General features: G+C 47.1%; 3 protein-coding genes across 5 annotated transcripts; all 3 read left to right on the top strand.

The window, feature by feature from the left end:
* The first annotated feature begins 29303 nt into the window (after positions 1-29303).
* On the top strand, positions 29304-36828 carry LOC123122450 (enoyl-CoA hydratase 2, peroxisomal). Of its 3 annotated transcripts, none has more exons than XM_044542651.1 (12): positions 29304-29567; positions 29660-29682; positions 29768-29873; positions 30929-31005; positions 31200-31272; positions 31760-31799; positions 32500-32572; positions 32652-32802; positions 33138-33208; positions 33665-33838; positions 33939-34022; positions 36423-36828. In XM_044542651.1, exons 1-12 carry the CDS (start codon positions 29499-29501, stop codon positions 36457-36459), a joined length of 978 nt encoding a protein of 325 aa, XP_044398586.1. In that variant the 5' UTR covers positions 29304-29498; the 3' UTR covers positions 36460-36828. The 3 variants fall into 3 exon arrangements, with proteins under 3 accessions (XP_044398586.1, XP_044398585.1, XP_044398587.1); XM_044542650.1 differs by having other exon boundaries at positions 36414-36828; XM_044542652.1 differs by lacking the exon at positions 36423-36828 and having other exon boundaries at positions 33939-34172.
* Positions 36829-43095: 6267 nt separating this feature from the next.
* On the top strand, positions 43096-46054 carry LOC123122449 (rop guanine nucleotide exchange factor 1). The gene is made up of 5 exons (XM_044542649.1): positions 43096-43492; positions 43599-43715; positions 43830-44377; positions 44574-44921; positions 45130-46054. Exons 1-5 carry the CDS (start codon positions 43258-43260, stop codon positions 45562-45564), a joined length of 1683 nt encoding a protein of 560 aa, XP_044398584.1. The 5' UTR covers positions 43096-43257; the 3' UTR covers positions 45565-46054.
* Positions 46055-49327: 3273 nt separating this feature from the next.
* LOC123125330 (uncharacterized) lies at positions 49328-50480 on the top strand. The gene has a single exon (XM_044545843.1). The coding sequence runs from the start codon at positions 49409-49411 to the stop codon at positions 50270-50272; it is 864 nt and encodes a 287-aa protein (XP_044401778.1). The 5' UTR covers positions 49328-49408; the 3' UTR covers positions 50273-50480.
* The last annotated feature ends 21238 nt before the right edge of the window (positions 50481-71718 follow it).

Genomic DNA, 71718 nt, shown 5'->3' with positions numbered 1-71718 from the left:
ATTTTTTCTTCTTCTCCTCTATTCCTTTCTTCTTCTCCTCTTTTTTTCTTTTTTTTCTTCGATCTTCTCCTCTATTCCTTTCTTCTTCTCCTCTTTTTTTTCTTCTTCGTCTTCTTATTTTTATCGGGTATGTCGTTGTCGATATACCCCCTCCCCGATAACTTCAACATGAGGGGGGGTCGATATTCCCCCTCCCCGATAAGTTCAACATGAGGGGGGAGGGGGTCAATGAGAGTTCGAGGCGGTGGGGGTCGGGAACTAGCTAGGGTAGAGGGTCGAGGGTCGTCGAGGGTTCGAGGGTCGAGGGTCGAGGGTTCGAGGGTCGTCGAGGGGCCGAGGGGCAGAGGGTCGAGGGGTCGAGGGTTCGAGGGTCGTCGAGGGGTCGAGAGGTTGCCTAGCTAGTGTCAAAGTATTGCAGAAATCCGTGGCTTTTGCATATGAACCCTTGAAGCTCGAGGCCACCCAAATTTACCAAGTTAAAAGAGCATTGTCGTCGAGGCCACCCCGAACCCTTGAAGCGTTGCCGAGGCCACCCCAATGAAGGAAATATGCCCTAGAGGCAATAATAAAGTTATTATTTATTTACTTATTCTCATGATAAATGTTTATTATTCATGCTATAATTGTATTAACCGGAAACATAATACATGTGTGAATACATAGACAAACATAGTGTCACTAGTATGCCTCTACTTGACTAGCTCGTTGAATCAAAGATGGTTAAGTTTCCTAGCCATGGACATGAGTTGTCATTTGATTAACGGGATCACATCATTAGGAGAATGATGTGATTGACTTGACCCATTCCGTTAGCTTAGCACTTGATCGTTTAGTATGTTGCTATTGCTTTCTTCATGACTTATACATGTTCCTATGACTATGAGATTATGCAACTCCCGTTTACCGGAGGAACACTTTGTGTGCTACCAAACGTCACAACATAACTGGGTGATTATAAAGGTGCTCTACAGGTGTCTCCGAAGGTACTTGTTGGGTTGGCGTATTTCGAGATTAGGATTTGCCACTCCGATTGTCAGAGAGGTATCTCTGGGCCCACTCGGTAATGCACATCACTATAAGCCTTGCAAGCAATGTGACTAATGAGTTAGTTGTGAGATGATGCATTACGGAACGAGTAAAGAGACTTGCCGATAACGAGATTGAACTACGTATTGAGATACCGACGATCGAATCTCGGGCAAGTAACATACCGATGACAAAGGGAACAACGTATGTTGTTATGCGGTTTGACCGATAAAGATCTTCGTAGAATATGTAGGAGCCAATATGAGCATCCAGGTTCCGCTATTGGTTATTGACCGGAGACGTGTCTCGATCATGTCTACATAGTTATCGAACCCGTAGGGTCCGCACGCTTAACGTTCGGTGACGATTTATATTATGAGTTTATGTGATTTGATGTACCGAAGGTAGTTCGGAGTCCCAGATGAGACCGGGGACATGACAAGGAGTCTCGAAATGGTCGAGACGTAAAGATCGATATATTGGACGATTATATTCGGACTTCGAAAAGGTTCCGAGTGATTCTGGTATTTTTCGGAGTACCGGAGAGTTACGGGAATTCGCCGGGGTGTATATGGGCCTTATTGGGCTTTAGGGGAAAGAGAGAGGGGAGGCTGCGCCCCCCCTCCCCCCAAGGCTTAGTCCGAATTGGACTAGGGGGAGGGGCGGCGCCCCCTCCTTCTTTCTCTTCTATTTTCCCTTTCCTTCTCTCCTACTCCTACTACTTGGAAGGGCTCCTAGTTCTACTAGGAAAGGGGGAATCCTACTCCCGGTGGGAGTAGGACTCCCCTAGGGCGCGCCATAGAGAGGGCCAGCCCTCCCCCTCCTCCACTCCTTTATATACGGGGAGGGGGGGCACCCCTTGGAGACAGAACAATTGATCATTGATCTTTTAGCCGTGTGCGGTGCCCCCCTCCATCATAGTCCACCTCGATAATACTGTAGCGGTGCTTAGGCGAAGCCCTGCGTCGGTAGAACATCATCATCGTCACCACGCCGTCGTGCTGACGAAACTCTCCCTCAACACTCGGCTGGATCGGAGTTCGAGGGATGTCATCGGGCTGAACGTGTGCTGAACTCGGAGGTGCCGTGCGTTCGGTACTTGATCGGTCGGATCATGAAGACGTACGACTACATCAACCGCGTTGTGCTAACACTTCCGCTTTCGGTCTACGAGGGTACGTGGACAACACTCTCCCCTCTCGTTGCAATGCATCACCAAGATCTTGCGTGTGCGTAGGAAATTTTTTGAAATTACTACGTTCCCCAACAGTGGCATCTGAGCCTGGTTTTATGCGTAGATGTCATATGCACGAGTAGAACACAAGTGAGTTGTGGGCGATATAAGTCATACTGCTTACCAGCATGTCATACTTTGGTTCGGCGGTATTGTTGGATGAAGCGGCCCGGACCGACATTACGCGTACGCTTACGCGAGACTGGTTCTACCGACGTGCTTTGCACATACGTGGCTGGAGGGTGTCAGTTTCTCCAACTTTAGTTGAACCGAGTGTGGCTACGCCCGGTCCTTGAGAAGGTTAAAACAGCACTAACTTGACAAACTATCGTTGTGGTTTTGATGCGTAGGTAAGAATGGTTCTTGCTCAGCCCGTAGCAGCCACGTAAAACTTGCAACAACAAAGTAGAGGACGTCTAACTTGCTTTTGCAGGGCATGTTGTGATGTGATATGGTCAAGGCATGATGCTATATTTTATTGTATGAGATTATCATGTTTTGTAACCGAGTTATCGGCAATTGGCAGGAGCCATATGGTTGTCGCTTTATTGTATGCAATGCAAACACCCTGTAATGCTTTACTTTTTCACTAAGCGGTAGCGATAGTCATAGAAGAATAAGTCGGCGAGACGACAACGATGCTACGATGGAGATCAAGGTGTCGCGCCGGTGACGATGGTAATCATGACGGTGCTTCGAAGATGGAGATCACAAGCACAAGATGATGATGGCCATATCATCTCACTTATATTGATTGCATGTGATGTTTATCTTTTATGCATCTTATTTTGCTTAGATCGATGGTAGCATTATAAGATGATCTCTCACTAAAGTTTCAAGGTATAAGTGTTCTCCCTGAGTATGCACCGTTGCGAAAGTTCTTCGTGCTGAGACACCACGTGATGATCGGGTGTGATAGGCTCTACGTTCAAATACAACGGGTGCAAAACAGTTGCACACGCGGAATACTCAGGTTAAACTTGACGAGCCTAGCATATAACAGATATGGCATCGGAACACGGAGACCGAAAGGTCGAGCGTGAATCATATAGTAGATATGATCAACATAGTGATGTTCACCATTGAAACTACTCCATCTCACGTGATGATCGGACATGGTTTAGTTGATTTGGATCACGTAATCACTTAGAGGATTAGAGGGATGTCTATCTAAGTGGGAGTTATTTAATAATATGAATAATTGAACTTAAATTTATCATGAACTTAGTACCTGATAGTATTTTGCTTGTCTATGTTGATTGTAGATAGATGGCTCGTGTTGTTGTTCCGTTGAATTTTAATGCGTTCCTTGAGAAAGCAAAGTTGAAAGATGATGGTAGCAATTACACGGACTGGGTCCGTAACTTGAGGATTATCCTCATTGCTGCACAGAAGAATTACGTCCTGAAAGCACCGCTAGGTGCCAGACCTGCTGCAGGAGCAACACCAGATGTTATGAACGTCTGGCAGAGCAAAGTTGATGACTACTCGATAGTTCAGTGTGCCATGCTTTATGGCTTAGAACCGGGTCTTCAACGACGTTTCGAACGTCATGGAGCATATGAGATGTTCCAAGAGTTGAAGTTAATATTTCAAGCAAATGCCCGGATTGAGAGATATGAAGTCTCCAATAAGTTCTACAGCTGCAATATGGAGGAGAATAGTTCTGTCAGTGAGCATATACTCAAAATGTCTGGGTATAACAATCACTTGATTCAACTGGGAGTTAATATTCCGGATGATAGCGTCATTGACAGAATTCTTCAATCACTGCCACCAAGCTACAAGAGCTTCGTGATGAACTATAACATGCAAGGGATGGATAAGACAATCCCCGAGCTCTTCGCAATGCTAAAGGCTGCGGAGGTAGAAATCAAGAAGGAGCATCAAGTTTTGATGGTCAATAAGACCACCAGTTTCAAGAAAAAGGGAAAAAGGAAGAAGAAGGGGAACTTCAAGAAGAACAGCAAGCAAGTTGCTGCTCAAGTGAAGAAGCCCAAGTCTGGACCTAAGCCTGAGACTAAGTGCTTCTGCTGCAAAGGAACTGGTCACTGGAAGCGGAACTACCCCAAGTATTTGGCAGATAAGAAGGATGGCAAAGTGAACAAAGGTATATTTGATATACAGATTATTGATGTGTATTTTACTAGTGTTCGTAGCAACCCCTCGGTATTTGATACTGGTTCAGTTGCTAAGAGTAGTAACTCGAACGGGAGTTGCAAAATGAACAGAAACTAGTTAAGGGTGAAGTGATGATGTGTGTTGGAAGTAGTTCCAAGATTGATATGATCATCATCGCACACTCCCTATACTTTCAGGATTAGTGTTGAACCTAAATAAGTGTTATTTGGTGTTTGCGTTGAGCATGAATATGATTTGATCATGTTTATTGCAATACGATTATTCATTTAAGTTAGAATAATTGTTGTTCTTTTTACATGAATAAAACCTTCTATGGGCATACACCCAATGAAAATGGTTTGTTGGACCTCGATCGTAGTGATACACATATTCATAATATTGAAGCCAAAAGATGCAAAGTTATAATGATAGTGCAACTTATTTGTGGCACTGCCGTTTAGGTCATATTGGTGTAAAGCGCATGAAGAAACTCCATGCTGATGGGCTTTTGGAATCACTTGATTATGAATCACTTGATGCTTGCGAACCATGCCTCATGGGCAAGATGACTAAAACGCCGTTCTCTGGAACTATGGAGTGAGCAACAGATTTGTTGGAAATCATACATACAGATGTATGTGGTCCGATGAATATTGAGGCTCGAGGCGGATATCGTTATTTTCTCACCTTCACATATGATTTGAGCAGATATGGGTATATCTACTTAATGAAACATAAGTCTGAAAGATTTGAAAAGTTCAAAGAATTTCAGAGTGAAGTTGAAAATCATCGTAACAAGAAAATAAAGTTTCTACGATCTGATCGTGGAGGAGAATATTTGAGTTACGAGTTTGGTCTTCATTTGAAACAATGCGGAATAGTTTCGCAACTCACGCCACCCACAACACCACAGCGTAATGGTGTGTCCGAACGTCGTAATCGTACTTTACTTGATATGGTGCGATCATTGATGTCTATTACTGATTTACCGCTATCGTTTTGGGGTTATGCTTTAGAGACGGCTGCATTCACGTTAAATAGGACACCATCAAAATCCGTTGATACGATGCCTTATGAACTGTGGTTCGGCAAGAAACCAAAGTTGTCGTTTCTTAAAGTTTGGGGCTGCGATGCTTATGTGAAAAAGCTTCAACCTGATAAGCTCGAACCCAAATCGGAAAAATGTGTCTTCATAGGATACCCAAAAGAGACTGTTGGGTACACCTTCTATCACAGGTCCGAAGGCAAGACTTTTGTTGCTAAATTTGGAATCTTTCTAGAGAAGGAGTTTCTCTCGAAAGAAGTGAGTGGGAGGAAAGTAGAACTTGATGAGTAACTATACCTGCTCCCTTATTGGAAAGTAGTTCATCACAAAAACCGGTTCCTGTGACACCTACACCAATTAGTGAGGAAGTTAATGATGATGATCACGAAACTTCAGAACAAGTTGTTACCGAACCTCGTAGGTCAACCAGAGTGAGATCCGCACTAGAGTGGTACGGTAATCCTGTTCTGGAGGTCATGTTACTTGACCATGACGAACCTACGAACTATGAGGAAGCGATGATGAGCCCAGATTCCGCGAAATGGTTTGAGGCCATGAAATCTGAGATGGGATCCATGTATGAGAACAGAGTATGGACTTTGGTTGACTTGCCCGATGATCGGCAAGCCATAGAAAATAAATGGATCTTCAACAGGAAGACGGACGCTGATAGTAGTGTTACTATCTACAAATCTAGACTTGTCGAAAAAGGTTTTTGACAAAGTTCAAGGTGTTGACTACGATGAGATTTTCTCACTCGTGTCGATGCTTAAAGTATGTCCGAATCATGTTAGCAATTACCGCATTTTATGAAATCTGGCAAATGGATAACAAAACTGCAATCCTTAATGGATTTCTTAAAGAAGAGTTGTATATGATGCAACCAGAAGGTTTTGTCGATCCTAAAGGTGTTAACAAAATGTGCAAGCTCCAGCGATCCATCTATGGACTGGTGCAAGCATCTCGGAGTTGGAATATATGCTTTGATGAGTTGATCAAAGCATATAGTTTTATACAGACTTGCGGTGAAGCCTGTATTTACAAGAAAGTGAGTGGGAGCACTACAGCATTTTTGATAAATATATGTGAATGACATATTGTTGATCGGAAATAATGTAGAATTATTCTACAAAGCATAAAGGAGTGTTTGAAAGGGGTTTTTTCAAAGAAAGACCTCGATGAAGCTGCTTACATATTGAGCATCAAGATCTATAGAGATAGATCAAAATGCTTGATAAGTTTTTTCAATGATTACATACCTTGACAAGATTTTGCAGTAGTTCAAAATGGAACAGTTAAAGAACGAGTTCTTGCCTGTAATACAAGGTGTGAAATTGAGTAAGACTCAAAACCCGACCACGGCAGAAGATAGAAAGAGAATGGAAGTCATTCCCTATGCCTCAGCCATAGGTTCTATAAATTATGCCATGCTGTATACCGGATCTATTGTATACCCTACACTGTTTTTGTAAAGGGAGTACAATAGTGATCTAGGAGTAGATCACTGGACAGCGGTCAAAATTATCATTAGTGGAATAAGGATATGTTTCTCGATTATGGGGGTGACAAAAAGGTTCGTCATAAAGGGTTACATCGATGCAAGTTTTGACACTGATCCAGATGACTCTAAGTCTCAATCTGGATACATATTGAAAGTGGGAGCAATTAGCTAGAGTAGCTTCGTGCAGAGCATTGTTGACATAGAAATTTGCAAAATACATACGGATCTGAATGTGGCAGACCCGTTGACTAAACTTCTCTCACAAGCAAAACATGATCACACCTTAGTACTCTTTGGGTGTTAATCACATAGCAATGTGAACTAGATTATTGACTCTAGTAAACCCTTTGGGTGTTGGTCACATGACGATGTGAACTATGGGTGTTAATCACATGGTGATGTGAACTATTGGTATTAAATCACATGGCGATGTGAACTAGATTATTGACTCTAGTGCAAGTGGGAGACTGAAGGAAATATGCCCTAGAGGCAATAATAAAGTTATTATCTATTTCCTTATTCTCATGATAAATGTTTATTATTCATGCTAGAATTGTATTAACCGGAAACGTAATACATGTGTGAATACATAGACAAACATAGTTTCACTAGTATGCCTCTACTTGACTAGCTCATTGAATCAAAGATGGTTAAGTTTCCTAGCCATGGACATGAGTTGTCATTTGATTAATGGGATCACATCATTAGGAGAATGATGTGATTGACTTGACCCATTCCGTTAGCTTAGCACTTGATCGTTTAGTATGTTGCTATTGCTTTCTTCATGACTTATACATGTTCCTATGACTATATATGAGATTATGCAACTCCCGTTTACCGGAGGAACACTTTGTGTGCTACCAAATGTCACAACGTAACTGGGTGATTATAAAGGTGCTCTACAGGTGTCTCCGAAGGTACTTGTTGGGTTGGCGTATTTCGAGATTAGGATTTGTCACTCTGATTGTTGGAGAGGTATCTCTGGGCTCACTCGGTAATGCACATCACTATAAACCTTGCAAACAATGTGACTAATGAGTTAGTTGCAGGATGATGCATTACGGAACGAGTAAAGAGACTTTCCGATAACGAGATTGAACTAGGTATTGAGATACCGACGATCGAATCTCGGGCAAGTAACATACCGATGACAAAGGGAACAACGTATGTTGTTATGCGGTTTAACCGATAAAGATCTTCATAGAATATGTACGAGCCAATATGAGCATCTAGGTTCCGCTATTGGTTATTGACCGGAGACGTGTCTCGGTCATGTCTACATAGTTCTCGAACCCGTAGGGTCCGCACGCTTAACGTTCGGTGACGATTTATATTATGAGTTTATGTGATTTGATGTACCGAAGGTAGTTCGGAGTCCCAGATGAGACCGGGGACATGACGAGGAGTGTCTAAATGGTCGAGACGTAAAGATCGATATATTGGACAACTATATTCGGACTTCGAAAAGGTTCCGAGTGATTCGGGTATTTTTCGAAGTACCGGAGAGTTACGGGAATTCGCCGGGGAGTATATGGGCCTTATTGGGCTTTAGGGGAAAGAGAGAGGGGAGGCTGCGCGCCCCCCAAGGCTTAGTCCGAATTGGACTAGGCGGAGGGGCGGCACCCCCTCCTTCCTTCTCTTCTCTTTTCCCTTTCCTTCTCTCCTACTCCTACTACTTGGAAGGGCTCCTACACTAGTAGAAAAAGGGCCTATTGTCCCGGTTGGTAAGGGCCTTTTGTCCCGGTTTTTGAACCGGGACTAAAGGGTCATTACTAATGCCCTAACCCTTTAGTCCCGGTTCTTACACGAACCGGGACAGATGGGCCTCCACGTGGCCGCTGCGGCCAGCCCAGGCCGGGGGGCCTTTGGTCCCGGTTGGTGACACCAACCAGGACCAATAGGCATCCACGCATCAGCATCTGGCTGGAGCTGAGGTTTTTGTTTTTTTTAAGGGGCTGATTTAGGGGTTTGGGGGTTAATTTAGGTTGTTATTAGGTAGCTATTAGAGAGAAGTGTCCTCTCTTATATCTCCGTGCTTGGTTTAGCAACGCTACGTACTGCTATGCCTAAACATGGCTTAGATTGAAGTGAAGGCAACATGTGGTGCATGTCGAAAGTAATACTAATCCTAACTTTATCATGTTTGGATTGTACTACTTTCAACGTGCACCACATGCATGTTGCCTTCACTTCAATCCAATCCATGTTCATTTCACCCGCTGATATATAATAACTCTTCATGCGCGCATCATGCATCATCATATATAATAACAAGTCCTACTAATCATCATCATACAACTTCTACTCGTTATTAATAACCAGTCATATGATCATCATCCTCATAGTCATCGAACCAACCCTACTTAATTGTTCTTAGCACATGATCATCAGTATTAGGTAGGACCGAAATACCCTCTTTAAGGTAAAATAGCATAAAACAATATAGACCCTGACTCTCCATTATGGAGAATGGAGATCATCCTGTCTCCAATTCTTGCGCTTCGCTTCCTTTTGCTTCCAAGAACCTCCTTGCGACTGTCCATACATTTTTTCCATTCTTTGATTTGCATGTCTCCACTTCTTTTAGAAATCCGGTATGGACAGTTGAGATTCGTAGGATGACCTGGTTGTATGATCAAAACATCAAGCCTACCATTCTGATACATCAAATGAGGCACACAATCCTCTGGGATTATCTGTTGAAAAACATAGTAATAACTTCATAGTTAGCAATGATGTACTAGTTTTAGAAGTATGCAAAAGATGCACGGATGTCGTAATAGTAAGAAATCTTACCAGGGTATCTCCGTAGTAGTTACCGTAGTTCAACACGTGCACTAGTGGCACGTATTGACCATAATGTGGAGGAGTTTTACAATAGATATTGTAATTCTCAAGATCAGTACAAAATCCGACCAGATGAGTTTTCTCCTTATAAGTTAACTCAGAGCCATCGGTGTAGTAGGTTCTGTCTACCATGTTCCGCACATTGTTTGAACAATCAAAATAAGCTGTCAATGAAAATAAGATGTCAACTATTTTGAAATGAACAATATAAATTAGCTAATAACTATGTTTGAGAAACTCACATAGCGGTAGAATTGGAGGCGTATCAACAAGGACCCAAATGTCCATATTGTCTTGCTCGATGTCAGGATCACCAAGATCCATGGTGACAAGCATACCCTCATCAAAACCATACATCTTGCAAAATGCTTCCCAATTTTTGCAACCAAAATGGGTTACGCTCTCAGAATTATACAGATTTACTTCAAAATCTATATCATGATGGGTCCTTAGGTGAATTTTCTTTGTTTCCATACTTTCATGGTCTTCAAAACCCATCCTCTCCAAGACGTAGCGTCTTGCATGGCATGGGATAAGCTAGCCGAATTGTAAAAGATGAAAAGTACACGTTGAAATAGTTGAAGTCGTGCTTAATTACGAAAAAATAACACTTGTCCTCGTTGCGTACCGTTTCAACATCGAAGGTCTCCTCCAGCTTAATACTGAAGCGCCGATCTTCGTCCAGGTGAGGCCTGTTGCACTGACCTCGGTCGTCGTGGCACCAGTCGCACTCCGGGAGACTTTCGTCGTCCGAGTACGACATTTCCTATGTTCATAATTCAAATATTAAACGTCTACAATTAAATATATGTACTAAAAAACCTAAGTTAGATCATTATTATTCATCACGGATTGACTATCGGTTTGTCGAGTCTTTTCTTGAAAACTCTCAGCTCACGTGGTGTATACATTCGACCGTTGGTGATGGTCGCTCCTCCATTTGTCCCCGAGTGCATTACACCAAAATGTCTAGCACACGGGAACAAAGGAGAAGCGACCCCCACGACAACGGTCGGGATTCTTCGTCCTCTCATATATATATGGTGGAACTCTCCCTCACTGATTCCTCTCTGACATTTGCGACCGTCGGTGATGGTATGGTAGCTCCTCCTTTTGTTCTCGAGTGCATTACACCAAATTGTCTAGCACACGGGAACGAAGGAGAAGCTACCCCCACGACAACAGTCGGGATTCTTCGTCCTCTCATATATGGTGGAGACTCGACAAACTTACAGTCAACCCGAAATATCGTTTAATTATCTTTCTAAAAGAGGATTTGGCTAGTCTCACCTCGATGTCGGAGGGGGCGGTGACGGGGACGACGGCGGGGATGATGGAGGGGCCGGGGGCTCCTAGATTTCTGTGAAAACAAAAACCCTATAAGCTATCAACTAATCATATGCATACGCCTTGCATAGTGCTCTCCAATTTTAGCATTCAAAGTAGGAGTAGTTTTCCACTTTGAGCATTCAATAAGCAAAATCAAATCACAAAATAAAGTAGTATTCAAATTAGGATGCATTCAATTATAAGCAAAACTACATCATCTCCATGCGTCCGTACATCGTCGAATATTATCACTAACACACCTCGAATACTATCATACATATAGCATCGCTAGTACAGCTAGAACAGTAGCGCCCGACGGGTATCGGCGCGGGCGGTGGACACCCAAAGGGACGGAACCATCACAGGATCATAGCTCCAGTGAGGTCCCTGAAGAACCTGCCAGGTATTGTCGAACCTGCCCTCCAACGCAACCATGTAGCGACGGACGCGCTGGTCCTCCTTGCTGACACGGTGACGTACCACCTCCGCGGTGTCCAGAAGCCTCGGCACCGTCACTGGCCCACGCGACCGCCACCAAACAAGGATCGGGTCAACGACGGGCTGGCTCCTCACCAACCTACGCCCACCGGAAGGTAGCACCTCCCAAAACCAGCCTGGCGGAGCCCAGTCCCGGACATGGCCCCTCTGATCAAGCCGGCCTCCTCCGCCGAGTCGACGACGAGGATGCGGGATAGGCATCGTCGACGTCGATGCGGGATTAATTGCTTGAACTAAAAAAATAAACTAGTTCTATTAATTTTCTTGCTAAAATAAAGTAGTTCAACTAGTTCAACTACTAAGCACTTACTATAAATAAATAAAATAAAGTAGTTCTTACTAAAAATAAATTACTTCTATATATAGTAAAATAAAGTAGTTTTATTAAATCAACAGGGACCAAAGGGGGCATTGGTCCCGGTTCGTGGCACCAACCGGGACCAATGTCCTGCGCCTGCCAAAGCCGCAGTGCCGTGGGATGTTTAATCCCACCTCGCTAGCCGAGGAGCGGCGTGACCTGTTTATAAGCCCTGCCCCGCCTGCTCCATTGAACTCCTCTGAACTGCAGGCCTCTGGGCCTAATCTTGCACTGCTATGCCTGTGGGCCTGCTGGGCCTTCTGCGGGCCTGAATCCTGGCCCATGGATGGGTTTCTAGTCGTATTCAGGCCGTGGTGGCCCAGTAGGTGGCATTTTTTTATTTTTTCCCAGTTTTTTTGTTTTCTTTTTTGCTTTATTTATTTTATTTTGTTTCTACTTACAACAAAATACTTATTTATTTTATTTTATTTTGTTTCTAATTACTTATTTATTTTACTTTATGATAATTCTTTTTGCTATTAAAGTTTCTATCAAAAAAAGTTCTTTATGAAAATTCTTTTTGCTTTTAATGATTTTGAACATAAATTACTTCGATAATTTTAGTTGCATCAATTTTATCTGATTTTAGTTTCAATAATACTAGAGGTTTCTTATAATGTTTTGAACAGAAAATACTTTGTTAATTTTACTTTCATAAATTTTATTAAAGTTTATTTTATTTTGTTTCTACTTATATATTTTAATAAAGTTTATATTATTTTGTTTCTAATTACTTATTTATTTTATTTGTTATTTTTCATGCACCATTTTTCATGCATTTACTAATTATTTTGAGCTATAAGACCCTAAAATTGAAAAGCAATTCAAATGAACTCTGAAAAGGTTGAAAGTTGGCATGTTATCATCATTTCATCCACATAGCATGTGCAAGAAAGTTGAGAGGGTCCCGGCAAAAACTGAATGCACTTCGTGTACAAAACGGACAATCTCTTTCAAAGTATCAGGATTTCATACGGAAACTCGTCTGTTACAAAGGGATTTCATTTTTTCAAACTTATTTGAACTCCTGACTTTTTGTGTGTTCAAAATGCACCATTCAAAGCCACATCATCATTTTTCAATCCTTTCTAACTTCATTTGTTATTTTTCATGCATTTACTAATTATTTTGAGCTATAAGACCCTAAAATTGAAAAGCATTTCAAATGAACTCTGAAAAGGTTGAAAGTTGGCATGGTATCATCATTTCATCCACATAGCATGTGCAAGAAAGTTGAGAGGGTCCCGGCAAAAACTGGATGCACTTCGTGTACAAAACGGACAATCTCTTTCAAAGTATCAGGATTTCATACGGAAACTCGTCTGTTACAAAGGGATTTCATTTTTTTAAACTTATTTGAACTCCTGACTTTTTTTGTGTTCAAAATGCACCATGCAAAGCCACATCATCTTTTTTCAATCCTTTCTGACTTCATTTGTTATTTTTCATGCATTTACTAATTATTTTGAGCTATAAGACCCTAAAATTGAAAAGCATTTCAAATGAACTCTGAAAAGGTTTAAAGTTGGCATGGTATCATCATTTCATCCACATAGCATGTGCAAGAAAGTTGAGAGGGTCCCGGCAAAAACTGGATGCACTTCGTGTACAAAACGGACAATCTCTTTCAAAGTATCAGGATTTCATACGGAAACTCGTCTGTTACAAAGGGATTTCATTTTTTAAAACTTATTTGAACTCCTGACTTTTTTTGTATTCAAAATGCACCATGCAAAGCCACATCATCTTTTTTCAATCATTTCTGACTTCATTTGTTATTTTTCATGCATTTACTAATTATTTTGAGCTATAAGACCCTAAAATTGAAAAGCATTTCAAATGAACTCTGAAAAGGTTGAAAGTTGGCATGGTATCATCATTTCATCCACATAGCATGTGCAAGAAAGTTGAGAGGGTCCCGACAAAAACTGGATGCACTTCGTGTACAAAACGGACAATCTCTTTCAAAGTATCAGGATTTCATACGGAAACTCGTCTGTTACAAAGGGATTTCATTTTTTTAAACTTATTTGAACTCCTGACTTTTTGTGTGTTCAAAATGCACCATGCAAAGCCACATCATCTTTTTTCAATCATTTCTGACTTCATTTGTTATTTTTCATGCATTTACTAATTATTTTGAGCTATAAGACCCTAAAATTGAAAAGCATTTCAAATGAACTCTGAAAAGGTTGAAAGTTGGCATGGTATCATCATTTCATCCACATAGCATGTGCAAGAAAGTTGAGAGGGTCCCGACAAAAACTGGATGCACTTCGTGTACAAAACGGACAATCTCTTTCAAAGTATCAGGATTTCATACGGAAACTCGTCTGTTACAAAGGGATTTCATTTTTTAAACTTATTTGAACTCCTAACTTTTTGTGTGTTCAAAATGCACCATTCAAAGCCACATCATCATTTTTCAATCCTTTCTGACTTCATTTGTTATTTTTCATGCATGTACTAATTATTTTGAGCTATAAGACCCTAAAATTGAAAAGCATTTCAAATGAACTCTCAAAAGGTTGAAAGTTGGCATGGTATCATCATTTCATCCACATAGCATGTGCAAGAAAGTTGAGAGGGTCCCAGCAAAAACTGGATGCACTTCGTGTACAAAACGGACAATCTCTTTCAAAGTATCAGGATTTCATACGGAAACTCGTCTGTTACAAAGGGATTTCATTTTTTAAACTTATTTGAACTCCTGACTTTTTGTGTGTTCAAAATGCACCATTCAAAGCCACATCATCATTTTTCAATCCTTTCTGACTTCATTTGTTATTTTTCATGCATGTACTAATTATTTTGAGCTATAAGACCCTAAAATTGAAAAGCATTTCAAATGAACTCTGAAAAGGTTGAAAGTTGGCATGGTATCATCATTTCATCCACATAGCATGTGCAAGAAAGTTGAGAGGGTCCCAGCAAAAACTGGATGCACTTCGTGTACAAAACGGACAATCTCTTTCAAAGTATCAGGATTTCATACGGAAACTCGTCTGTTACAAAGGGATTTCATTTTTTAAACTTATTTGAACTCCTGACTTTTTGTGTGTTCAAAATGCACCATTCAAAGCCACATCATCGTTTTTCAATCCTTTCTGACTTCATTTGTTATTTTTCATGCATTTACTAATTATTTTGAGCTATAAGACCCTAAAATTGAAAAGCATTTCAAATGAACTCTGAAAAGGTTGAAAGTTGGCATGGTATCATCATTTCATCCACATAGCATGTGCAAGAAAGTTGAGAGGGTCCCGGCAAAAACTAGATGCACTTCGTGAACAAAATGGACAGTCTCTTTCGAAGTATCAGGGTTTCGGACGAAAACTCGTCTGTTACAAAGGGATTTCATTCTCTTGAACTTATTTGAACTCCAGACTTTTTGTGTGTTCAAAATGAACCATTCAAAGCAGAGACTGATTTTGAATGGTGCATATTCAACACACAAAAAGTCTGTAAAGATCGCCAACCCCAACATAAAAAAATGAGCATAGATGCGCCTATAGAGAAAATTCAACCTAAATTCATAATAAATTTCTATGAATTTCAGAGAAACTCACTATGAATTTAGGTCAAATTCCCTGTATAAGGGCATCTATTTTCATTTTGAGAGGAGCTCAACAAGGCAGAGAGGGACGGGCTTATAAACCGGTGTGAGCGCCCTTCGGTTGGCGAGGTGGGACTAAACTCTGGCCGCAACAATGACCAACCCTTTAGTCCCGGTTTGTGGCACAAACCGGGACTACTGGTCATGGGCCAGCGGCGAGGCGCATTGGTCCCCGTTCGTGCGTTGAACCGGGACCAAAAGGTCCAGACGAACCGGGACCAGTGGCCCACGTGGCCCGGCCAGCCCCCTGGGCTCACAAACCGGGACTAATGCACCCCATGGGTCCCGGTTCGTGCGGAACCGGGACTAATGGGCTGGCCAGGCCCGAACGAAAGCACTGTTTTCTACTAGTGCTAGTTCTACTAGGAAAGGGGGAATCCTACTCCCGGTGGGAGTAGGACTCCCCTAGGGCGCGCCATAGAGAGGGACAGCCCTCCCCCTCCTCTACTCCTTTATATACGGGGAGGGGGGCACCCCTTGGAGACAGAACAATTGATCATTGATCTTTTAGCCGTGTGCGGTGCCCCCCTCCACCATAGTCCACCTCGATAATTAGCGGTGCTTAGGCGAAGCCCTACATCGGTAGAACATCATCATCATCACCACGCCGTCGTGCTGATGAAACTCTCCCTCAACACTCGGCTGGATCGGAGTTCGAGGGACGACATCGGGCTGAACGTGTGCTGAACTCGGAGGTGCCGTGCGTTCGGTACTTGATCGGTCGGATCGTGAAGACGTACGACTACATCAACCGCGTTGTGCTAACGCTTCCGCTTTCGGTCTACGAGGGTACGTGGACAACACTCTCCCCTCTCGTTGCTATGCATCACCATGATCTTGCGTGTGCGTAGGAAATTTTTTGAAATTACTACGTTCCCCAACACCCAAACCCTAGAGAAACGTCGAGGCCACTAATATGATTCCTTCTTGTGATTAGGTAGCTAGGTCTACGTTTGCCACTAATATATCCACCTGCTGTCATGTTTGTATAATAATAGCCATGTTGTAATATTTGCATAAACAATGGAGCACGGACGAGACGAGGCAGCAGAAGAGGTGTTGGGGACATAATCTTAGCCGGAGCTGATGTCTTGTCGTATCTTAACGACAATGATGGTCTGGAAGGAAAGGGTGAAGAAGCAGGCTACGGTGATCGAATAATGGAGGAGGAAAGACATGATTATGATGGCTCGGTGACCGAATGCCGGTGCAAGAAGGAGACTGTGATGACGGCTCCGGTGACCGAACAGAGTGCGGCCAGGTATATATATTAATTAAGCCTGTGTTGACTAGCTAATTGATGCATTCATTGTTTTGGTATGTACACATATTAATTAACTCTCGTCTTTCTTCTTTTTTCTAGCCCTCCGGATCGAGCACAACTTCGGTAAAGAAACGAGGCCCGAAGAAAAAGCTGCGCTCGGTTGAAAGGTTTGAGATCACAGCAATCGCGCGCGATGGCCAACCGATTGAACCCATCCGGACCAAGGAAGCATTTTCTGCTCAGTGCGGGGTTCTTGTTAGGGACAAGATCCCAATCAGCATCCACCAATGGTTTAAGCCTAAGAAGGAAGACCCTGAGGTGTCTTATGTCAACGATATGCAGAAAGATGATCTTTGGACCGCGCTGAAGGCAAATTTCACCCTACCGCTAGAGGAGGATCCGGAGAAGCCAGTTAAAGAGCAATTGATCAAGTCTCATGCTCTTGAGAAGATGGCAGAACTATTCAGGAGGTGGAAGAATGAGCTGAAAAGATCGTTTGTCGACCAAGCAAAGACACCAGAATTCACCGGCCGGTATGAGAAGATCAGAGATCACTGGCCCGCATTTGTGGCCCACAAGACATCGGACAAGAGTAAGAAGATGTCAGCGACAAACAAGAAAAATGTTGTGAAGAAGCAGCTTCACCATCGCACGGGGTTAGGTGGCTACCTCAAAGCCCGGCCGTTGTGGGCCAAGGCTGAGAATGACCTGCTTCATAAAGGGGTCGAACCAGAGACATTGAACTGGCCAGACCATTGCCGGACTTGGTTCTTCGGGGTTGGCGGAACCTTGGACCCTGTATCAGGGAAGTGCGTTTGGACGAACGACCAACTTAACATACCCGTCAAGAAGCTTCGGCAGTATATCGATGCAGCGCATCAAGGGACGTTCGTTCCAGACAGAGAGAATGACAAGCTCACAATGGCCCTCGGGAATCCTGAGCACCCTGGACGGACACGAGGCACGCCAGGCTCCGTTCCGTGGAAGGCTGGGTTTCCGGACGCACACGGTTACAAATGCCAGAAGAGGAGGAAGAAAGTGGAGCAGACCCAACTGCAGAAGCTGCATGAAAGGGTACAAGCGCTAGAGGAACGAGACACAATTCGCAGCAAGCGACCTGCCGAAGCTACCCCCGAAGCTACCCCGCCATCTCAGCGGAGAAGCAGCGTGGCTTCCACCAAGCTGCTTCAGCTGGAGCATGTCTTGATGGCTCCTGCTAGCTATCCCATGGATGCTATCACGGAGTCTCAACATTGCCACCTTATGACGCAATGGCAGAACTTCAAAGTCAAGGCGGTTGTCGGCTCTGTTCGACCTCCTGAACCCGGCGCAACTTTTCACTGCCTTCCGATTCCAGAAGGATATGCTAGGGTGACGGTGGACGAAATAACGGAGGGATTTGAGGACCTCGAGCTTGACCACCCTACCGGTGAAGGGGAGACTCAGCTGGGTTCTTCTCTGAAGAATCCATGCCTATGGCGGAAGGAGCTCATCAACCTTCCGAACTAGACGCCCCCGCCTCCTCCTCCTCCTCCGGCGAGTGATCAGGGCACTCCGCCTCCTCCTCCGGCGAGTGATCAGGGCACTCGGCCTCCTTCACCGGCGCGTGGCGGCACTCCGCCTCCTCCTCCGCCTGCGCCGGCGCGCCCGAGCAGCTAGCCTTTTCCTTCTCCGCCTCGTCAGCAAGGGCGGAAGAGACCCGCCGCCGCTCCAGCTGCTCCGGCGCGTCGTAGTCCTTCTCCTCCACCTCGTAAGCAAGGAAAGAAGACAATCACAGCTGCTCCGTCTGCTCCCGCGTCTAGCAGTACAGCCAGAGGCGGGAGGCAATACAGATTCGGTCCATCTCTCAAGCCTCTAGAGAAGTTACCATACGAGATGACCGTGTAGGAAAACAAGAAGGTCGTGGAAGCCGAAGTGAGGGACTACTTTCAAGGGGTGAAAGCAAAGAAACATCCACCTCCGGAGGAGAAGATAGATCCGGTGAAAGCAAGGCACACTATCGATGCCCTGAAGCGAGCACCACCTTCTTCGTCGCAATTCAACTATGATCGCATTATTGAAAAGTCATTTATCGAAGCGGAGTGGTCGGGAAGTACTATCAGTGATCAAAGGTTAGCAGAACGACGAGCTGGGAAAAAAATGCCCAGCTCGGCGAACAAGTGAACCAATCGTGCCCCCCGCTCAAGGTGTCTAGCGATATCGTCACTAATCTTTCGGAGATTTTGCCCAATACCAATCTTGGAGATTACCTGCCCGACGATGTACATTATGATTTCTTGGAGGTGGACGAACACAAATACCATTACAGGAAGCCTCTCGTCAAAGATGAAAGATCTCTAACAACGATGATGCGAAGATTCCATGATCGGTACATGAAAACCTGTAGAGAGTCTGGGGGGATGAATACTTTGACGTTGAGAGTTAAAGAGGAGCATGACCTCGTTGGAATTGAACTGTTGTCTGTTCCATTTGAGGAGTTCTTCCAGTTTCTCAATCAAAAGGCCATCGATAAATTAATGGTCACTTGCTACTGTCTGTAAGTACTACTTCTGTCATTAAGTCTTTATATATAGCTCAGCTCTTTCATTGCATGTATATATAATTACCCTCACTATATTATGCAGATTGAAGATCGCCGAATTGAAGAAAAGACAAATCGGTAATATTGGGTTCATTAACACAAATCTCATAGATCAATTTATGGTTCAATTTCAAGCCAAAGATACCGAGGCCAACTTGTTACGATCGTTGGTAATAAATCAAAACAAAGATATAATACTCTTTCCTTACAACTTCAAGTGAGTGTTACTGTCTTGTGCATATTCGGTTTCCCTTATTAGTCGAGGTTATAGTACTGTAATTGATGAGTTATGTATGCGTGCGCAGGTTTCACTATATTCTCCTAGAGATTAAGCTTGAGAAGGGACTAGTAACCGTCTTAGACTCGAGACGAAAAAATCCCCAGGAGTATGCGGACATGACTGAAATGCTCGAGAAGTAAGTTAAATTGATCATTATTGTACCATATCGGCAACTTTGTTCATTTCCTGATATCAAGTAATTGTTTTCTTTGTCTAGCAGGGTTTGGAAAAAATTCATCTCAATAGCTCCGGGACTGCCGAGGAAGCTGCGATTTACACACCCGAAAGTAAGTACTACTAGCTAGTTCCGTGCATCTCCTAGTGATTCAAGCGCTAGTTTCATCAATACCATTTAGCATGCTTGCTTATCAGTTTGATTGACCTCTATTTCTTGTAAAGTGGTTGTGGTAGGAAGCCGGGAATGATTACTATGGATACTACGTTTGCGATCCATCCGCCACACGACCTGTGAGCGGGGCTACTCTAACAAACAATATGAAGTGCGTAAGTAATAATATTCACAATTTTATTTTATTACCATCATTTGTGTTGAGTTTCATTCATTCATATATATGTATTGACCCGCTTCTTCAAATTAGATGTTTCGGATGCGGGATGAACTCCTACATCAGATCGCATGCGTGCAATTCAAGAGGAATTGGCGGCATTCTTTCTTGACCACGTGATCGATAAAGACGGAGAATACCATGTGGACCCTGAGTTCATATATAATTAGGGGATTATATTGTAAGAGATCTTATATTGTATATATGTAGCCAGTAGCGTCGGATAGATATACGAAAACTTGTTGTTCGACCAATCTCTCGGAGAAGGAGAGGTCGATATCACTTCTCTCTGTATGCATATGTTCATGACGATCTTCTGTTTCCTTCATTTGCTTACTAGCTAGCGTGTCGAGTCCTCTCTATACGTATAGTACGTAGCATCGACCAAGCACGGAGATAAGAGAGGACACTTCTCTCTATTAATTAGCTAGCTAACACAATATATGAAACACCTAAATTAACCCCCCAAAACCCCCTAAACCCACCCCCTTTCAAAAAAACAAAAACATCAGCTCCTGCCAGCTGCTGACGCGTTGATGCCTTTTGGTCCCGGTTGGTGCCACCAACCGGGACCAAAGGCCCTCCTGCCTGGGCTCACCGCAGCGGCCACGTGGAGGCCCATCTGTCCCAGTTCGTGTAAGAACCAGGACTAAAGGCCTAGGGCTTTAATGACGACCCTTTAGTCCCGGTTCCTCAACCGGGACAGATGGGCCTTACGAACCGAAACAAATGGCCCTTCTTCTGCTAGTGTAGATTCGGCGATATTTAGGCGTTCCACAGTTTTTTATATATAGAAAACATATAATATACTAAAAAAGGAAAACAAAGGGTTGTTGTCGCGCCTACAGGTCGAAGAACTTGCTGAAGGCGTCGTAGTCGCCGCCGTCGTCGTCCTCCTTCTCCTTCTTCACACACCGCGCCGTCCCTGCTGGACCCCTGCCCAGGGTCGCCCTGGCGGACTGGTTTGGCCGGCGGCGGCCTTGGCATTGATTCCCCGCGGGAAACCGAGGCGATGAGGATGACGAGGCGCGGGGGTCTCTGACTCGGCGGGCCCGCCTTTCTTTCGCGCCAAAAACGATTGCCCCGGCGCCCCGGGTTCGGCCTGGGTCCGCCGGCGCCAGTTTCTGGCCTAACCGGCGAAAATTGGGCTCCTGGGGGCGCGACTGAGCCGTTTTATCAGCGCCGACGTTAAAAATGGCCTTGGGGTGGCCTGTTGGGGGCGCGGCTGGAGATGCTCTAACCAGTGGTGTGCTGCTCTCCTTCGGCCACTACAACCCCGGCGCGAGCGGTATCATGGCTGCAACCCCGGCGTCAACTCCCTAGTCTACCTGCCTCGGGCTCCATCTCCAGTTGAGTTCTCACAATTGGTCTGTTAGTTTTTGTGCCCGGTGAGGTGATCCCAATTGACGTGTGATGGTGCTGGTCATCCTATCCAGGTTCTGCTGGGATGAACTTCCTTCCAAAAATCTACTACTATCAATTGTTTTGATTTTGAGTGGCATCACTTGGTTGAGCGGTGCATTGGACACTTGTGTTTGGTCAATCAGTCCTAGTGTCACTAGTAGAAAAAGGGCCTTTTGTCCCGGTTCTAGAGGGCCTTTAGTCCCGGTTCTGGAACCGGGACTAAAGAGTCGTTACTAAAGGCCCCCCCTTTAGTCCCGGTTCTTAGGCCCTCCACGTGGCTGCTGACTGGAGGTCCACCTTTAGTCCCGGTACTAAAGGATTTTTTAAAAAATTTAATTATTTTTTTTGAAAAAAAAATTGAAATATTTTCCGTATTTTCAAATTTCTGAATTATTTTAACCTCTATCACCCCTCATAATTCCAAATCATCTAACTTCCCGAACGGTCACCCATCCTCCCACTCCCCCAGCCTGAGCACGCTTAACTTTCGGGTTCTATTCTCCCTCGTTTCCAAGTCTGCACTTGTTGTCTTCCTGACAATAGTAAGATGTCAATCCTATTAACCCTCAGGAGTTTAGCTTGAGCATGAAGTCATACGTTTCACTGTTTGAGTTTGAAACTATTGTTCTAAAAAAACAATTATTATTTAGTAACACTAATATTTCTTGAATAAGTAGTTTGACCACAGTTTGACCATAGTTTGACCAGATTTGACCAAAATTCAAAAAAACTGAAATAATTATTTAGTAACACTAATATTCTTGAATAATTATTTAGTAACACTAACACTTCTTGAATAAGTAGTTTGACCAGATTTAACGAAAATTTAAAAAAAACTGAAATTTGAGCATAACTTTTTTTCCTTTTGGAATTTGAGGATTCTAAAAATTTGCAAACAGGCCGTAGGCGGTCAAAATCGGATGCGGATTTTCGTGCTGAACATTTTGATATATTATACTTTTTTTCTGACATCGTATGCAAAAATTATAGCCGTTTTACACCCTACACTTTTTGCAAAACATGTCCAAATTTAAGTTTTTAAATTTTCCTAACTAGTAGATATGGTAACATAACTACATCTCGAAGGATTTTAACTTTTGAAGTTTTTATCATTTTCTTTTGCTTTTTACACAACTGAAAAAGGTGATACACCGGGGGGGGGGGGTAGGATTTGAAAATTGCACCATTAGTACCGGTTCGTGGCACGAACTGGTACTAAAGGTCTCAACCCCATTAGTACCGGTTCGTGCCACGAACCGGTACTAATGGGCATCGCACCCTTTAGTACCGGTTCGTGGCACCAACCGGGACTAAAGGTCCCATTTGAACCGGGAGTAATGCGTGTACGGTGCCCTCGCCGCTCGAACCGGGACTAATGCTCACATTAGTCCCGGTTCGTAATGCAACCGGTATTAATGCTCTTTTCTGGCTGAACTAAAGCCCCTTTTTCTACTAGTGTGTTAGTGGCAAGCTGACTTTCTGGTGCACATCGTATCTTGTGTGGCAGCCATCTATGCAGTTTTGTCATCTAAATGTTTCAGTTTCATTCCCATGCATGTTAGATTGCTAATTCTTCTGGTTTGTGCACCACTATGCTTTACACTTCAATGCTCAACTATATACAGGGCGTAATATTAATAAGTAGTACTAGTATATGATATGACAGAAAAATGAAATTATACCACATATGACAACAAAAAATAGGATATTATTTATCAACATAAATAACAACTATCATTAGCATAAGTTCACCACAAGGTCTACAAGTTCAAAGCACCAATTTAAATATCTCGAATCTCTCGGCCTTGATGTCGAGGTAGCAGCCCCGCCCCTCTGGGTACTAGGCGCACCATCGCTTGTACAGCTTGCGCATCGACTTCTCCAGCGCCAAGTCGTCGGTAGTGTAGTCGATGCCGCCACCGGCGCGAGGGCCAGCAGCAGCAGCATGCTCGTCGCCAAGGCAACATAAATCACCATTATAATTTGTTTCTAGGTATGATGACTAGTTACAGTGTCATGTGCATGTACCTGTTTATATACAACTGCAAAACCAATTTCTAGCTAGCATTTTGGTTTCCTCCAATTTCTCACCACAATGCAGATATACCAATACAACCGAATAATAACATGGAGGGGAATAATAAGGCACAAAGATTGGTCCTACCTAGCTAACTTGACATACAATCAAGTAGCAAACGAAACCAGCCGGGATATTTATATATAGAAGCTTTCGTATATCATAAATAATGAATGGTAATAAACATGCATAACCTCAAGCATGCAGGAACTTGAGGTACATAGAGCATGATAAAGTCTAAATTACATGAGTACATCACAAAATTGTTCTCCACAAAATCCAGCATGATCAGTTCCGATAAATTAGTCATCATGACTTTGTGGTATGCTAACTGCCCTCGCTTCTTTGCTTTCATACCGTTTATGTTTCAAAAGGAAAGGGGAGAACACCATATAAGCATGACCAGATATAGGCAAAATGCATGAGAACACAATACCTGATCTCGTTCTAAATTGGCCTAAGCAAGTGATATATCTGACAGGAATATTGTATGATACTAATTAAGTACTCCCTCCGTCCGCGAATAAGTGTACGTTTGATTTTAAAATTTATCCACAAAAGGGTGTACTTCTATCTTCCCAATATACTTTAAAATAGAAAAAAAAAACTTCTTTATCATCACACGGTAATCAAGACCAATAACATTCAACACACGGTCTTCTCACTTTCTACATACATTTAGCTCGTTGGGGCTTGGATAATTAAAGAGGAGAGAGATGATGACTTGCACCTTCCTAATGCATTTTTTTACTCCACTTCATAAACTGTCTCAAAATTTCTATATATACACTTATTCATGGACAGAGGGAGTACAGCGCAATGGTAATCTTTTTATTGGCCTGCTAGAAGTAATCTTGTCATGTTGTCAGGTTCTAAATGGAATATTGTGCCATACCGAAGTTTTAAGATCAAGGCATCAATTTTGTTCTCCAAACCCGGTCAAAACAAATTGTTCCTGACCCAGCTCTAACAATGACCAAAAACCCCAAAGAAACATTGCTAATGATATGGAGTCGTTGGGGAAGAAAAATTAGCTGACCCGTCATGTTCACCTCTGGTTTTTTTTTCAGTTATCAGCAATCAGAAAACCAAAGGCAATGCCAAGCTGATCTATCTGTGGAAGAAGCAGCCTCTCATGGGCACGCCAAAGATCAAGATCCATTATAGTATCAGTAACAACATGGGGCATCCAATCGATTCACGCAAATGACTGAACAAAGTGGAAATTTAAAGTGCAAAACGATTCAGAATAATCGGAGGCCTGTCCTATGACACCAATGAAATTGCTCTCACTCTAATTCCATCCGGTGGAACAGCATCGCATAGGCAAACACCCAAGATCAAGATGCAGTGACGACATTTGGCATGCAAGCAATCCAGACGAACGGTTGAGCACATTGGAGATTGAAAGGGCAGAACAATTCAGTTACAGAACTAACACGAGCAGGCGTTGTCTTGCGACCCAGCAATACATGCAGGAGATCTTCAGATCTAACCACATGACTTCATCCTAAGAAACTAGCTAGGCAACACGACGCTCCCTATGCGGTGCAGGCAAGGATACTCCTCGGAGACGGCACCCTTCTTGCAGAGCTCCTGGTCGTTGGTGACTTCGTTGTGTGTGTGTGATCGAAGGAAGTGGAGTGGGGAGTGAGGGGGTCTGAGGTGGGGGCGGATTGATCCGACGAGGGCGTTCTCGCGGCGCTCCAGCAACATATCGCCGGCATCGCTGGTGAGGAGAGGGAGTGGATGGGGGAGTGGCGGCGCCGGATGATGCGCAGGGTGCTCCGCGGCGTCATCACCTTCATCTTCGCCATAGGTTCGTGCGGACTCTGCTCTCCCTCCTCTCTGCTGGCTGCTCAAATCTTCTCGATTTCTACGTTAATTTGCTCTTTTGCTGGTTGATCTCGGGCTGTCAGCTGATCCACAGTCTCAATTCCTTCAGATATCTTTCGCCGTGTTTCGTTCGTTCAGTTTGGTTCCTACCCATGGCCTAAGTAGAACACAGAGATATTCCCTACCATCTAAAAGGAACAGAGATATTCTTTTTGCCTCATTTCGCTTTGTCAGTTTCTCCTCCATTCGCCTCTGGTACTCCCGCCGGTCCGGGATCTAGAGCATCCTGTACGTGGTAAGCACCAGCCGATGACATACTTGATCCATCGTTCCATGGTTGTTGGTTGGCAGCAAGTAGCTGGGAGCAGGACAGCTCGTCTGTGCTTCCTTATCTGTGTGCTTTCTTTTTCCAAGTGGTCTCCACAATTCAGTATATCTGAATGAACATACTATCTTCTGATGCTTCACAGCCTGCATTAATTTGGCTGAAATCTTAAGGTCTAATTGAGCATAACACAACCATTTTAATTACTGGCAATGCAGCTTAGCATGATCTACAGCCTCCTCACTGGCAGGCTTGTGTGCGAGAAGGTCGATCCGGCGGTGCAGCGGATCATCGCGCCATACTGTCACTGCATTCTGTCATGTAAATATTCAGAGTTCTTGCACGGTATGTTGTAACTGCACCTCACTGGTTGTTAAGAGTGATGTAAATGTTTTTGTGAAGTCCTTGCATGATGTTTTTTTGTCAACTGTTTGGTGATGCTGTTTCTGGTGGTTTGTAGATTTTCCATATTGGTGAGAAGGTGTGGAGCTTGCCCAATTTCTGGCATGTGTTCCATGCGCCCTGCATCGACGGCTGGCTGATCAAGCATGGATCGTGCCCCCTGTGCAGGAGGAAGCTCTAGATCATCATCATCCAGCGACGAATCGCCGACGATTGATGAAGAACTTCTCTGTTACTAGAAAGGAGGCTATGGTTGCTGCTTTGCATGCTCTGTTGCTGTTGCTAGGAGGCTGACATATCTGTAGAACCCTAAATTTATAGAGCTTTTTATTATTGCCTTTTATTTTTCGATCTCTTTCTCCCGCTCGATGCAATATACTAGTAAGTCCTATTATTGAAAACTGAAAGAAAAAGCACCTGGACCAACTTTGTTCTCCAGAATCATGAAAGAAGCTAATGCGACAACAGTATTCATAGTATACATATTACACCACTATAGTACAATCTTGTGTGCATGGACTTCGAAACATTGTCGACTTACAGGACACTCAGTTAGAATGGTGAAATTCACGATAAAAATCATCGTATCTTGAAAAAATGAAGCCTTACTTCTCTAGGTCGTACATGAATTTGAACTAGTGCTGAAGAGTTCATGTGATACTGAATTTAAGTCGTCCTGAGCTCTGTCAACTCTGCTTAGGAGTCGTCAGAACGCGATAGCGGGTAACCAGACCCAATGAAACGACGGTTAGTACAGAGATTATCAGATGACGCCTAAGAAATCGAGAAGCCTCACATGCCGGTACTCCTAGTGATGAGGGTCAATCAATAACTTCATATGTGATGGTCAATACATAACGGTGCATGTATGTACAAGTTAAATAGGAGTAGACGAGTAGTAGTACTACCCCCGATTTACTTTAATTGTACTAAATCAGTGACAAATATGGAATGGAGGGAGTACGATTATACATGGTAAACAGAACATGGACTGTGAATAATAGTGCTGTCAAGTCCATAAATAAAACAGGGAAACTGCCATAGAATTTCAACAAAAATCGACGGTGCCCAAGGCAGCGTGGAGGTTGCTAATCCTGGATTGGGAAGAGCGATTGCTTGCCTCCTAACGGGGACGACAATCAGAGGCAAAAACAAGAAGGGGGGTGATTGTTTTCGGACCGGCATCCGAAAGGAGAAGTCTCTCAGGTGCAAAGACAAGAAGAGGGGCGCTGTAGGAAACGCGCCCGCAGCAGATTGATGGATGATCTTCGGTTTCTTGGCTCGTCCTCTCAGTTTGGTGTTCTCATCGTCGAGGGTTCATTTGTGTTGTCCAAGTGTTGGGAGAGTTTGTTGATGTGCCTATGTTGGGAGAGTTTGTTTATATTTATGAACGGAGGGAGCAGTACTTTATAGTATCTAAAATTTAAAGTCAACACATGAGGAGCGTCATCGGCCATGTTCAGTCGCGGCGAGTAGGGCACAGGATGGACGGTGAGAGTGGACACTTGGTCTCCTCTCTGAACATGGGGACGCCACTTCGTGAATTTTGATGGATGAATTAAATGCAGTTATCCCTCTTTGTACTTATCATATCGACTTTATTACATGTTTTTATCTCAAGTGTGGCATGTGCGAATTGTACCAGAGCTTGCCAAGTTGAGAGCGGATGAGCCCATGCGCTAACGACAATTAGTGCTAAGCAATTACAGGTTGGAGTTGGGCATTTGAATGAGACAACAAGGGAAACAACAACAAGTCGCCTGTCCATCCTCCAAGAGGACAACACGTATGTGTGTGCTTTCAGGGACGGAGGTGGATATGTAGTAACCATGAGACTGTCTTAAATCAATCGTAATCTATACTAGCTAGTTGACAATGACAAGATTAACACATTAACTTCACATGTTTGAGGAAAGAGACAAGTGCCTTGTCATGGGCAATGGAGACGAAAACATATGGTTCGAGGTTGAGCAAATGAAGAGTAGAGTAATGATGTAACTGTAACCGAGACAAAAATACAGATTGGAGTTCACCAATCACCACAAAACCGTCTATTGTTGGCAATGGAGACAAACACATGGATTGGAGACCCCCCGGCAAGCAAAGCAAGTTGTTTGTTCCTCTATCGTCATCTGTCGATGAGACAAGAAAAATATGATAAATGCATTCCGCTGGAATTTGAGGCATTTTTTTATGTTGCTGTTGTGTTGTACAATTGTGTGTTATTGTTGTGTCCGGTGAAGCGAATCCATTACACATTCATTAAGTTGAGTCTCCATTTTGAAGTGAGATTGAACGCTCTAGTCAAGGTCTCTGGTCTGTACAACTGGATGTTCCATTGGAGATCCCTACAAAATGCCACTGAAGAGCCTAATAAACCATAGAGTGAAATGTGTCATTAGTCCATTAACTCAAATTAAATACACACTTTAGGCCGTTAACTCAAGAAGTGATCAGATCTAGCACATAAACGTTTATGGATTGAATCCGATCACTTCCTGAGTTGTTGGTCTAAAGCATGCATTTATTTTGAGTGGATGGATTAATGAGGCATTTCACTCTAAACCATAGAAGCATGCGAGAGCCCCGGCAAAGCTAAATTACTTGACATATATACCTGCTTTTGCGCCTATTGAACAACTGTTAGAAAATGTCGAAAACTATTTTTCTCTCCGTCAACCACGAGTGCGTCGCACGCCCTTTCTCAGCGTCTGTAAACTTGTAGAGCCCGACGAAGCTCACGGGAAAGTTTATGGTTTGCAAAATCAAATAGATGCAATATAAAAACACATTTCATGGTCTAATGATCTTGATTTGGTTCTGTGGAACGACCATGTCTCTGCCGCAGATTAGGTGGAACACAGAAACATTTGACTCAAGTCAAATTTTGCACTTCTTGTATTTTGAATGGAGAGGGGGTATAGTTTATCTTGTCTATTTGGAAGTCAAGTTTAGACCGGCTGCTGCCTATCCGCCCAGCTAAACCATGTGCTGTGTTGCGCTGTCCCCGCCCACTGTGACACGTATCGGTCGCCGGCGGCTAAGCTGCTCCGTCTTCCTTGACCCCTCTCTCCCCTCTCCTGTCGCTTCATCCTTGACGCCACGCCACCGCTCTCCTCCCACCCCCTTCTATATCAATCGCCGCTCCCCCGGCGGCAGACACAGCGGAGCGCATCTCGACGGCGGCCATGGCGACGAACGGGAGGACCGTCGCGTCCGTCGACCCCGACGTCGCGCTCGCCTACAAGTTCCCCGAGGTAAACTAACTGACTAACCCGCTCGCGCGGCCCCTCTCCCCCTTCCGCCTCCTCCGAGCCCGCGCCTCACTCTTCTCTGCGGATCCGTGCAGGTCTCCTTCGCCTACGACGAGAGGTGCGTGCGGACCTCAGCTCCACGGAACGCCTCCCCCGGTTGGTTGATCCCGTACGTGCTCACGCCGTCTCCGTGCTCCCTGCAGGGACGTGGCGCTCTACGCGCTCGGCGTGGGGGCCTGCGGCGCGGACGCCGTCGACGACAAGGAGCTCCACCTCGTGCACCACAGGGACGGCCAGCGCCACATCAAGGTCCCCCTCTCCCCCCTGGTCCGATCCCCTCTCGTCTCTGCGCGAATTGGTTGCTGCCAGTTGCGATGCCCCAGTCTTACCAATTCGGCTGTGAAATTGATCTTTTAGAGTCGCAAAAAAAAAAATTGATCTTTTAGGGATACAGACGCGTGCATTATCTTGTAGTGCAACTGTACTGTACCAGCGTTCATGATATAGCTAGTGGTTAAATTAAGGAGGCATTGATGCAAACTATCCTTTCACTTTCTCAATCTATAGGTACCAGTTGAAAGTCGTCAATCCATATTCCAGTTTTACTGAACTCCGGTTGATTTGAGCTGTTATCAGTGAGGATATTATCTTACTACTTGTGAGCTTAGGCTTGAGATTAGTCAGCGGCTGAGCCGTATCGACCTTAGTTAATTACTGATGACTGGACAACTCATTTCAGGTCTTATGTTGACTCTGATGTCATCGAGTCACCCCTAGTAAGTAAATTAGATGAACCAGGAGCTTCAATGTTCACGAGCTGATGTCATTGCTGACCTTAGTCAATTTTATTTTGGTCCTGGGACTAGCAATCCAGTAAATATATAATCCCTTCATTCCAAATTAATTGAAGTTCTAATGTTAAGCTAAGTCAAACTTCTTCAAGTTTGACCAATTCTATATCAACATATACAACACAAATTAGTTTCATCATAAATATATATTTTTGTGTAATATGTATTCGATGTTTTAAGCATTAGCATATTTTTCTTCAGACTTGGTCAAACATAGAGAAGTTTGTCTTTTCACAAAGCTAGAACTTCAGTTAATTCGGAATGGAGGGAGTAACTGTTAGACATCATTTAGTTTTTTTTGGTAATAAACAACATTTGGTGCCTGTGAATGACGAAAGAACGAAATTAAGCTAATTGTATAGCTCAGAAATCCAAAGCAACTGTACTCAGGAATTATGTTTCATTCAATGAGTTCATCTGGTTCTCGTCTATTATATAGTTGCGTTGGCATCTGTTTCACATTTCATCCATAAGTTGTGAAACTTATAATTTTGTTCTTCAATTAAATTGCAGGCGCTTCCTACCTTTGCGTCTTTATTTCCTAACAAGAACAGCAATGGGCGTGGAATTGTTAATGTGCCTGGCATTCAGTAAGACTGACATGTCGCTTTTGAGATTTACTTTCTTTTTATTATGTATATTCACAAACTTCCCCTAATTTGCACATTTCTTCTTGGTCCTGTTTTCAGTTCTCTAGGTTTTGTCTGTTAGAATTTAAGCAGCTCAAATATGTTAAACATACATATTATTTTACAAGCACTTCGTCTTGTTTTCTGTTTTCCAGCTTCGATGCAAGCCTTCTATTGCACGGTCAACAATACATAGAGATCTACAAGCCAATTCCTTCATGTGCCAGTGTAAGTAGCTTACCATCGTTCTCAGATGTTTTATTGTAACATCCTTGTGCTTGGAGATTATGCATGAGATAGGCGCAGACTGATTGCCCACGCATTTAATCCACTTGTTCTTGTCCGGAAGTGGCTTCAACAATTCCTAGTAACTGCATCACCAAATTATTTTTTTCTACATGGATACATATAAACATGCTAAAAGAACTCCACTGATAATTAAGCTCTTCTAGTTGACTTGCATGTGCGTGCATGTTAGTCGCGACTTGATGATATTATAGCTGTTGAGGTTGTTTTCTAAATTAAAAGAGAGAACATATTCCCTTTGCTTGTTAAATGTTAATTAATCCAGCATTATTGGAAAAACTATTTGTATACTGGTACTACGTACTGAAGATTTCTTTTAAGTTGTTGAATTTGAAATGGAATATTCTTCAGAGCCCTCATCTCTGCCGTACACTCATGGAAACAATTGCCTGTTGTTTTTTCTCTTCAGGTTGTAAACAAGGTTAAGGTAGCTGGTTTGCACGACAAAGGTATAGCAAATGGTTGATCATGCCATGGTGCATACATACTCGATAATTTGTGCTCCTTACCTTTTCATTCAGAAAAATTATTATTACATGTTTTCCTGTTTTTGTTAGTTTTACCATTGCTTTGATCCATGCTATTGCTATACTGAATGATCTTACAGTTGGTGGAACTAGGACAAATTTCTTACATTGCATCTTCCAACATTTTGTTTCAGTGGCAGACCAATAGTAGCCGTTACAATCTTGAAAAAATGAAAATGCTGCAGCTTTTCTTAAGTACACTGAGTGTAACAAATGCACACCATATTCTCAGAAATAGTGAAGCATAATGTGCTGAGTCCTTCCTGTAGAGCTCCTCACATATAATTTATCATACTCTATTGAACCATCAACTCCATGGTTGTAGATTCCACTATCGTAGGAATAAATGCTCTGTTGAATAACAGTTCCATCCCTGGTCCATTTCATCCTATGCTAGTATCAAGCTCACCTTTTCATTTTTGTCCGTCAGTTGTCAGTGTCCATCCATTCCTGCAGGATTGTTTAGTCAAAGTGCCGTCCAGTTGCTATGAAGTTTCGAGTGGTCATCATTCACATCCTTCAAATCCTCTGAACACCTGTTTGGAGCAATACAAAACCGCCCCTGACATATTATACTCAAATTTGAGAATCATTATATTGAGTCAATTGTTTTAATGTGCAGGGAAAGCAACTATTCTCGAGATCGAAACGACCACCAGTCTCAAAGATTCTGGCGAAGTGTTATGTATGAACAGGTCTGTGATATGGCTGTAAGATTTGAGTCTTCCAGTTTTCTTTCTGTAAAATTACAAAGAAGCGATTATGTTAATGCAGGAGTACTATTTTCTTGCGTGGCGCTGGGGGTTTTTCGGACTCTTCCCGGCCGTACTCGTATACGACTTATCCTGCCAACCAGATTTCTCGCATTTCTATTCCAAATTCCGCACCTTCTGCAGTGTATGAAGACCAGACACAACAATCCCAGGCATGCTACTCATTCTGATTGTTGTTTTATTTGTTTGCGCAATTACTCGTCATTGTTGGTAATAAGGTGCACCTTGTATCTCGGAGAAACTATGATAACCATATAAGTTGTAACTATGGCATGTGTTACTTTATGAATTATGTGCTCAACTGCTCATCTTACACTAACAATCCCAAGTACCATGTTGGCCTTTTGCTCATCCAATCGTTTATGAGTCCAGATTCTACCTTATTTGAACAAGAAGGCTGAATCTTGCTCTGCAGAAGAAATCAGTTTCTCATTTTATTAACATGCCATTATTCTGTCAGCCTGATTCCTTCTCATTTTCAATCCAGGCACTCTTATACAGGTTATCTGGGGATTATAATCCTTTGCATTCAGACCCTATGGTTGCACAGGTTGCAGGGTATGTCACTTCAACTTGATCATTCTTATGTTGTTATTTTTGAATCCTGACATCGAAGAAAATATTTGGGCCAAATCTTGCATTGGAGTTTCTAGTTTCTGGCAAAATATGTGGGAGGGGTAGTAACTAGCCATAGATGAAGTACCTAAAGAGTAATGTTCACTCGGAAGTCAAAACAATGCTTCTTTTTTTTTTCCTGAAGAACAGGCGAACAATGTTCCTGTGCGAATGAAAACTAACGGTAGCTAGCAGAATGAGCATGTCCTTTTTCGTTTTGAGTTGGTTAGGATTGGAGTCTGTATTCTGGTAAACTTTCCTGCACTTTCATGTTCACATGATCCAACAAAAGCCTTCTCAATTCGATGCGTACATACTGCAAGATCCTCTTTTATCTGGGCCCAGTTTCCCCTGTTTGAAGCTCTGGTTATCTTCTGAATCTGACGAGAACCTCTGCAGGTTCACCCGTCCAATACTGCACGGCCTCTGCACTCTGGGGTTCGCGGCCCGGGCGGTCATCAAGTCGTTCTGCAACGGGGATCCAGCGGCGGTGCGGAACATCTTCGGCCGGTTCCTGCTGCACGTCTACCCCGGCGAGACGCTGGTCACCGAGATGTGGGTCGACGGCCAGAGGTAAGCGTTGCTCTCTAGCACCACCAGTTGGTCACTGAAATGCGCTGATGTTGTCAACAAAGAAAGAAACCCATGGGATTGGAATGATTGGCTTGTGCAGGGTGCAGTACCAGACCAAGGCGAAGGAGCGTGACCGCGCCGTGCTTTCCGGATACGTGCTGCTCAAACACATCCCCTCATCATTGTAAGTGCTGTGAGGAATATACATACTTTTTAATCGGTGCTTTGATTAGCTAACTGTGGTGCTCTGAAAAGAGGATGGTTTTCCGTTGTAAACTATACTCCTAAGTCCTAAGAGATGACAAGTGTTCTGTACGGTTGTGCAGATGATAAACTCGTATTAGTACTTGTTTTTTTTTTGTTCACGAAACTAATACAAAATTGGAATGTTTTACGAAAATTAGAGATGGAGCATTTCTTTTTTTTTTTGCAAAATTCATGGATTCTGGCAAGTGCACAAACTATATCCACGAGGAAGGTAAAATTCCAAATTTCCGTTTTTCTTCTCACTCTGAAACTTGTGACGTCGAGACACACAGAATAGAACGGGTCGCGCTCGTAGAGTAGTCCCTCGGTAAAGAAAGAAATAGTGATCTAAACCATCTTATATTTCTTAACGTACTACGTAGCTGCGACTGCCCGCTGTTAATAACAATTAGTTTCACGACTGAAGACCAAGAAGCAATCGTGGCGCACCGGAATCTGGACGGTTCAGTTCACGGTGTTCAGCGAGGGGATATCGGTCCGGCGGTGCAATGGAACGGAAGGGAAAGGGAAAAAAGGCCGGAGCAAAAGCAAAAGGGGAAGCCAGCGAGAGAGAATCTGAGTTGAACCGGAACCCCGATCGAAGCGTAGAGCACCGTGGGCGGGCACGGTCTCCTACGTGCGTGCGAGGATCGTGATGCTTTTCAAGCTTTTCTCTCGAGTTGGCGCAAGGCAACACTACCTCTTCCTGCCTGCCTGCCTGGATCCTCCGGCGCCTTTGCGGTCGTGACGACCGATGAACAGACACACGCATAAGTATGTATGCTCCGTCGGCTCCATGCTTGCTCTTACTTCTGCCAACGGAATAGTAAACACTACAATAGAGCTGAGTTAGCTGGCTATAAGAAATAAATTAATATATTCTTGCTTAGTTGGAGGAAACAAAAGAGGAGAGAAAAGGTAAGCGGGCTCTTGGTGAAGAGCCAGCTCTAGCACGTACTCCTAGGCACTTTGTGAGAGTGAAAGATAGGCCATATAATAAAAAAGTAGTACATTCTTCTAATCAACTATTTTACATATTGGCTATAAGATGGGCTATAGATGACATGAAAATGACTTATAGCCAGCAGTTGGCTATACTATTAACCAAGCTCTTAATATAACACCGGCACATGCCAAATAGGCGTCGATCGATCGTCAAATTCAGTCCACCCAGGAGAGTATAGTAGCGCAACCTTCGTCGTAGGAAGTTAGGTCCCATTTGGAAATTTTTTGCTTCAAGCCTTTCCGAGCATGCTCATGGTCTTTTTCTGCTTTGTGCGCTCCTAGAAAAAAAAACTTAAAATAAATTGATTGATCCATGCATGCATGTGCAAAATATGATACTATAGTTATTAAGCACACGATTAAGAGAAAACGTGTGAAGCCAAAGAAGAAAATGGTTCAATCAAAGTCAAACCACATGCATTTCTGTTCACTACGATGGTGTTAGGGCACTAAACGCCTGACATAGTCCATTCTTCCTTTATTATGGGAATTGTCCGTAACTAGGTCCAAATAAATTGTAAAGTTGGTGTTTCTTTCTCTGAAATGAGATCAACCTCTACTTCTTTTGAGTCAAAAGCTGAATATTGCAATCAGAGGAAGAAAATAAAATAAATTATATCCCTGATTTTCCTCCGCTTTTCCTACGAATCAGAGAGCCCCTCAAAATAATGCAGCTCCATTAGCCAACTCCAGCCAGTGGTGCCTAGCTAGACGCCCAAGCTCGGGGTCCTTGCCCTGCTAATCATTCCTGCTTTCTTGGATCCCATCTGATCGAGGCATGCACCTACCTGCCACATTCTTTTTTGGCGCATCACAATAGCTTTTCCTTGTTTTCATTTGCAACGCAAATATAATAAAAAGGTAAGCTGAAAAAAGGGCTCCTCATCCACACCAATCCCCATCCCTCTCAAAAGATGAGGAAGCTAGCTTAACTAGCCAGTACTACTGCCACCCTTTGTGTTGCCGAACAGTGACCGAGCACTAGCCATAGCCATAGCTAGCTGCCGGTCTTATTAGCTTCCATGTTTACACATCTTTTGCTTTGTGTTTTTAGACGCAAAAATAATTTACTTTGCTTTTATCAAGGTACTTGTAGAGTACAAGCAGGTCAGGTGCGCGTGTGTGCATATCTAGCACCTACATGTCGCCCACCACACTACACACCAGCAACATCAGATGTGATCCAGATGTTGCACTTTGCATGACAGTAGATTATTTATTCATTAATCCGTCTGCATCGTATGAATTAATGCATAATAATGCTATAAAGAGATAGTTCATTCACCATGTAAAAGAGGAGGGCCCCTTTGCTAATCCCATGTAGGTGTGGCAGGTCATCAGGTGCTGATAATGGAGGAGGCCGGCTGTAGGAGCCTTCCCGCCAAGGACGAAGAAGAGGAAGAAGAAGAAGAAACAGTCTCGGGGCAATTGACGGCCGGAGAGGATGCACAGCCAGAGACAGAGTGACGGCGGTGGAGCAGACCGGCCGGCACGTTTCTGTATCATAGTATATCACACTTTGTGACCCGTTCAGTCTAAATAAAATCAATTTTGCATGTGCACCTGCTCATGCATCGACACCAGCAACAAATTCGGCGTTCCACAACACTGGTGATGAGAGTGTGGTTGAGTAGAGGCCACATGCATATATAGAGGGTAGAGCGGTGGTTGCCCGACAAAGTCGTTACTACTGTTCCAGAGTCCTTTACCAAAAAAAAAAAAGATGAGAGAGTGAATAATGCAATTGCAAGGCAGCTGGTTTTGGGCGGGGGACGAACGTGCACGAGCAGACACAGTACTTGCCCTAGCAAGCCAGCCAGCCAGCTAGCGCTACGTAGTGGTACTGGTACTACTACCGCCAGTTTCCTACACACATATATAGAGTACGTACTTATACTATCATCATCGCCCATCTACCGGCTCGCTCTACGTTCCATTGTCGATCGATCGTCGGTCCATGGCCATGGCTGGCTAGGCCCACGGTACGTCGCGCCATGTCCAAGATTCCAGGATCGATCCATCTTGTATGCATGCGTACGTATGCCGATACGCACGTGAAAGCTCACGATCGAGTACGTAGCGGTAGCGGTAGTGGGCTCTCGCAATGATGCATGCATGCCTGTCCCCACGCCGTACTCACTCTACGTTGTACTAGTAGTACCAGTGTACTGTATAAACAATCTGTGCCGACTAAACAAATCGGTTTTTCTTTCTACTACGCTGCGAGCAGGCTGCAATCATCAGTCAGAGTGCTAACACGATATTTTCGGGGCGCGTGACACATATTGTTTTTTTTCGTTCCTGAAGAAGCTCTAAGAGCATCTATAGCAGACCCCGCAAACATAAGTCTTTTGCAGTTCGCGGAAAAGTGTATACGCAGGTCAGCACGGGTGAGATTAGACTCAGACCCCGCAAAACGGATCCGTAAAAAAGATATCCGGTGAATATGCTCTTTTACGGGTCGGCTACGCGGGGTCTGCTCGGGTACCGCCGCGTCGACTAGCAAACCGAAGACGCCCAATTATCAAATTTGACATCGGTTCCGACAAATAAGTTCAAATTCAAACAATAGAACACAGTTCACGCGCAAATAAAAGCTTAAGTTTTGTAGGAGAAACGCAAAAGAGGGTCTTGCAAAAGTGACGACCACGTCCGGCATCATCTTGGCCAATCTTCACTTTGCGCCATCCAGTCCGTGGAGTTCATCGGAACCACCGAATCCACCTTCGGCGCTTGTTCCAACTCCAGCACCGAAATCATCAGCTGGTGCACTGACGCATCGGCGACATTGGTTCCAAACCCCGTTGAAAAAACATCTCCGGCACTGTAACACGCACTGGCCGACGCAACCATTCTCTTCTTCAAAATTTCTCTTATTGCCATATCATGCCATTCTTTGGTGAGGTCGTCCATGTCATTGCGGTTCATTGCCGTGATCTTGTTCTCTTCGGCGAGCAACTTGGACATGGCTTTGTTTTCAGCAGCACTGTTTAGCGGCATCGCCGGAGAACCTCTTTCCGGGGCGGAGGGAGTGGATGAAGGAGACGGCTTCTTTGTAGCCGGAATCCTCTTCCGCTTTATGCGGGAGACCTTGCCGACCTTCTCCGCCGCTGGCCGGGATCGCGCAGCGGCGTTAGCGCCCAGGAGCGCGGGCCTTCGCGGCGGGGGCAGCTGGATTCCCGCCCTGCATGACCACGTTACCCTGCCGCTTGCGGGCAGGCGCAGTGGTGCCTTGGGCGACGGCGGGGCCAACATGGACGGCGACGAGATCCATCCGAGGGGATTGAGCGTGCGCGACCTCGATGGTGACGGGGGACAGCAGGGAGTCATCCATGGCGGCGAAGGACTGCCAGGAAAGATGCACCGAAGCGGGAGGTGGCGGGGGCAATGGTGGCGGAGGGTGGGGGAGCGGGAACGGCGCGGAAATGTTCCTCCCGCCAAATCTCGCTGCGGATAGGGGCCGAGCTCGGGTCGTCCTCCCACCCCGTGAATCTAGAGGTCGGGGAAGATCTTTTGCCGCGCTCCGCAAAAAAATTTACGGGTCGGACGCGTATGCGGTGTTTGATCGGGTAGGTTTTTCCACGCCGATCCGTGTTTTGACGGTTATTTTGCAAGTCGGTGTGGGAAAGTTTTTTTTTGAGACAGCAGTAAAGAATAGTCGCCAAGATCCAGTGGGCTGCCTTGCTCCACTGGGCCTATAGTCTAGTACTCCACTCCTTGGACGGGAGAGAAAAAAATAGAGGAGACGCGGGTCAACTGACTGGTCAAGCTTTTGACGGACACCAGTCAATCAATCAACGAAGCCGACAGACACGCGGGCCCAGGCATCTCGGTCACGCGCGGGAGGGCCCGCACCCACTCAACGGAACGGAGGCAGGCCCACCCGCCCGCCGTTACAAGCCGCGAATTTCGAGGCGCGACCAGCCAAATAATCCATGCCGTAATAACTGATGCCGGCTGACGTGGTGGTCCTCGCCCACACTCAATGGAAATGGAATGGAGCCTTCTTCCCCCATCATGTTTCCTTCCTTCACGCGATGCGAGCGAGCGTGGCACATCCGCTTCGTTCATGATGCTGGCCGCGTGGTTAACGTTAACCTGCCGTGCCCTCTTTTTTCTTTGCCCTTCCTTTGTCCTTGCCTGCTCGAGTACGTACGAGTACATCAAATTTCTTTTGCAGGAAATTATAGAGTTTTATTTCTTAGTATTGGTATTTGGTGAAGCGACAATCTGCCTTTACAAAGTCTCTATCTCTAGAGCATCTATAGCCGGGCGCGGGGCGCCTCAAACCCGTCTTTATCCCCATCTCTATCTCTATCTCTATCTCTAATATTACTACCTCCGTTTCTTTACATTGCATATAAGATTCGTCTAAAGTCAAACTTGATACTAAATTAATATTATTATATACATCATAGAATTAATTACATTTTCGTATCATATAACTTTAATGTCGTAGATGTCGATATTTTTTCGACATAAATTTGGTCAAAGTTCACGAAGTTTGACTTTACATAAATTTTACACGCGGAGTGAAAAGAAACAGAGGGATTATTAAAGAGGAGTTGGTCGGTTCCCTCACCTCCTCCTCCATTCGGTTTCCTTTTTTTTGTAATCACATTCGATGCCGCACAAAATAAAAACCAACACAAATACAATAACTTGGAATAATCTAAAGCAAGATATTGCCCAAGACCACGTCCTACATTCAATTCTATCAAATCAAATCAAACCTTACTAAAATCTCAACTAAATCCAAATTTGCATGCCCTCCCAGATCAGGGTTCCGTGCGAACAGTGCCGTCGGGGGGGGGGGGGGGGGAGGGACTGTTTGTTTGGTAGGGATGGACAACGGACAATCGAGAGGTCAGGGTGAAGACATACCGAGTTTTCCCAGGTTCGGGCCCTCCGAGGAGGAGGTAGGACCTTACTCCTGCCTTTTGTATTGTAGTGGTTGCCGGAGATTTCGGGGAACACCAGAGAGATCTATTCTGGAGGTTACAACCCTCTCAGCCTGGCCGCGGAGAGTAGGGTCTTTCTCAAGTGGACCTGTCCTAGGTTTCTTCTCTCTCCCGCATGGGTCCCCGGGTCCACCTTATATACAGCGGGCCTCAGGTTAAATTCACTCGCTGCCACCCTCCTACAACGCTCTCGTGGGAGCGACGTCAGGAGCCAATAGATGGAAGGACTCGACTCCTGATCTCTTCCCCTCCGACTTTCGGTCCTTCTTCCTCAACAAATATAAACATAAAACGTATCGGGTTTTCTCAAACGATCGAGAAATATAAGAATAACTATTTCTTAAGTTGCTAAAAACCACCGACAGATATAGACATAAAATCCATGGTTCATGTGTGCATTAAAAAACGAGAAAATCTTGATGTGACGACTATCAATGCCAAACATATTTCAAAGTTGATCTAGCTTAGCAACTCTCAAAATCTATTTACAATCTTCCGTTAACCTCATAGTCACATAAAAACACAGGTACAAGCTACATTAAAGAGATATGAAAAGAAGAACGCGACCACATCAGTCAGAATTACTACCCCTCCCCTCCCTGCTTGCGCTCCCGTCGCTTTCCAGTCCCCTCTCCGGCATACACCCCCCAGATGCGCCACTGCCACCAGTCCCGCCGACTCTCAAACTACCTTGTTTCCACTTCGTACTTCTACATTAGGTTTCCCGAGAAACAAATATCTATTTCTATCACTCTCTGCATGTACTAAAGTTTGATCTAAACATAAGATTCATGATTCACGAAGTCATCAGGGGTTATAGGTCACAGATTGCGATGTTAGAGAAGGATGAAAAATCAAGAGATAATCAGGGAGTTAGGGTTAAGCTAGACTCATAAGCAAACATAGCCGTTATATACTTGCAGAAATGGCAATGTCGTTTTCTGCATGTTCCCGCCGAAGATGATGCTCTATTTCTGCATCATTCCACCAGACGACATGTCAGTGTGCGTGACTTTACAATAAGAGTTGTGACCAAGAGATATTCTGGGAGAGTCAGGGTTAGACTAGACTCGTGAGCAAACATGACCTTTCTATATACGTAGGGATGTGTGTCGTAGTTTCGTGCGACGGTGTCATTTGGGGGACGGCTGTTTGGTAGGGACAGACAATGACCGATTGAGGGGTCAGGGTGAAGACACAACGAGTTCACCCCAAGTCAGGCCCTTCGGGGAGAAGGAAAGACACTACTCCTGCCTTCGGTATTGTTGTGGTCGCCGAAGTTCTAGGGGATCAACGACAAGATCTACCCTGGCAGTTACAACCCTCTCCGCCTGGCCGCGGAGAGTGTGGTCTTTCTCAAGTGGATCAGTCCTAGGGTTTTTTCTCTGCCGGAGGGGGTCCCCGGACCCGTCTTATATACGACGGCCCCTCAGCTTCCATTCATTCACTGCCCTCCTACATCGCCCTCGAGGGAGCGGCATCCTGAGAAGCGAGTAGATGGAAGGACCCGACTCCCGAGCTCTTCCCATCCTTCTTCTGGTCCTTCCCCTCCCGGGTCCCCGTGGCCCTCCATTCGTCCTTCTCGCGTCAATGTGGCAATTTCGTTTCCATATGTTCCCGCCATAAACCGCCACTCCTTATGCGTTTGGCTTGAAATGGACGCCCTGTTTCTACTCCCCCTCTAAGAAAAGTACCCACTTTCCATTTTGCGCTTCTTCGTCTAGGTTTGCCAAAAAAACACAAAAATCTATTTCTATACCTCTCCGACCGCACTCGCCCCATTGGCACACTATGATGGCGGAAATCTATCGCCCAGACATCCGAACAACACGAACAACTGTTTCCAAGTCACCGTTAAAAACAATGGTTTGATCTAAACATAAGATTCATTCATGATTCATATAAGTAGTACAAGAAACAAGAAAGTCTTAATGCTAAGGATATCAATGTCAACCATATTTTAACAGTTGTTCGTGCGACAGTGTCTTCGTGCGACGGTGTCATTTGAGGGACGGCTGTTTGGTAGGGACAGACAATGACCGATTGAGGGGTCAGGGCGAAGACACAACGAGTTCACCCCAAGTCGGGCCCTTCGGGGAGAAGGAAAGACACTACTCCTGCCTTCGGTATTGTTGTGGTCGCCAAAGTTCTAGGGGATCAACGACAAGATCTATCCTGGCGGTTACAACCCTCTCCGCCTGGCCGCGAAGAGTGGGGGTCTTTGTCAAGTGGACCAGCCCTAGGTTTTTTTTCTTTCCCGGAGGGGGTCCCCAGACCCGTCTTATATACGGCGGCCCCTCAGCTTCCACTCACTCACTGCCCTCCTACATCGCTCCGCCATCCCGAGAAGCGAGTAGATGGAAGGACCCGACTCCCGAGCTCTTCCCATCCTTCTTCTGGTCCTTTCCTCTCCCGGGTCCCGGTCTCCCTCCATTCGTCCTCCTCGCGTCAATGCGGCAATTTCGTTTCCATAGGTTCTTCCCGCCAGAAACCGCCGATCGTTTTGCGATTTGCCTGAAATCGACGCCCTGTTTCTACTCCGCCGTCTTAAGAAAAGCACCCACTTTCCATTTCGCGCTTCTACGTTAAGGTTTCCCAAAGAAACAAAATTCTATTCCTACCCCTCTCCGACCATACTCACATCATCAGCACAAAAAATGGAAGAAATCTATCGGTTTTTGCTGTTTCTCAGGCGTCCGAACAAGAGGAACAACCACTTCCAGCTCACCGTTAAAAACAACAACGGTTTGATCAAAACATAAGATCCATGATTGGAATACACGCATTATGAGAAAGAAGAAAGCCATAATGCGAGGCTATCAATGTGAAGCATATTCTCAAAGTCGATCTACCTGTAGCAACCTCCTCATCCCAAAATCCATTTACAAGCTGCCGTTACCATCCATCATCGTCTCACAGCACAAGCACGCCGGCACAGGTTACATATTACTCGTACGCGCATAGAAAAAGATCTGGAAAGAGGAGCGCGGCCACATCCATCAGTCGGCGGTACCAGTACCAGTACTAGTCCTCCCCCTCCCCCGCCCGCCTGCGCTGCGCTGGTGGACTCCCGTCGCTTTCCCCTCCCTCCCCGCCTCCGCATCCACATCGCCCCCATTCCATTCCATCCCACCCCATCCCCCCCGCCAGATGCGCCACCAGTCCCGCCGCGCGTAGCTCGCTCGCTCCCGCCGGCGGCCGTCCGCAATGGCGAGCGCGTCGGAGGACGAGGCGGGGTCGGAGCGCTGCTGCGGCAGCTACAGCCCCAGCGCCGACGTCAGCGGCTCCGAGACCTCCAGCGACTGCTCCGCCCCGACCCGCCGCTTCCCCTTCTCCTCCTCCGACGCCTCCGCCTCCCGCGGCCTCGCATCCTCTTCGTCGTCGCAGCTCCCCACCCCCTCCGCCGCCTTCCGCCCCTCCACCCCCGCCTCCGACCTCTCCGGTAAGTACCCCCCCCCCTTTGCTTAGATCTTACTCCACTCCGCACTAGTACTGGCGCTTTTTTTTTTCTGACGGGAGAGCTTTTTCTGCTGCGCTCGCCATGGCAGAGATCGACATGATGAAGGAGCGCTTCGCCAAGCTGCTGCTGGGCGAGGACATGTCCGGCAGCGGCAAGGGCGTCTGCACCGCGCTCGCCGTCTCCAACGCCATCACCAACCTCTCCGGTACGCGGTTCCCTCGGTCAATCACTTCACCTGCATTCCCGTGATTTCTGCCGGAAAATACATACTGAATGTGCGCGTCTGTTTGTTTGTTTGTTTCCTTCCGAACCCGTCCAGCCACCGTGTTCGGCGAGCTGTGGCGGCTGGAGCCGCTGGCGCCGGCCAGGAAGGCCATGTGGACGCGGGAGATGGACTGGCTGCTCTCCGTCGCCGACTCCATCGTCGAGCTCATCCCCTCGCTCCAGGAGCTCCCCGACGGCGGCGGCCAGTTCGAGGTCATGGTGCCGCGCCCCCGCAGCGACCTCTACATGAACCTCCCCGCGCTCAGGAAGCTCGACGCCATGCTCCTCGCCATGATCGACGAGTTCAAGGAGACCGACTTCTGGTACGTCGACAGGGGCATCGTCGTCGACGACGGCGGCGGGGGGCCCTGCCCGTCCTCCTCGTCTTCCTCCTGCGGGCGGCCGTCGTCGGTGCGGCAGGAGGACAAGTGGTGGCTGCCGTGCCCGCGGGTGCCGCCCAAGGGGCTGCCCGAGGAGGCCCGGAGGAAGCTGCAGCAGAGCAGGGACTGCGCCAACCAGATTCTGAAGGCCGCCATGGCCATCAACAGCGACGTGCTTGCTGAGATGGAGATCCCGGAGGCGTACCTGGAGTCCTTGCCAAAGGTGAAACACTTCAAATTCAGTATGATTCACTGGTACTAGTAACTGTCACTGAGCTGCTATGCACACTTAAGTTGCTGAGAAGAGTGTACCAAATGCATGAAGTACTTGTTTCGGGTCATGGATATTTATATCAATTGTGTGTCAAATGTCCAATTCAATAGGTTTATCAATTATAAGATGTTGTTTCTTTCTGCAGAGTGGTCGATCTTGCTTGGGTGAGATAATTTACCGGTACATAACGGCTGAACAATTCTCACCTGAATGCCTCCTGGACTGCTTGGACCTGTCATCGGAGCACCATACACTTGAAGTAGCAAACAGAATAGAGGCCGCCATCCATGTCTGGAGACTAAAGGGCCAAAAGAAAACGGCGCCTCAGGCAAAGTCGAAGAAATCTTGGGGTGGAAAAGTGAAGGGTCTTGTTGGAGATACAAAGAGCCAAGTGCTGTCCCAAAGAGCCGACGGTCTGCTACAGAGCTTAAGATTGCGACACCCTGGTTTGCCACAGACTTCCCTTGACATGAACAAGATCCAGTACAACAAGGTTAACAATTTTTCATACCTACTCGTTGGAACACAATGGTCTTGAAAGTGATTGCTTGCATTTTTATCTCTCTATTCAAAACTGATTCTAGCTAGACCTGGAGCATACATTTTATCATCAGAAACTTGCTCTGTTCACATCACTGAACTTTGTACTACATGACTTGCTTAAACAAAGTTTCACCCTGTTCCTGCCTTGTCTTGCCCAGGATGTCGGCCAGTCCATACTTGAAAGTTACTCGAGGGTCCTGGAGAGCTTGGCGTTCAACACAATTGCGAGGATCGACGACGTGATTTACGTGGACGACGCAACGAAGAAGTCTGCCGCGGCGGAGACCGTTTCGATCTTCAACCGCGGCACGGGGGCACCAGTCCAGAAGAAGATCTCCCCGAGCCCATTCTCGATCCAGCACACGCCGTACGCCTCCCCCTTCGCCACACCCACCTTCTGCTCCTCCACCCCAGTCAATGGCAACAGCCCCGGACGAGCACCACTGCCACCGCCGAGCAAAAAGAACCCGCCAGCGAAACAACCCGAGATCAAAGTGGAGAAGCTCTTCTCCGGCGATGTAGAGAAGGTGTGGACCTATGCCGGAAACCTGAGCGCGCGGAAAGAAGCCGGAGACGCTCCTGAAAGGGACTGAGTTTTTGGCGTAGGTCGACAGGTATCGTCGTTCAACAGATACTGATTCCGGTCGGTAGGGCTAGAGGCTTCCCTGTACAGAAGCAACATCAGTCAATTTTTTTGTGCTTTCTTAGCGCGATCGATCCGTGGACCATGTACTACCCATCCATGCTCACCTAGTAATGGAGTAAGTGAACTCTTGATGCCGTCTAGTTTCATGTGTCAGTCACTCAGTCAGCTGTGTGTATTACCCCTTGTTCATGTCTATACTAGCTTAGCTAGCAGGTTGGGTTGGGCAGCAAGACAGCTAGTTGTTGAACTTGAGATGTTGCTGCTGCTGCTGTAGGTTTTTTGTGTCCCTGAAGCCGCCAGTAGTGCTGTAACAAATTAACTGCAGCTGCAGTGGGATGTTTGTTGTACTTGTACTCCGGTGGCCGTGCATTCTCATGTCTGACAATTGTCTGTACTTACATGTTCCTGATGAATTGATCCGACGCTTAGTTTCTTCATTTCCTTGCGTACCATTGTAGTTCTATTAATTGTGATGTGATTTGATCGCAGTCGCTGAAGTGATCAACGGTCACTTCATTCATCTCTGAAATGAGTACAGTGAGAGTGACAGTGCTCGTTCATTGATGCCGTTGTGTGCAAATTAGTTACAGCTATTGTGTTAGTTATTGTGTTAGTTAGCTAGAGCAACTCCAACGGGCCGACCTAAACGAACGGCGCATTTGTCCGCCTTTTGTCCGTTTGGGTCGGCCGCCCGCCCGGCGTCCGCCCAGCTTTCCATTTGGGTCGGCAGTCGCCCAACGCGCCGACTCATTTCATGTCCGCATCAACTTTTAAAAAAAGGCCCGCGGCTGATCATGCCAGCGGCCATGTCTCATCATGCCGGCACCATGCCAGTGCCGGCATACAGTGCCGGCTTCAGAAAATATCCCCACAGTTCATGCTGGCGCACTTGGCAGTCGGCCGACACACATGGCAGCACACAAAAAAGGGTGGGACTTGAGTTCGACCACGCCACCGCGGACCCCGTGGTCATTTCAGCGCACCTGCCGGCATACAAAAAAGACGGCGCTCGCCGCCATGGATCACTCGTCGTCGAACTTGAGCATGTCGGTCTGCATCTTCTCGAACCACGGCCTCTTCCTTGGCGACACGGTGTTGAGATTCACCTTCATGATCTCCACCCCGGTCATCATGCTCGCGAGTGCCACTTCTTTGGCCTTGGTTTTGGCGTTGGCGGCCTCGATCTCTAGCATCTTGGCTTGCTTCTCCGCCTCGAGCTCGAATATCTTGGCTTGCTTCTCCGCGTCCATCTCAAGCCTACTTCTTTGGATCTCCATGAAAGCGTCCATTTGCTCCGCCTTGAAACGCCGACGCTCCTCCTCCCTTGAGTCCTTCTTGTTCATCATGCCCTCCACGCTTGCGATCAAGGCGTTGGATGCCACATCCCGCTTGTCCTCCTTCTTGGAGTTGGTCTTCCCCCGCGGCCGTGCCGGCTCGCCCTCCCCAACCTCCTCCATGGCTTTCTTCCTCCCACGCGACTTGAGGGCGACATATTGTGCCTTGAACTTCTCCTCGTCCTTGATGACCCGAAAGCAATGGGAAAGGTTGAAGCACTTGCCGTTGTGTTGAACCTTGAATGCCCCCAAAGCTTGAAATGCCTACAAAATGTTTCCATGCAAGCATATGGGCAAATGATATGCAAATGAACACGCAAGCATGAACTTGATGACACAAAAGAGGGCGGCTTGCTAGCATACCATGTCTTGCATGCCGGTGCCGCTCACGGGGCGGGCCTTGATGCTCTCAAGAGTGGCGCAAAACTTGTTGCACTCTTGTTGGATCACCCTCCATCGCTTGGAAATGGACACCCACCCGCGCGTGCTCACAATTTGGTAAGGCGGAAACTTCTTGCGCTCATGAAACTCTCGGTGGACACGAATCCAAAAGGTCGAATGCTTTTGTTCGACGCCCGTCTTGGGGTCTTGTCCAATGTCTCGCCAACACTCGCAAAGAAGCTTGTCCTCGGCCGCTGTGTATGCCTTCGTGCGCTTGCTCTTGCGCTTCGGCTTAGGACCGACGGCTTGGTTGGCGAGCTCGTCCTCGAACAAGGGCTCCACTTCGATGTCGCACTCGTCCTCTTCCTCTAGCCCGTAGTCGTCCGGGAACTCGTGGTCGAGTGGGAAGCCGTTCACGTCGATGCCGACTTGATCACGCATGAAGGCCGCCTGATCGGGATCATAGCCAACGGTCGGCGTGAACGGCCCGCGGCCGTCCTGGCTTTGTGTCTCGTCGGGATCGTAGCCAGCGGCCGGTGCACCGCCCTCGAAGATGAGGTTCTGCATGTAGTCCTCGTCGACGGCGGACGGCATTCCGTCGAACAGGTTGCGGGCCTCCGGGAGCACGCCGGCCGGCGTCTGCCGCGCGCGTTTCCTCGTGCCACCGGATGACGAGCCACCAGCCACCGGGGTGGCGTTGAGGTTGATGGGCGCGGGCGCGGGCGTGGAAGGTGTGACCACGCTCACGTTGGGCGAGCACTCCCCGGAGAGGCAGGAGGCCTGCGGGTACACGTGGAAGCCGGGCACCGGGTTGCAAGCCGACGCGCGGGGCGAGTCGGGCAGCATCATCCGAGGAAATGCCGATGAGCCGGTGCTGGCCGCGGCGACGGCGGCGTTGAGGAGGCCGTGCTGGCCAGGGTTTAACCCTAGCATGTAGAGCGCCTCCCTCGTTGCCGCCGTGACGCGGGCGTTGGTGACCTCCTGCTGCGTGGCGGCCTCATCCCTCCCGTCCGCGGCGTGCCTCCGGTCCTTCCTCTTGGCCGACTCCCTTGCCCGCTGTGCAGGCGTCAACGGCTTCTTTGGCTTGGCCGCGGCAGCGGTCTTGCGCGGGGCACGAGGCTTGCCTTTCCCGGCGGGGGCGGGGGCGCCGGACGAGGCGAGGGAGGCGAGGCCGGCGGCGACTTTGAGGTCGATGGCGTCCTCCATGGCGGGGTGTGGGACGGGAGCGCGCGGGCAGGAGGGTTTTTGGGGGAAAATGGTGGTGGCTGCCACCGACCGGCGGGTCCGGGGAAAGGAGTAGGCGCGCGCGTCCATCTCGTGTCCGCGCCGACGCAAATCCGGCTAAAAAATGGGCCGGGAATGGGTCGGCAGACGGACGCCAAGCGGACGCGCGTTCATTTGGGTCGGCGCGTTGGGCCGACTTTTGTGTCCGCGCCGACCCAAACGGACGCGAGTGGATGAAATAGGTCGCCCCATTGGAGTTGCTCTTATTGTGTTAGGATGTGGCTAGGTCTGAGATTTAATCAAATCTCAGTCAAATGACATAATATGTAGAAAAAAAAAAGTTTAAAAAGTTGCACGGATCTCAATGTAAGATCTTACGGATAGAGCATGACTGAGACTTAACAAGACTGATTGTGTTAACCAGTACAGTAAAGTTGTTTCCCTCCCTGGCCTGTGGGATCAGCTTGGCTTCTCCATGGAGGAAGCGGACATCTTGATACTGAACCACACGGCAAAACCATCGAAACCTCGGGTGAAAAACGTGGTATACTTGCACTGCAAATATACCAAGAGTGGCCTTCCTCTCCCCTCTCATCTGATGATACGCCTTGCCTTGGATGCATGCAGCATCTTGCATGGACGGTGACTTGTCCCTTCCCTGCAAGTCTCCTGCCTCTTGATCTCGCAACCGGAATGCAACTTGCTTCTTCTGTCGAGCTCGTATAAGTAGAGGCAGTGCGGGGCCATGGTCCTCCAAGCTTTGCAAGCCGCTTCTTTCTTCTGTCCACGTAGCTTGACGGCAGCGAGTTGCCTGAGACAGAGAGAAGCAGCGGTTCACCCGCGTTGAGCGGCATGGCGACGGCGGCCAAGGATGCGGCGTCTGCGGCGGAGAAGAAGGGGACGGCGGCGGGGCTGCAGATGAAGCTGCTGGTGGACAGGCGGTCGCGCCGGGTGCTGTACGCGGAGGCGCGCAAGGACGCCGTCGACTTCCTCATCGGCCTCCTCCGCGTGCCCGCCGGCCTCGCCGCGCGCGTCATCGGCAAGCACGCCGCTGGCGCTGGAGATGGCGCCGGTGACGTTCACCCCGACGAGGCGCACCCCGCGCCGGGCTCCCTGGGCACGCTCTACGCCGGGGCGAAGGCGCTGGGCGACGAGTTCTTCGTCGCCGCCGCGCCCGACCGCGACGCGATCCTCTGCCCGGCGATCCCCTCGGCCGCGCTCGCGCTGCTGCTCGCGGGCGAGCCGGCCGCCGCGGCGGCGGCCACCCCGCCGCCCGCCGCGCCCGCCCCGCCGAAGCGGTACTTCCGGTGCGCGGGCCCGTACGGGACGTCGTGCCGCGGGAACCCGACGTGCGTGACGGACGTGGCCGGCCTGCCGTGCCCGGTGTGCCGGCAGCCGATGACGGTGGAGATGCGGTGGAGCCCCGGCGACGCGCAGGGCAAGCTGGCGCAGGCGGCGTCTGCAGGAGCAGGAGGGTACGTGAAGGAGGTGGTGAGCTACCTGGTGATGGACGACCTCACGGTGGAGCCCATGTCCACCATCTCCGCCATCATGCTGCTCAAGAAGTTCAAGGTCGCCGACTGCTCCGCCCTGGAGGAGCTCACCGTCGACCTCGGCCACAAGGAGGCCGTGCTGCTGCTCAAGGCCGCGCTCGAGTCCAAAACGGCGCTCACCGACGTCTTCTGCGGCGGCGTCTCCATTGACAGGCTCGAGTGAGCGAAAGAGCGAGGGGCCGAGCACCATGGAAGCGCAACTGAGAGGCCGAGGAGATGGTATAATACATAACCATATACATACTGAATTGTACATGAACCATGTTTAAACGTAGCACACGTGTCAATCTTATGCTAATATTGTACTGTAATAAAAAAGCTTCATCTCTGAATACAAGCACATGCACAGCGAGTGAGTGCTTTTGTGGAAATTTGACTGCGTCAGCCGATGGCCTCAAAAGACTAACCAAAAGTTCTGGATGTTTCTAGAATTTGTTATTTTTTGTTTGCTTCTCCCGCGATTGGCACGTGGGCCCTTTAGTTTTTTTTGAATGTTCATCGGAGGAGAGTTTTCCTCACCTGAATTGTATTTATTTTTGCCTATAGACTTTACAGCCTAATCTCTACTTCTAATAAACGAGTTAGTGAATCGTCTCCGCGGTTTATTTTTGCTGGTTTTTTCGTCTCTTCTCCCACCACCCCCTCCCACCCTGGTCCGCGGTTTATTTTCGCTGGTTTTTTTCCGTCTCTCCTCCCACCACCCCACCACCCTGGTCCATCGGTTTATTTTTCTCTCCACTCTTTATTATAACCAGAACTTTTCTAACGTATAACAAATCACGGATCTAACTTCCTTAAATTATGCAAATCAATCGATTCCTTTTATTGGTTCAATTTGTCTTAGGAAACAAATAACAGATTTTCAGGAAACAAATAATACATTTTAATCTAACTTTCCTAACTTATCTAAATCAATCAATTTCTCTTATTAGTGAATTTTTTTTAGGAAACAAATAACAGACACGTCACAACTTTCCTCCTAATAAATAGTTTCTTAACATTTGCAAAGTTTCCTAATCAGACACGTCACAAACGGGCAGGTACTGATATCATGTTACCAAATAATAAAACCCCATTTGCATAGGAATCAGTTCAAAAATCCTAACTTTCCTAATTTTTTACCTTTCCTTGATAACAACCAATATTTCCTATGTTTTCCACCTATTGATGGAAATCACCCCTCCATCGATATTAGCATTTTTTTGAACTGAGATCTCCGGGTTATGAATCTTTTGCGATTCTTTCCAATTGTGACCTCTCCTTCCACTCCGGCTCCTTCTCGCATAAACACCTCCACCACAGCCAGGTGACACCGCCCCAGACCTCCTGCCTCTCCACACCTTCTCCGCCACCTCCTTCTCGTACTCCATTAACAATCCCTCCGCCACATTTGTCCACGGCGGTGTCGAGGGCATGGCGCAGCAGTGTACCACGGGTAGAGCAGCGCATAGCAGCAGGAAGCAACACGCAGCAGGCGAGGCGAGCGACCGACGGTGGAGGGCAGAGATGCGGCCGGCGTGGCTGAGGGGGCGGCCGGCAGAAGATGGCCACGACTGGAGGCGGCGCGAGGCAGGGGCGCGACAACGGGGCGAGTGAAGGGATAGGCGGCAACAGACGGGGCGAGCGCAGCCAGCGAGAGTGTGGCGCGCGGCCAAGGTGTGTGTCGCGCGGGGCACAGTGGTGCGGTGGTTGCGGCGAGCGCGACGGCAGCGGCGGGCGCGACCGACGCGGTGTAGCACGGGCGTGGGCATGGAGAGGGAGTGGCCCCGCGGGCGCGGAAGAAGAGCGGCAGGCTCGGGCATGGGCGTGCATAGGAGCGGGCATGTGCCACGGGGTCAATCCGAGGAGCTCGGTGGCTACCCCTGCAATGGCCATGGCGGACGGCGGTTCTCGGCCACGGGGAAATACCTAACGAGAGCAAACGAGAGGGGAAACAGGGGAAAGGCAAGAGGAGATCATGGCGGTGTCAATGGCGCCCTAGGGGAAGACATGGGAGCTCGGGGCGGCGCGGATCGAACGGCAATGTCGCGGTGGCCCAAGGTTGAGGAAGACGGCAGCGACGTCGATGCGGGGGTGCTGGACTTGATCTCGTTGGCGCAGACGAAGTAGCGAAGGCGTTCGGAGCTCCTCGACAAGCTCCTAGCCCGCAGGGAGGGCAGTGGCCGTGTGGACGGGGTCGGTCATGGTGGCCGTGGCGTCTGACTTCGTCCAGATCGACGGGATCGAGCGAGCGAGGAGGAGAAGTGGATTTGGGAGGGGGCGTCGAGGAGGAGTGAGGCCATGGGGGCAGGGAAGGCAGGGCGTCACCCTTATCCATTCCCCTTCGATGCCAGCGAGGTGGTCGGGCGGGAGCCCGGCTCTGTAGCGACGCGGCTCGGGGAACAGGAGAAGACGACCGCGCGGGGACTGGACCGCTGAGCCGGTTCGGTGGCAAGGCCCGGGGGCAGGGCGAATCCCCTTTTACATCGTCCTTTTGGTTTTTCAATGTATTCTAATCTGTTTCTCCTTTTTAACACCGTTTTCTATTTATTCTTACCAACTAAATGATCTCTACTCCTAATGTCTCAGTTGGTAGTCTCCGTTCCGGGTTTATTTTCGTCCCACCTCCCGAGTGAGGGAGAGGGGGAGAGAGAGTGAGGAAGAGGGAGGGAGAGGGTGTGTGTGTGAGAATTTGATGGTAAAAAAGGTCGTCAATGTCACTTAATATGTATGAGAATATTAAATGTAATATTAACATAATTGATATTGAACTATTAAAGTTAAAGTGGCCCCGTTGCAACGCACGTGCGTTCTTCTAGTACAACATAGGGTTCAAGTGAACCAGAAGAACATGGGTACACGAGGAAGAGATAAAACGAAAAACACATACCGTAACACATGGCGAGGGGGGACACAACACAACAGGGGGCACCCCCGGCCCCAGGGCCCTTTAGAATTTGATATTAAGGACTTGACTTTTTAGGATCCAACATCACTTGAGTCCTAGGTATTGCCCATGTTATCAAAAGGGGGCCTTTGAGCCTAGGGAGGAGATCTTTTCTGAAATGCTCAAACTCAAATCTTCAAAATCTCATATGAACCCAGGGAGGAATAATCAACCTGAAGTACGAAACATCTCAACGTGTCTCAACAGCATGCTAGATGAACATATATAATAAAGAGGAGATATACATATATATAAATAAATTTTATTTACATAGTTTCAAAGAAATATATATCAACATAGGACAAGGTCCAATTTATTAGAGAGAGGACGAGAATGCTATGATGTTTCATTCCACTGTCTATCTGACATGCTTTCACATGATCAGATCTATCCTAGTCATGCTCATGGTAATGTGTTCATAGGCGAAAGAAATTCATACCGACTCGACAAGAAAGCTATATATACAGTGACATCGAAACCAAGCATCATCACCGTACATTTAGCTAATGTGTGTTTCTCTACGATCTCTGGAAAAAGTTCGAAGTCCAGAATATTTTTCGTTGGACATGTCATTTTGGTAGACTACTTATTGCACAACCTCAACTTCATTTCTTCTGGCCAACTACTTAATAGTACATCTTTTCCAGTTACATATACAGATATCATTTTTCAATTCCGAATTGAACCTGCAATTGCAGCAGATACATCTTTTTTCACAACCCTAGAGGGTAAAAACTACTTCCTAAGCTCCATAATACAAGTTATTATTACAACCAAATGTACTCATATATTGGTTGGAAAAAAGTCCATTTTACTACCCTGAATAAAGTTGGTGGTTCACATAACCCCCTGATGTTTTTTTCTGTTCCCTCACCCCCCTAAACAATCCAATACCGGCTAAAAAACTCCTCTGAGTGGTTTGCCTCAAGCTGGTGCTGACATGGCAATGGTCAAAGGCGGTTTTGACCTGCGGGTGGGTTGTCCCTACAATTTTTTAAAAAGCAATCAGCCCCTTATTAATGCAAATGGGTCCTTGTAAAAAAATTAAAAAGCAATCAGGTCCCTGTTAAAAGAAAACAAAAGCAATCGGGTCCCTGCTTGGCCCGTGGTGGTTGGCCGGCGACAACCATCGCTCCGAGCCATCAACTCCCTTGGTGATGTATGTCGATGACCACCACCAGCAGCAAGGCCGCGTCCATGGCGATGCTCTTGAGGGCGTCGGTGGCGACACAGATGCACTGGTAGTCCGCGAAGAGGAGCTTGGGGGCGGCGTGCGTTCGGATGGCGGCGACGCTGGTGGCGGCCAGGCCGGTGTTGATGACTGCGCCGGCCATGGGGACTGCGAAGTGCAGACGACGGCGACGCAAGGCAGGAAGGTGACGGCGGACCGTTCTGTTTCGGTATGCGATGACCCGACTCCTGCCATGGTCAGCAGCTGCTAGAACAGGGTAGGGAGGAGCGGGTCCGGCGGTGAGGCGGCAGATCCAGGCGGGCTCAGGCATGAGGGAGATCAGGGGAGGGGCTCTAGATCGAGCGAGCTCGGATCCGATAGCGAGTTGTTTGGGAGGCGGCCATGGCAATTTGGAGCAGATCGGGGCGAGCTCCATGGAGGTCCTGCGGCAACCAGCAGTGCCGGGTTGGTTGGCCGGCGGCGTTCACAGGTCAAAACCGCCTTTGACCATTGCCACGTCAGCACCAGCTAGAGGAAAACCATCCAGGGGCATTTTTTGGCCGGTATTGGATTGTTTAGGATGGTAAGGGAACCAAAAAAAAAAAACATCAGGGGGTTATGTGAACCACCAACTTTCTTCAGGGTAGTAAAATGGACTTTTTTCTATTGGTTGTAATAACATCTTCACCTGCAAAAAAAAGGTTGTAATAACATCTTATATTATGCGATGGATGAAGTACCAGTTTGCATGTTTCCGACATCCGCTTGATATAAATAGAGTTGAGTTAAATTTGGCTGTGTTTTGTGTTTGTTGGGGGGTAGGGGGATGAATTTGGGTCCTGGGTAAGCTCGTTTTCTGTGGATGGAAGCTATGGACATGGGAGAATAACTGTGCAGTAATATATAAAGAATATGTATAAGTATCTTGGAGCAAAGCATAAGAACAAAAGGAGCATGATAATGGCAAATCATCGAAGTAGTAGTTGGCTGCATGTTCGATGGTCAGAGCGATTGCTTAAGTTGAAGTTTCTTTTTGGTGCTTAAGTTGCAATGGTGAATGGTAGTTGTAACTGCATGCCAGCGTTTGCTAGTTCTACTTTTATTGTGAAGAGAAGATGCATGCGTGCAAGGTAGTGCATCTATGGAAAGTTGAAATTGTGTGTTTGTCTGACGAGGCATCCATGTGTATGAGGCAAGCTGCGCTCCACCGTATCAACTAGCAGTAACTATTGTGTCAAGGACACACATGAGACATGCATAACGTGGCTCTATAAAAGCAGGAGGCCAGGAGCTAGAGCAACAAAGCGCATGCACCATAGTGCTGAGCTATAGCTAGAGTCTGTAAAGTTTTCACCGGCTTAGGTAGGATTGGGAGACAATGGGGACTTAGATGCGTAACAAAATCAACCAGTTTGCACGACGTTGAGCGTTGTCAACAAATACTCTTGTCTCTTGTCCGTGATGGACAGTTTGGGAGTTGGCTTTGGATTATGCTTGAGAAACTTAGCTTTTTCGAAAAGGGGCGCTTTATTACTTAAAAGATTTAAGCATTACACCCGGCCTCTGCATTACTAAGATGCACACAGCCAAAAAATGTCTTCTCACACAAATGAATGATAAAAAGGCGAAATACAAAAACATGAAGAGTCCGTATAACGCCTAAAGCGGAGGGGGGGTCAATCCTAAGATCATGTTGCCACCCATGCTGGGTAAAAGTATGCCTCGCCGTAGCCTCCAATCGTGTACACACCTCCGTAAACAGGTCTCGATTCTCCACGCGTTGTAGAGAGGACCATAAACGAAGAGTCCCGGTACATTTGTAGAGAACCTGCATCAGGGAAGTACTTTTATCGTTAAAAACCTTATCATTTCTACATAGCCAAAGCGACCAAATAACGAAGCGCTCCCACCCTGAGAAAAGTTCTAAACCTGTGATCAATCCCGTGTAACCAGTTGCCAAATACATTAGCAACACTACAAGGAGGATACAAGCCAGAAGCTATTTGGATGACTGACCATATAGAACGAGCCAATTTGCATTGGAAGAATAAATGTTTTATTGTCTCATCATGGTGAAAAAAGACACATTGCGGACTTCCATGCCAATTCCTCTTAATAAGGTTATCTTTAGTAAGAATGACTCCGCGACGAAGATACCATGCAAAGATTTTATTCTTAAGAGGTATCTTCATCTTCCAGATCTTCTTATTATTATCAACTGGCACATCAGACTGGATTAGCGCTCTATACATGGAATCCACTGAGAATTTTCCATTCCCATGAAGGTTCCACCGAAATACATCAGACCCATGTGATAGGTGCACCGTGGACAACCGCTGGAGCAGGAAGTTCCACGATTGGAGTCTAGGTCCAATTAAATCTCTTCTGAACGTCACATTTGGCGGAAATGATTCCATTACCGTGGCGATAGTATCACCCTTGTGGCGCACAATGTTGTATAGAGCCGGATATTGTTCCCGGAGTGTGGCATTCCCTAGCCATCTGTCCTCCCAGAATCTAATTTCCGAGCCGTCCTTAATTGAGAAGGATCCATAGCAGAAGAAATATTTCTTCGTAGCCATTAGACCCGCCCAAAAGTGGGAATCCCCAGGCTTCCAGTATACTTGGGATACCGCCTTGGAGCCCACATATTTCATCCTTAGGAGGGTTTGCCATACACCTTCTTCCGTCAGAAATTTAAACAACCATTTGTCAAGGAGGGCCCTATTCTTAACCTCAAGGTCATGAATACCCAACCCGCCTTGGTCTTTGGGACGGCAAACCACACTTCATTTGGCCAGTCGATATTTCTTTCTCTCGCTATCTCCTTGTCAAAAGAATCTTGATCGGAAATAATCCAATCTATGTAAAACTCCTTTCGGCAACTGGAAGAAGGAAATCATATATAGTACCATATTACTAAGTACTGAATTTATGAGGACCAATCTTCCACCTAGAGACAACAGTTTACCTTTCCAAGTACTAAGTCTTTTCTGAAGTCTCTCCTCGACGTGTTTCCATTCAGCATTTGTGAGTCTCCGATAATGTATCGGTATCCCCAAATATGTGATCGGAAACTGGCCCAACCCGCATCCAAACAGTTCAGCGTACAGGTGGGCCTCGTCTTGAGCCTCGCCAAAGCAAAACAATTCACTTTTATGAAAATTGATCTTAAGACCCGAGAGTTGCTCGAATGCTGATAGAATTAGTTTCAGATTTCTCGCTTTCTCGAGGTCATGATCCATGAAGAGAATCGTATCATCGGCATATTGAAGTATAGAGAGACCACCATCAACTAGATGATTTACTACCCCTTCAATTTGGCCATCAACCTTGGCACGCTCAATCATGATCGCAAGCATATCCGCCACTATATTGAATAGCATGGGCGATACCGAGTCACCTTGTCGCAAACCCTTCTTCGTTTGGAAATAGTGTCCAATGTCATCATTGACCTTAATGGCAACACTACCTCCAGAAACGAAACTATGGATCATAGCACGCCACTCTGCAGAAAATCCTTTCATTCTGAGAGTCTGTTGAAGAAAGGGCCACTTGACTTTGTCATAAGCCTTTTCAAAGTCTATTTTGAGAACCACCCCATTCAACTTTTTTCGGTGTAATTCATGGACTGTTTCATGAAGGATAACAACACCATCAAGGATGTGTCTGCCTTGCATAAAAGCTGTCTGTGAAGGACATACCACATGTTCAGCAACCGAATTTAGCCTAATAGTCGCAACCTTCATGAATATTTTAAAACTAACATTAAGAAGGCAAATAGGTCTATATTGTTGTATCCTTTCAGCCTCATTAACCTTAGGTAATAAAATAATCTCACCGAAGTTTAAGCGAAACAATTCTAGTTGGCCAGCATGTAAGTCGCTAAACAAAAGTAGGAGATCCGGTTTGATGACTTCCCAAAAGTGCTGATAGAACTCAGCGGGAAAACCATCCGGACCCGGGGCTTTGTCGCGCTCCATTAGGAAAACCGCCTTTCTAACTTCCTCCTCAGAGTATGGGGCTGTTAGAAGGATGTTTTCCTCATCAGAAACCTGGAGGATGCCATTTGTTCGGGACTCATCCATCGAGAAGTTTCCTTCCTCTGGGGCTCCGAACAAATTTTTATAATAATTAGTGATATAAGATTTAAGTTGCTCATGCCCCTCAATTGTGCCCTCATCCTGTTGTAGGGAATGAATAATTTTCTTCCGGTGTCTGCCATTGGCGACTCCATGGAAATATCTAGTATTCGCGTCACCTTTCAGGATAAACTGAGAGTTAGAATGTTGATACCATTTCAGTTCCTCTTCGCGCAGCATGCTAGCTATCTGTGCATTCGAATGACTCTTGATCTCGATTTCATGCTCAGATAGAGGTCTAACCTCTGCCAAAGCTTCTAATTCATCAATGATAGATGGAAGGCGAAGCTTCTCCTTTCTGAGGATACCCACCATATGCCTAGCCCAACCACCAAGGAATTTACGTAATGCACGCATTTTGTTATTCCATTTGTGAATTGGGGTAGGCCCGGCCACCGGTTTCTCCCACACCTCCTTGACCATGTCATGGAAGCCATCCCGAAGCAACCACCCAAGTTCAAACTTGAACTTGCGTCTATGTTGTGGTCGTGGCAAACCCGTAGTTAGGAGAATGGGTGCGTGGTCTGGTATAGCCTCGATACGAGGTAGAGCACGAATAGACACCATAGGAAATTTAGATTCCGAGTCGGTATCCATTAAAACGCGATCTAGTTTCTCATATGTCGGTTCCGGAAGACTATTCACCCAAGTGAACTGTCTTCCAATCATGGAAACCTCTTGCAGATCTAGACTGTCGATGACAACGTTGAAAAGGAAAGGCCAATGATCATCAAACCTGCCACGGCTTTTCTCATTTGGAAATCGAAGCAAATTGAAATCTGTTGGAGATTGTAGCAGAAATTTAAAATTTTCTACGCATCACCAAGATCAATCTATGGAGTCATCTAGCAACGAGAGAGATGAGTGCATCTACATACCCTTGTAGATCGCGAGCAGAAGCGTTCAAGTGAACGGGGTTGATGGAGTCGTACTCGTCGTGATCCAAATCACCGATCACCGAGCGCCGAACGGACGGCACCTCCGCGTTCAACACACGTACGGAGCAGCGACGTCTCCTCCTTCTTGATCCAGCAAGGGGGAAGGAGAGGTTGATGGAGATCTAGCAGCACGACGGCGTGGTGGTGGAAGTAGCGGGGATCTCGGCAGGGCTTCGCCAAGCTTAGCGAGAGGGAGAGGTGTCACGGGAGGGAGAGGGAGGCGCCAGGGGCTGTGGTGCGGCTGCCCTCCCTCCCCCCTCCTATATATAGGCCTCCTGGGGGGGGGGCGCCGGCCCTGGGAGATCTGATCTCCAGGGGGGGCGGCGGCCAAGGGGTGGCTTCCCCCCAAGCCAAGTGGGGGGCGCCCCCACCCCTAGGGTTTCCAACCCTAGGCGCAGGGGGAGGCCCAAGGGGGGGGGCGCACCAGCCCACCAGGGGCTGGTTCCCCTCCCACTTCAGCCTATGGGGCCCTCCGGGATAGGTGGCCCCACCCGGTGGACCCCCGGGACCCTTCCGGTGGTCCCGGTACAATACCGGTAACCCCCGAAACTTTCCCGGTGGCCGAAACTGGACTTCCTATATATAATTCTTCACCTCCAGACCATTCCGGAACTCCTCGTGACGTCCAGGATCTCATTCGGGACTCCGAACAACTTTCGGGTTACCGCATACTAATATCTCTACAACCCTAGCGTCACCGAACCTTAAGTGTGTAGACCCTACGGGTTCGGGAGACACGCAGACATGACCGAGACGACTCTCCGGTCAATAACCAACAGCGGGATCTGGATACCCATGTTGGCTCCCACATGTTCCACGATGATCTCATCGGATGAACCACGATGTCGAGGATTCAATCAATCCCGTATACAATTCCCTTTGTCAATCGGTACGTTACTTGCCCGAGATTCGATCGTCGGTATCCCAATACCTTGTTCAATCTCGTTACCGGCAAGTCACTTTACTCGTACCGTAATGCATGATCCCGTGACCAACCACTTGGTCACTTTGAGCTCATTATGATGATGCATTACCGAGTGGGCCCAGAGATACCTCTCCGTCATACGGAGTGACAAATCCCAGTCTCGATCCGTGTCAACCCAACAGACACTTTCAGAGATACCTGTAGTGTACCTTTATAGTCACCCAGTTACGTTGTGACGTTTGGTACACCCAAAGCACTCCTACGGCATCCGGGAGTTACACGATCTCATGGTCTAAGGAAATGATACTTGACATTGGAAAAGCTCTAGCAAACGAACTACACGATCTTTGTGCTATGCTTAGGATTGGGTCTTGTCCATCACATCATTCTCCTAATGATGTGATCCCGTTATCAATGACATCCAATGTCCATAGTCAGGAAACCATGACTATCTGTTGATCAACGAGCTAGTCAACTAGAGGCTCACTAGGGACATGTTGTGGTCTATGTATTCACACATGTATTACGATTTCCGGATAACACAATTATAGCATGAACAATAGACAATTATCATGAACAAGGAAATATAATAATAACCATTTTATTATTGCCTCTAGGGCATATTTCCAACAGTCTCCCACTTGCACTAGAGTCAATAATCTAGTTACATTGTGATGAATCGAACACCCATAGAGTTCTGGTGTTGATCATGTTTTGCTCTAGGGAGAGGTTTAGTCAACGGATCTGCTACATTCAGGTCCGTATGTACTTTACAAATATCTATGTCTCCATTTTGAACACTTTCACGAATGGAGTTGAAGCGACGCTTGATATGCCTGGTCTTCCTGTGAAACCTGGGCTCCTTGGCAAGGGCAATAGCTCCAGTGTTGTCACAGAAGAGAGTCATCGGGCCCGACGCATTGGGAATCACCCCTAGGTCGGTAATGAACTCCTTCATCCAGATTGCTTCTTGCGCTGCCTCTGAGGCCGCCATGTACTCCGCTTCACATGTAGATCCCGCCACGACGCTTTGCTTGCAACTGCACCAGCTTACTGCCCCTCCATTCAAAATATACACGTATCCGGTTTGTGACTTAGAGTCATCCAGATCTGTGTCGAAGCTAGCATCGACGTAACCCTTTACGACGAGCTCTTCGTCACCTCCATAAACGAGAAACATATCCTTAGTCCTCTTCAGGTACTTCAGGATATTCTTGACCGCTGTCCAGTGTTCCATGCCGGGATTACTTTGGTACCTTCCTACCAAACTTACGGCAAGGTTTACATCAGGTCTGGTACACAGCATGGCATACATAATAGACCCTATGGCCGAGGCATAGGGGATGACACTCATCTTTTCTCTATCTTCTGCCGTGGTCGGGCATTGAGCCGTGCTCAATTGCACACCTTGCAATACAGGCAAGAACCCCTTCTTGGACTGATCCATATTGAACTTCTTCAATATCTTGTCAAGGTACGTACTCTGTGAAAGACCAATGAGGCGTCTTGATCTATCTCTATAGATCTTGATGCCTAATATATAAGCAGCTTCTCCAAGGTCCTTCATTGAAAAACACTTATTCAAATAGGCCTTTATACTTTCCAAGAATTCTATATCATTTCCCATCAATAGTATGTCATCCACATATAATAAGAGAAATGCTACAGAGCTCCCACTCACTTTCTTGTAAACACAGGCTTCTCCATAAGTCTGTGTAAACCCAAACGCTTTGATCATCTCATCAAATCGAATGTTCCAACTCCGAGATGCTTGCACCAGCCCATAGATGGAGCGCTGGAGCTTGCATACCTTGTTAGCATTCTTAGGATCGACAAAACCTTCCGGCTGCATCATATACAATTCTTCCTTAAGAAAGCCGTTAAGGAATGCCGTTTTGACGTCCATTTGCCATATCTCATAATCATAGAATGCGGCAATTGCTAACATGATTCGGACGGACTTCAGCTTCGCTACGGGTGAGAAAGTCTCATCGTAGTCAACCCCTTGAACTTGTCGATAACCCTTAGCGACAAGTCGAGCCTTATAGATGGTCACGTTACCATCCGCGTCTGTCTTCTTCTTAAAGATCCATTTATTTTCTATGGCTCGCCGATCATCGGGCAAGTCAGTCAAAGTCCATACTTCGTTTTCATACATGGATCCTATCTCGGATTGCATGGCTTCAAGCCATTTGTTGGAATCCGGGCCCGCCATCGCTTCTTCATAGTTCGAAGGTTCACCGTTGTCTAACAACATGATTTCCATGACAGGGTTGCCGTACCACTCTGGTGCGGAACGTGTCCTTGTGGACCTACGAAGTTCAGCAGTAACTTGATCTGAAGCTTCATGATCATCATCATTAACTTCCTCCCCAGTCGGTGCAGGCACCACAGGAACATCTTCCCGCGCTGCGCTACTTTCCGGTTCGGAAGGGGTGACTATCACCTCATCAAGTTCCACTTTCCTCCCACTCACTTCTTTCGAGAGAAACTCTTTCTCCAGAAAGGACCCGTTCTTGGCAACAAAGATTTTGCCTTCGGATCTGAGGTAGAAGGTATACCCAATGGTTTCCTTAGGGTATCCTATGAAGACGCATTTTTCCGACTTGGGTTCGAGCTTTTCAGGTTGAAGTTTCTTGACATAAGCATCGCATCCCCAAACTTTTAGAAACGACAGCTTAGGTTTCTTCCCAAACCATAATTCATACGGTGTCGTCTCAACGGATTTCGACGGAGCCCTATTTAAAGTGAATGCGGCAGTCTCTAAAGCATAGCCCCAAAATGAGAGCGGTAGATCGGTAAGAGACATCATAGATCGCACCATATCCAATAGAGTGCGATTACGACGTTCGGACACACCATTTCGCTGAGGTGTTCCAGGCGGCGTGAGTTGTGAAACTATTCCACATGTCCTTAAGTGTGTGCCAAATTCGTGACTCAAATATTCTCCTCCACGATCTGATCGTAAGAACTTTATTTTCCTGTCACGTTGATTCTCAACCTCACTCTGAAATTCCTTGAACTTTTCAAAGGTTTCAGACTTGTGTTTCATTAGGTAGACATACCCATATCTACTCAAGTCATCAGTGAGAGTGAGAACATAACGATAGCCACCGCGAGCCTCAACACTCATTGGACCGCACACATCAGTATGTATGATTTCCAATAAGTTGGTTGCTCGCTCCATTGTTCCGGAGAACGGAGTCTTGGTCATCTTACCCATGAGGCATGGTTCGCACGTGTCAAATGATTCGTAATCAAGAGACTCCAAAAGTCCATCTGCATGGAGCTTCTTCATGCGCTTGACACCAATGTGACCAAGGCGGCAGTGCCACAAGTATGTGGGACTATCGTTATCAACTTTACATCTTTTGGTATTCACACTATGAATATGTGTAACATCACGTTCGAGATTCATTAAGAATAAACCATTGACCAGCGGGGCATGACCATAAAACATATCTCTCATATAAATAGAACAACCATTATTCTCGGATTTAAATGAGTAGCCATCTCGCATTAAACGAGATCCTGATACAATGTTCATGCTCAAAGCTGGCACTAAATAACAATTATTGAGGTTTAAAACTAATCCCGTAGGTAAATGTAGAGGTAGCGTGCCGACGGCGATCACATCGACCTTGGAACCATTCCCGACGCGCATCGTCACCTCGTCCTTCGCCAGTCTCCGCTTATTCCGCAGCTCCTGTTTTGAGTTACAAATATGAGCAACCGCACCGGTATCAAATACCCAGGAGCTACTACGAGTACTGGTAAGGTACACATCAATTACATGTATATCACATATACCTTTGGTGTTGCCGGCCTTCTTGTCCGCTAAGTATTTGGGGCAGTTCCGCTTCCAGTGACCACTTCCCTTGCAATAAAAGCACTCAGTCTCAGGCTTGGGTCCATTCTTTGGCTTCTTCCCGGCAACTGGCTTACCGGGCGCGGCAACTCCCTTGCCGTCCTTCTTGAAGTTCTTCTTACCCTTGCCTTTCTTGAACTTAGTGGTTTTATTCACCATCAACACTTGATGTTCCTTTTTGATCTCCACCTCCGCTGATTTCAGCATTGAATATACCTCAGGAATGGTCTTTTCCATCCCCTGCATATTGAAGTTCATCACAAAGCTCTTGTAGCTCGGTGGAAGCGACTGAAGGATTCTGTCAATGACCGCGTCATCCGGGAGATTAACTCCCAGCTGAGTCAAGCGGTTGTGCAACCCAGACATTTTGAGTATGTGCTCACTGACAGAACTGTTTTCCTCCATCTTACAACTGAAGAACTTGTCGGAGACTTCATATCTCTCGACCCGGGCATGAGCTTGGAAAACCATTTTCAGCTCTTCGAACATCTCATATGCTCCGTGTTGCTCAAAACGCTTTTGGAGCCCCGGTTCTAAGCTGTAAAGCATGCCGCACTGAACGAGGGAGTAATCATCAGCACGTGACTGCCAAGCGTTCATAACGTCTTGGTTCTCTGGGATGGGTGCTTCACCTAGCGGTGCTTCTAGGACATAATCTTTCTTGGCAGCTATGAGGATGATCCTCAGGTTCCGGACCCAGTCCGTATAGTTGCTGCCATCATCTTTCAGCTTGGTTTTCTCTAGGAACGCGTTGAAGTTGAGGGCAACGTGGGCCATTTGATCTACAAGACATATTGTAAAGATTTTAGACTAAGTTCATGATAATTAAGTTCATCTAATCAAATTATTCAATGAACTCCCACTCAGATAGACATCCCTCTAGTCATCTAAGTGAAACATGATCCGAGTCAACTAGGCCGTGTCCGATCATCACGTGAGACGGACTAGTCAACATCGGTGAACATCTTCATGTTGATCGTATCTTCTATACGACTCATGCTCGACCTTTCGGTCTTCCGTGTTCCGAGGCCATGTCTGTACATGCTAGGCTCGTCAAGTCAACCTAAGTGTATTGCGTGTGTAAATCTGGCTTACACCCGTTGTATTCGAACGTTAGAATCTATCACACCCGATCATCACGTGGTGCTTCGAAACAACGAACCTTCGCAACGGTGCACAGTTAGGGGGAACACTTTCTTGAAATTATTGCGAGGGATCATCTTATTTAAGCTACCGTCGTTCTAAGCAAATAAGATGTAAAACATGATAAACATCACATGCAATCAAATAGTGACATGATATGGCCAATATCATTTTGCTCCTTTGATCTCCATCTTCGGGGCGCCATGATCATCTTCGTCACCGGCATGACACCATGATCTCCATCATCATGATCTCCATCATCGTGTCTTCATGAAGTTGTCACGCCAACGATTACTTCTACTTCTATGGCTAACGTGTTTAGCAATAAAGTAAAGTAATTTACATGGCGTTATTCAATGACACGCAGGTCATACAAAAATAAAGACAACTCCTATGGCTCCTGCCGGTTGTCATACTCATCGACATGCAAGTCGTGATTCCTATTACAAGAACATGATCAATCTCATACATCACATATATTCATTCATCACATCCTTTTGGCCATATCACATCACAAGGCATATGCTGCAAAAACAAGTTAGACGTCCTCTAATTGTTGTTGCAAGTTTTTACGTGGCTGCTATAGGTTTCTAGCAAGAACGTTTCTTACCTACGCCAAAACCACAACGTGATATGCCAATTTCTATTTACCCTTCATAAGGACCCTTTTCATCGAATCCGTTCCGACTAAAGTGGGAGAGACAGACACCCGCTAGCCACCTTATGCAACTAGTGCATGTCAGTCGGTGGAACCTGTCTCACGTAAGCGTACGTGTAAGGTCGGTCCGGGCCGCTTCATCCCACAATGCCGCCGAAACAAGATAAGACTAGTAGTGGCAAGAAAATTGACAACATCTACGCCCACAACAAGTTTGTGTTCTACTCGTGCATAGAAACTACGCATAGGCCTGGCTCATGATGCCACTGTTGGGGATCGTAGCAGAAATTTAAAATTTTCTACGCATCACCAAGATCAATCTATGGAGTCATCTAGCAACGAGAGAGATGAGTGCATCTACATACCCTTGTAGATCGCGAGCGGAAGCGTTCAAGTGAACGGGGTTGATGGAGTCGTACTCGTCGTGATCCAAATCACCGATGACCGAGCGCCGAACGGACGGCACCTCCGCGTTCAACACACGTACGGAGCAGCGACGTCTCCTCCTTCTTGATCCAGCAAGGGGGAAGGAGAGGTTGATGGAGATCCAGCAGCACGACGGCGTGGTGGTGGAAGTAGCGGGGATCTCGGCAGGGCTTCGCCAAGCTCAGCGAGAGGGAGAGGTGTCACGGGAGGGAGAGGGAGGCGCCAGGGCTGTGGTGCGGCTGCCCTCCCTCCCCCTCCTATATATAGGCCTCCTGGGGGGGGCGCCGGCCCTGGGAGATCTGATCTCCAAGGGGGCGGCAGCCAAGGGGTGGCTTCCCCCCCAAGCCAAGTGGGGGGGCGCCCCCACCCCTAGGGTTTCCAACCCTAGGCGCAGGGGGAGGCCCAAGGGGGGGGCGCACCAGCCCACCAGGGGCTGGTTCCCCTCCCACTTCAGCCCATGGGGCCCTCCGGGATAGGTGGCCCCACCCGGTGGACCCCCGGGACCCTTCCGGTGGTCCCGGTACAATACCGGTAACCCCCGAAACTTTCCCGGTGGCCGAAACTGGACTTCCTATATATAATTCTTCACCTCCGGACCATTCCGGAACTCCTCGTGACGTCCGGGATCTCATCCGGGACTCCGAACAACTTTCGGGTTACCGCATACTAATATCTCTACAACCCTAGCGTCACCGAACCTTAAGTGTGTAGACCCTACGGGTTCGGGAGACACGCAGACATGACCGAGACGACTCTCCGGTCAATAACCAACAGCGGGATCTGGATACCCATGTTGGCTCCCACATGTTCCACGATGATCTCATCGGATGAACCACGATGTCGAGGATTCAATCAATCCCGTATACAATTCCCTTTGTCAATCGGTACGTTACTTGCCCGAGATTCGATCGTCGGTATCCCAATACCTTGTTCAATCTCGTTACCGGCAAGTCACTTTACTCGTACCGTAATGCATGATCCCGTGACCAACCACTTGGTCACTTTGAGCTCATTATGATGATGCATTACCGAGTGGGCCCAGAGATACCTCTCCGTCATACGGAGTGACAAATCCCAGTCTCGATCCGTGTCAACCCAACAGACACTTTCAGAGATACCTGTAGTGTACCTTTATAGTCACCCAGTTACGTTGTGACGTTTGGTACACCCAAAGCACTCCTACGGCATCCGGGAGTTACACGATCTCATGGTCTAAGGAAATGATACTTGACATTGGAAAAGCTCTAGCAAACGAACTACACGATCTTTGTGCTATGCTTAGGATTAGGTCTTGTCCATCACATCATTCTCCTAATGATGTGATCCCGTTATCAATGACATCCAATGTCCATAGTCAGGAAACCATGACTATCTGTTGATCAACGAGCTAGTCAACTAGAGGCTCACTAGGGACATGTTGTGGTCTATGTATTCACACATGTATTACGATTTCCGGATAACACAATTATATCATGAACAATAGACAATTATCATGAACAAGGAAATATAATAATAACCATTTTATTATTGCCTCTAGGGCATATTTCCAACAAAATCACCACCAATAAGAATGGGATATGGATTATCTTTTGCCAGATTAACCAATTCATGGAGGAACTCGGCCTTGAACTCATCCTGGGCTGCACCATGCACGGCAACGAGAGTCCATGTGAAGTTGTCGGCCTTGTTGTGAATATGGAGTTTAATATGAAACTCACCATCCGAACTAGCCAAAACATCCACAGTCCCTGTGTTTACGCCAAGTAAAATGCCCCCAGAACGACCTCTAGACGGTCGTGAAATCCAAGTGAAGTCTATCCCGCCAGAAAGACGGTTAAGCAGACTTACTGAGAAATCACGTCTCCCCGTTTCAGAGATAGCCAAAAAGTCTAAATTGTATTCCCTATTACATTCCGCAATGAATAGATGTTTAGCCAAGTCACCAAGACCTCTGCTATTAAAGAACATGCCATTCATGAGGAAACAATAGGAGATTTAGAAAACTTAGCCCTCTTTGAGGGTTTGCGTCCTTTTTTGGAACGGGAGGCCTTTGATTTACGTCCGGAAGCTATAAGCTCAATCAATGAACTAAGTCCGGGTTCATCTAGGCCCACATCCGAAACCTGTCCAACTAAATGAGAGAGTAGCTGACCATCTGATGTGGCATGCAGCTCCTCCTCATCTAGATGTGAGACAAAAGACTTGCTAGAAACTCGTGGAGTAACCTTTAAACGGTCGTATTCCACATGTCTCAAAGCGTTTGCTGAAATAGAAATATCCTTCTCATTACTTCCTAGGCTAACACCAACATTATTCAACTTAGAAACGATGGTTGTAGCAGAAAAAGATAAAAAGTATTTGGGTGACGACATAATACCTTGGCTGTCTAGATTCTGCGCTTCTTTACGCCGCATAGCCTTGGCCAAGAAGTCCTCATCAGTATCCATCCTCCCGTCGTCGGCAACCTTATGTCGATTACTTCGGCGGGTAGGTGTCACACCCGATGAAGGTAGTCGCACAAGATTCGTTGCCGGAGGAGGGGATGAGGGTGGAGTAGCAATCCCCTCCCCGACACTCTCAGATGGAGTCATGCGTGAAGACGCCACTGTCGGTGAAGAAGGAGTCGCGGACGCCGAGTGTGCCGCCGTGGCCGCCAAGGGATCCGCCATGTCTGCGGTCGCAGGCTCTGAGGGGTCCGCAATGTCCATGGTAGTCGTCGACGAGGGATCCGCGGTCGCCGAGGAAACCACTACTTCAGTGGTAGCAGTCGCCGAGTTGTCCAAAATGTCCGCAGTCGCGGTGGCCGCGGAGTCTGCCAAGTCACCCGAAGGAGCAAGCTGACCCAGCGTCAAATCGTCCATGCATGCATTACCATGCAGAACACCAACGTTGGTGTGTGCACCCGAGCATGTGAGCCTGCTTGCAAGCTCACCATTAGCAGCGTGGGAGGTGGGGGAAACAACGCTCGCTAGCCCACGCTGTTGCACTTGAGTCATGTGAACATCTTTAGCATTAGCCGAACTAGATGACTGCAGGTTGGAGGAGAGAGCAGCATGCTCAGGGGTATCCATGTCATCATCCTGCTCCTTTCCAATGTTATCATCATCCGCATCATCACCTTTTCTCCCCCAAATAAACGGGACAAATTCCGGGTCTGATATGAAGTCTGTCGGTTCCCTCCTGAACGTGAAAGCATACCCCTTGAGTTTAACGATCACATCCATGGAAAAGAAATGTCCCACATCATCTTTCTCCTTCGACAAAATATGAGTGGTAGTCATGGCTACTAGGATATGGACTATCCCATGATGTCTCAAGCTGATGAGATCAACGTCCAAGGTTTTGCCCATTAAAGTGCCAACTGCCCAGAGACCCCAAAAGTGACGAACTGTGTGAGGGACACCGTCGACATGAAGCCAAACCTGCTTGAGTTTCAACTTATGTGGGATGTCCTGAGATTTCCATGCAGAAATGGTGATCTGAGCATTAACTGAAGGCACATTCATTTGAATACCGTCAACTCTGTCCAAATCCTCAAAAGAGGGGAAGCTAACAAGGTAAGCATCCTCCCCATGCTGTATGGCCTCCCATTTCCACTGAGTCTGAACCGGACATCTCCTCGCAATCTGGCTCTCAATAATGCTAGCAGGCACCATCACACCGCTAACACGAACACAAGCGATAGGAGTCTGAGTCGGTGCCAAGTGCTCTTTCACAACACAGTCAGGTAACTGAGCAAAATACGTCTCTTCAGCTCCCACTCCCGAAACAAAAGCATGAGGCTTAGGGAGCTTAAGAACGGGACACCGCAGAGTTGGATGTGCAATTTTATCGCAAATGTAACAATAATGCTGAACCGGACAATCCTTAGCCGCATGCGTTTCAACTGCACATTTCCAACAACGAACCCCTTTTTTGGTTTTTCCTTTGGTTGTAGGAGGATCCCCGTGGACATTAGGCATAGGAGTCATCGTAGAGGGTGCAGTGATGCTAGTTTCTTGTCCCTGTCCCTGCGGCTGTTGCAATGGCAACTGTGACTGCTGGTGCATCTGCGTTTGCGGTCCAGACTGCTGTGACTGCATGTGATGTTGCGGTACATACTGGTTCGAAACCTGTTGGTGAGTAGTCATGTATTGCTGTGGGTATTGAAAGCCCTGTTGCAACTTACCTCCAAGGAGCTGCTGCTGAGATTGCCATTTCTTTTTCTTCTTGCGCTTCTGAGCAGCGCCCTGGTATCCCTTTGTGAAACCTGCTTGCTGTTGCTGAATTGGAGCACCACTAGCAGGTTGGAACTGAATGGAACGAGCCGCCCTGCAACCGGAGCAATGTACGTGGGAGTAAGTCCAGACTGCACTGCGTAATGCATCCCTTGACCTTGCATCTGGTACTGCACCCCACCGTATGCATACGCGGGAGCCGGCCCTCGCTGAAGTTGAGGAGGAACCATGGAGCCTGCGTTGCCGATCCCAGCAGCAGGTTGACGTGAGGACACGGGATCCAATCCCACGAAAGACACGCGAACGAGCGTTGCCGGTGTCTGCCCACCCGCGGACGAGGGGGTCTGCGGCGGCGGGGGTGCGCCCGCCATCGCCTGCGGCAGGGACGCGGCGACCACCGCGTAGGAGCGGCCCGACCTGGCGCGGTTCGAGCCGGTGAGAGATGGTACCAGCGGTGGGATGGCACCGGGCGGCAAGCTGGCTGTTGCGGCTGAAGTCGATGGTGTGACGGTTGCAGGCGACGAAGGTGAGGGTGACAGCACAGACGAAGATGAATCTGCGATGACGTTCGAGGCCACCGGCTTAGGTTTGCCCGGCCACAGAGCCCGCATGCGATGACGCAGCCAGGCCCACGAGTACTCCTGGCCCGAGGCATGCACCGCATGCAAGTCTGGCCCGCTCGGCGTAGATGACGCACATTGAACTTCCTGAGAAAGCGCATCCGTAACTGCCCCTGATCTCGCCTCCTCGTCCGCTGAGATCTCCGGCGCCGGCGATCCAAACCGGCCAGGCACAGACACCATCTTGGCCAATGCAATGAACTGCCCTAGCACAGACGGCGGAGTGATCCGGCGTGGTGGAAGAGGTCCCCTCCAACTGCCCATGCGAGGACCGCGCGATACGCGAATACCAGTCGGCGACGAAGGCGCCTTCCGAACAGGTAATCCGGTCGCCGTCGAGCCAACCGGTGATGGAGACTGCTCCCGGTCCGGCGAACCCTCCACCATAGAAATCTCTTTATCCCTGCAAGATGAAGACTCCATGCCTGCGTTAGCCGTCAGCGTCACCGGCGACGAAGATGTTCGTCTTTCCCAGAAGCGAGACGCCGGAGTTGGGAATCCGGCATCTACCCAGAACTACTGAACAATCTCCGCCTCGGTCCTCTTTCTCCTTGTCCTACCCACCAGAGTCCACC

The sequence above is a fragment of the Triticum aestivum genome, chromosome 5D, assembly GCF_018294505.1.
Source record: "Triticum aestivum cultivar Chinese Spring chromosome 5D, IWGSC CS RefSeq v2.1, whole genome shotgun sequence".
In the NCBI taxonomy this organism is placed as follows: domain Eukaryota; kingdom Viridiplantae; phylum Streptophyta; class Magnoliopsida; order Poales; family Poaceae; genus Triticum; species Triticum aestivum.
Note: the sequence above shows the minus strand (reverse complement) of the source record. Positions and strands in the feature narration are given on the sequence as shown.

Excerpts from the sequence above, each read along its gene's own strand:
- LOC123122450 (XM_044542650.1), top strand. The coding sequence starts at position 29,499 with ATGGCGACGAACGGGAGGACCGTCGCGTCCGTCGACCCCGACGTCGCG. Across the intron at positions 31,273-31,759 it reads CAATTCCTTCATGTGCCAGT|GTTGTAAACAAGGTTAAGGT; the intron begins GTAAGTAGCTTA and ends TTTTCTCTTCAG. Across the intron at positions 32,803-33,137 it reads ACCAGACACAACAATCCCAG|GCACTCTTATACAGGTTATC; the intron begins GCATGCTACTCA and ends TTTTCAATCCAG.
- LOC123122449 (XM_044542649.1), top strand. The coding sequence starts at position 43,258 with ATGGCGAGCGCGTCGGAGGACGAGGCGGGGTCGGAGCGCTGCTGCGGC. Across the intron at positions 43,716-43,829 it reads CGCCATCACCAACCTCTCCG|CCACCGTGTTCGGCGAGCTG; the intron begins GTACGCGGTTCC and ends GAACCCGTCCAG. Across the intron at positions 44,378-44,573 it reads ACCTGGAGTCCTTGCCAAAG|AGTGGTCGATCTTGCTTGGG; the intron begins GTGAAACACTTC and ends TTCTTTCTGCAG.
- LOC123125330 (XM_044545843.1), top strand. The coding sequence starts at position 49,409 with ATGGCGACGGCGGCCAAGGATGCGGCGTCTGCGGCGGAGAAGAAGGGG.